Raw genomic sequence first — 72089 nt, forward strand, 5'->3', positions numbered from 1 at the left:
CCTAAAGAGAGAGATCCCTGATAGATGCAGAGGTAAATGACATCAGCCAGTCCCCAGCCCTGCCATGGGATCCCTCCAGTACCAGTAATAAAGGAAAACTGAGCAGGCAATTTGGTTGGCGACGTGGGAGGCGGAATATCACACAGCTGCTTTACCCGCAGCTGTATTGGCTTTGCAGTGTTGACAGTTTGAAAAAAGAGGAAGACAAATAGGAAATAAAACCTTGTCTTGGGCTGGGAAATAAGCAGCTGGGATGTGACCCACCCAGGGAGGCTTGCTTTGATTAGTAGAAGTTATTGATTTAACTTGAATTTCAGACCTATAATTTTTATCTTTTAATGAATTTTCCATTATTTGGAGTTTTTCTTCGCCCTGGGGCTTCTAAGTATTTTTTTAAACCTGTATTTATTTCTATATATTTTATTCCATGCTTTGAGAAATCTCCATAAACAAAATCACTGTAATATACATTTTCCATTGAGGATTCCATACCCTCTACCCCAACTACTCTCTTCTCACCACCCCCAAATGGTAAGTAAACTCTTCATGCTGTTGAAAAGCTAAGCTGATATACACAGAAAAAATGAAGTGGTAGATTAAGTAATTATTTAGTGAACTTCAGCTGGGTAGACAATTTGTCTAACTGATACCATAAAATGTTTTTTCATAATATAAAGTTTTTTCTCAGTAGCTGTCCTTTTTCTTTCTTTATTTTGTGGCCAAAAATACGTTATTGACAGCCTCAACTCTCCCTTTCACTTCGGCCGAAATCATCTTGTTACCACTACTTAGGTCAGATGTCAAGTAATTAAGAGAATGATATTAACACATCAATTCTGAGAATTCTCTGTTGTGTGAAAGCATCTATTTTAGAACTCTTGCAGGTGGCTGCAGCTCACAAAGCCTGTCAGATGTTACTGGATGCAGAAAGGTTCAAGGGCTGCTTGTGTTTTTCAAATGTTATCTAAGGAATCTTTTCACAAATCCCTGCTATTGTTCAACATAATTTTCGTGGTTCTTGGGGACTTAAATGCAACTGAACAATTTTAAAGAAACCAAAATATGACAAAGGAAATAATGGCCCACTATTATAAAGCATTCTCTTCTTTTTCTTTCCAGCCCTCCTCCACCTTTCAGCCACTGCCCTAGGCTGGCTGATGCAACTTATGTCTGAGAATGCTTAAAATTTTAGAGTTTTGACTACATTGGTTTAATAGAACATTTGAAGCACTATGCACATATTAGATTACCATAAATTAAAGAGCTTTATTTTTCTTTTTTTTTTTAAGAACTTGACATTGAAAAGCAATGTATGACTGTTGGGTCAGGCTCGTTTGATTGGTTTAATACCAGCTTGATAGTAATTACACTCTTTATAGAGTGAGACACTCAGTGAATGTGACAGTGCTCTATGCTTGGCCACGGAAAAGTACTTGAAATAATTTCAACCTCTGAAATTATTTGTTAATTTTTAAAAAGCAAATAAAAGTACATTTATTTCTTCCATTTTACTTTGTTGTTTTGCTCTTGTTAATCTACCTCAAAGCCTTCTTATTACTTTTTAAAGTCTTTTTCAGAGTTCCTGAGTTTCTACTCCAGTTCTTTTTCATCCTGCACATAATAATAATGATGATGATAGTTGATATTTATCAAGTAATTACTATATGCAGGGCATGGAACCAAGCACTTTACACATATTAATTCATTTAAAATGCACAACAGCCCCATGAGGTCAGTACTGCTATTATTTCCATTTTCCAGATAAGGATGTTTGCCCAAGGTCCACAGTTAATAAGTGGCAGAGCCAGGTTCAGGACCCAGGATTTTCAATTCCTAACATCATGCTGTTAACCACTACACTGGATTATAAATATACATTTTCCACACTGGGAGATACTGGTCTCTTTTCCTACGTATACAAACAGCAATTCACTTGCCAAAAAAAAGGAGAATTTCCTGCTAATACTCATTAGATTAAATTATGTTTATGATTTATAAGATTTGACACAATAGACAGTGTTGTTTATATATTTAACTGTAGCTTTGATAGCATAACATTTCTGTGCTTAAAATAAAGTGCTTTTTCATTGGTTTGTTAATTTATTTCTTTAGAACTATTTGACTTAATGTGCCTCTAATCTTCGCTCATTTCACAGTAGAAAGAGCCAATGAAAATGCATTTATTAATTAAACCTAAATAGAGCACACTTATGAGATCTTCCTGAGGAAAACAGGCAATTCTACTAGCAACTAAAACTTATCTAAGAAATTCGTTCCAGGGAAAACGAGACCAGGAAACCAAAACACAGTGTTTTGCCTCCAATATACCCTGCTACCACTACCACCACCATCCATGATTTGGGGAGAAAAGGCTGTCAATAGAGGAAAAATGGAGACTTTCTCCAGTTCTAGTGACTATAGTACCACATGACAAGCAGGAAGTGATGAAAATCCAAACTAGTGATGGGCCAGTCTTGCAGGCTGGATAAGTTCAGTGGTTGATGCTAAAATTCAGTGTGTCAAGTAAAAAATGAGAGTTAGAAACAGTCAATGCAAAACACAAGGTCAGCTCAGCAGCATAAGTTAAGATGGAAGGAACAGGGGTTAATGCAAGAAACAGAATTTGCAAACAAGTCCCAGGAAAAAGGACACAGGAGCTGACAGCGAGTCTAGGTCAGGAAATGAAGGTAAGGAAACCATGATTCTCCATCAACCCATGCAGACTTCCACACCTAGAGCGGGACCTCTTCCAGAGACCTCAAGTTCTTTATTTTTCTAGTGCCCCCTTCCATTCATGAGGCCCAATCTGCTGAACCTGGTAGATGGCCCAGACCCTATTTCAAGAAAAGAAAGAAAAAAAAAGAAATGTTTAAGAATGTGAAAGAGCTTCAATAAAACAAATTAAACTTTTGCCAATTTATTTCTTCCATGAGAATTGCTAGAGAGGGATAATAAAATTTACAGCTCCATATTTATAAACTTCTGTGTCTAGGGTTGGCAAGAACTCTAAAGATGATCATTCTCTCTGCTCTGGATGACATCAGATCAATTGTGATGGAACCCACAGTTGGATCAAGGCATGGTCATACCTATGCAAGAGAGGGGCCAACACAGCATCCAAATAAAGTGCCAAAAGCCTCCAGTTCAGAAATCCATGACCTTAGGACAAAGTCAAATCCAAGAACTGAGACAAATGGTTAGTTCCCAGAGTGCGATTTGGTGGCAGGATTTACTGCCAAAGCTTTCCTTGTTGATACAGTTTTGCCAAACCATATCAATAAGGATAGCTTTGGCTGTGTCCCCACCGAAATCTCATCTTGATTGTAGCTCCCACAATTCCCACGTGTTGTTGGGAGGGTTCTAATGGGAGATAATTGAATCATGGGGGCAGTTTCCCCCATACTGTCCTCATGGTAGTAGATAAGTCTCATGAGATCTGATGGTTTTATAAGGTGAAACCCCTTTCACTTGATTCTCATTTTCTCCTTGCCTGCCACCATGTAAGACATGCCTTTCACCTTCCACCATGATTGTGAGGCCTCCCTAGCCACGTGGAAGTGTGAGTTCATTAGACCTCTTTTTCTTTATAAATTACCCAGTTTTTGAGTTGAATTTATCAGCAGCATGAAAACATTTGTCTTCTTGGAACAAAGTTGGGAGCTTTGGCAATAGCAACTCTCTGACAAAGCTCTTTCACACCTCCAGCCTATTTCCTTCTCTCTTTTTTTGACTGTAAAAATGTTATTTATTAATTGGCCAGTTACACAAATTAGCTATCAATTCCAGATCTGTCCCTTCACCTTCACCATAGTATATCAGGTGAATTGGTCTATAAACATGATTATTTCTCATATAAACCAACAGAATCCCTGACAGTGCTCTTATATTTGACCAAAGTCACCATAATCACCTTATTTCCTGTGGAAATTAGGGTTAATGGTTTCCTATTCTCCCAAGAGGTAAGGAAGCATAGAAATAAATATAAATACTATCTGCATGAAACATTGATCTAATCTTATATGTGTATATTTATAAGGCCATGTTCACAGGTAGTTTTTCATTATTTGGTCCTAGAGAACTGCCCAAATTATAGACAAAATCCCAGTAAGTGAACTTGGATTATTCCTGACTTCTCCCAGAAATAGAGCACAGTTTCAGAATTTATAGCACACAATCCTGCCAATGATGCCTTTATCTTAAAGAGGGTTTTATTAAAGCAGCAGCATAGATATTGATGTCTAATTTCAATGGCATAATATGCCATTTAGAGTATGACAAATGAATATAAATTCCTGGGGTCAGTGTGAGATGTTTAAATATTAGGCCTTTGAAAATGAACCAGTCTCCTTAGAGGATTTATACTTTAACCACCGTAATTTAAATTTAAGGTAACAGAGGCTTGCAAAAGGTAGGTGGCTTGTCTAAGATTCACGACTCCTTAGGAAGAAAGCTGGGATTAGGTTGGAGCTTAGGTTTCCTTTCACATTAAACTCAGAGCCTTAGTTTCCTCACATATAAAATTAAAGAGCTGAGCTAGGGAATCAATCCTTAGGGAGGTCCCACCCAGGTTTCAAATGCTCTGATTTTCCTAGGCCTCAGATGCTTACATTCAGTTCTGAGTTGCAAAGGCATAGCAGCTTGACCATCAAAGCCTTAACCTTACAGACTAGGCAGATCATTCACAAGTCTCTCAGAGCACAAACATCTCCGCACGGTCATGTTTGGCACTGGGTAAAGATCACTGAATCTCTACCCTATTCGCTACATCCAGTCCACCCTCTTGTTCAAATGGTTTCTCTTGGACAGGAAGGCTGGCCCCATTGACTGAGGTCTGTGTCTACTTCCCTTTGATCCCAGCTCAGAATACCCTGGCATGCCAGCCTGCCCCCAAAATGCCAGTACTCACAGGCCTCTCAACCCACTTGGGTGCTTTGGAGGGACTCTAGGCTCAAGGATGCTGACATAATTTGCAGGTCCAAGTACAAAATGAAAATGCAGGGCTGCTTGTCCATAATTTGTGGGGCCCAGTTCAAAATGCAAATACTGTTAAATATACTACAGTGTAGTTTTTTTTCTCTTCTTCCGTGATCTCTCTTTCTCTCTCTCAACTTCTTATAGTCTGTGTTTTATAAAAAAATGTATCTAATGTCATTCTCAGAAACAGAATTTACATTTCAAATTATTGGCATAAATTTCACTATTCAACTTTATATTGTGCAATGCCACTTTTAAATGCAAATATAAGAACATTTAACTTGTATGCAGAATCACTGAAATTATACAATTTGTATTTTGTAGTTTATACATGCATATGTATTTTGTTCTTACCAGAACAGTGGAAATGCTACATGTACATACACAAAACTACCTCGACTCTTTTTATTTTGCATCTTGTTTGATACACATGCATTCTACCAACACTTTCTATCTTCAGCTTACTGATGAGTAAGAAAGAACGGAAAGGAAAAAGAATTATGGGTTGCTCTATCTTTCTTTTTCCTTTGATGTCATCTTTTTTGGCATAAGTGGTTGGCTAATATAGGAAAGTGATGTGAGTAGGTTAGAATCTAATAGTGTCCCTTGGCCATTCGTGTTTCTTAGAACAGTATTTCCTTCATTCTGTGTTGGATGCAAGTTCTGGTTCAAATAGAAAGTGTGGCCGGGCACAGTGACTCATACCTGTAATCCCAGCCCTTTGGGATCCCAAGGTGGATGGATCACCTGAGGTCAGGAGTTTGAGACCAACCTGGCCAAAATGGCGAAACTGCATCTCTACCAAAAATACAAAAATTAGCTGGGTGTGGTGGCAGGTGCCTGTAGTCCCAACTGCTGAGGAGGCTGAGGCAAGAGAATCACTTGAACCCAGGAAGCGGAGGTTGCAGTGAGTCGAGATCACACCACTGCACTCCAGCCTGTAGGACAGAGCGAGACTCCATTTCAACAACAGCAAAAAAATAATAAAGAAAAGAAAGAAAGAAACAAAAAAAGTGTGACCTCTCAAGGGTTTTAGCATTTAGCACCCCCACTTACTCAGCCATAGATGTAATGGGCTTACCAGGTAATTTCTTTTGGGTCTTGATGAACTCCCTCACATCATGGGTCCATAGGAATTCTATGCTCTTGAACATGGTGAATGCTATATGCAAATGGGGCATCAAGAAACAGTGCACATGTATATTGCAATATTGCCTCTGCTCACACACATGCTCCATTGGACTTCAATACAAAACACAGGTTCAATGGTAAAGTCATGAAGGATTCAAAGATGGCAAACAGCAGAGCATTAAACCAAGCATGGGACCCTTCTGAGTGCGAATCCTGTGCAACTGCCCAGGTGGTACACCTATAACATTGGCCCTGCCTGGCTGCATGCCCTTGTGCAACTAGGACATTACCTGGTGGTATTCTGGAATGTAGGAACCTACACTACTGTGACTAGAAGGTAGTAGACAAAGATCCCATAGTACAGGGACAGCAAGAATCCTACTGACAGAATGGGACAGAATTCCTGGTGAGTCTTCCTGGGCTTCAGTGCTGGGATGGATCCACTGGTCTGACCAGTGCTCTGGGAATGCTTGTCCAATGCTGTCTCAGCAATCTTTGAGTCCTAGCACATCCCAGACCATGTAACAACCCTAGAAAAGATTCCAATATGACTTAGACAGTCAGTGGACACAAAGTCCCTTCTTATACTTCTCCTTTCCCTCCTTTTTATTTTCTGAACTACACTCACATTCTGCTGCCTCTTTCTACAAGAATCAAATAGCCCTCTTCCAATGTGGAGAAATAGGAATGCTTTTACATTGTTGGTGGGAGTGTATATTAGTTCAACCATTGTGGAAGACAGTGTGGCAATTCCTTAAGGATCTAGAACCAGAAATACCATTTGACCTAGCAATCCCATTACTGGGCATATACTCAAAGGATTATAAATTATTCTACTATAATGATACATGCACATGTATGTTTATTGCAGCACTATTTACAACAGCAAAGACTTGGAACCAACCCAAATGCCCATCAATGATAGACTGGATAAAGACAATATGGCATATATACACCATGGAATACTATGCAGACATAAAAAAAGAATGAGTTCATGTCCTTTGCAGGGACATGGATGAAGCTGGAAACCATCATTCTCAGCAAACTAACACAGGAACAGAAAAACAAACACCGCATGTTCTCACTCATAAGTCGGAGTTGAACAATGAGGACACATGGACACAGGGAGGGGAACATCACACACCAGGGCCTGTCAGGGGGTAGGGGACAAGGGGAGGGACAGCATTAGGACAAATACCTAATGCATGTGGGGCTTAAAACCTAGATGACGGGTTGATGGGTGCAGCAAACCACCATGGCATATGTATACCTATATAACAAATCTGCACGTTCTGCACATGTATCCCAGAACTTAAAGTATAAAAAAAACATAATTTTTAAAAAAAAGAATAGCTCTCTTCCCATAAGCAGGGCATAATAGAGGGGGTTAAATTATAAGTCCTCTAAGAAGACTGGTCCATTTCTAAGAGCCTCAGTGGCCTACAGGAAGGGCCTAGACCTTAGAAATCAAAAGTCCTATTCACTCTCCATTGCTGAGGGAGAGTAGGGGAAGATAGTCGGAATTTTTGGAAATACCTACCATTCCTCCCCAAAGGCTAAGCAGGAGGTGCTGACTGGTATCTTCTTTCAAAATGCCAAATAATAAATCACAAATTAAGTCTTTGGCAAGTCACCTCACTCTTTAAGTGCTTGGCAGATCACCCAGATACATGCAGGATCAGAGTTAAGGAAGGAGTGTTTCATCACAGGGAAAGTGGACACCAAAATCAAGAGAGGATACTGAGACAGAGCTGAATAGGAGACTAAGTACAGTATGTCTTAAGCCCTCTTCCCATACACAAGAAGTTTGGGGTTTTGCCCCCAGGGAAGTGGAATTCTAGAAGCTACAGCTTATCTTTCTACAGTGTAAAGTTGGAACTGTCTGATTTGAAGTGTAAAACATGGACCAGAAGGGGAATAAAAAGGTAATGTCCTAAGTGAGGATAAGTTTGCAACTAAGGAAGCAAGCAGGATTAGGTGGGCATCCAGATAGTGGATCTTGATGACCCTTCCTCAGGTGCCAAGCAGGCTCCTCTTTTATAGGGATTGTGTAGCTTCATCCAGGGCAAAAACGTGGGTTTTTTTTTTTCTTCTTAAGGTCTTGAACACTTTTTGCCTTACCCTAACCCAGCACAACCACTAGCTTTAGGTGAATCTGGAAATTCCCCCGTGTTTTCTTAGCCAAAGCTACAAATGTTCCATGGCTACCCATCTGGGCCAAACTTTTGTAGGTAAATTAGGATCTGGAATTGGCAATTATCTTGTTGACAAATAAATAAGACATAGCAGAGAATCTAGAAATAAACTCACATATATGTGGTCAACTGCTTTTCAACAAAGGTTCCAAGGTAATTCAATGGGGAAGAGGATAATATTTCCAACAAATGGTGCTTTAAAAATCGCATATCTATGTGCATAAAAAGACCCTGAGCCATCACCTCATAACATATAAAATAATTCATTGCAATGTATCATGGACCTAAATTTGAGGGCTAGAAATAAAAATTTTCTGATGAAAATATAGAAGAAAATATTAGCAATCTTGGGATTGACAAAGATGTGCTTTAAGTAGGATACAGAGAGCACAAACTACAAAATATAAAAGGATTAACTGGACTTTCTGCACTTTAAAAAATTCTGTTAAGAAAATAAAAAGACAAGCCTCAGGCTGGGAGATAATGTTTGCAAAACATAAATCTGACAAAGGACTAGTATCCAGGATATGTAAAGAACTCTTCCAACTCAATATGAAGATAAACTTTTTTCTAATGGGCAAAAGATAAGAATAAATACTTTACCAAAGAAAGCAAACAAATGGCAAATATGCACATGAAAAGATGCTCATTGTCATTAGTTATTAGGGAAATCCAAACTAAAACCACATAAAGTTTCCACTATACACCCACAGGAATGACTGACATTTTTAAAAGATTGACAGTACTATGTGTTGACAAGGATGGGGAGTAACTGGAGCTCTCATCCATTGCTGATGGCAATCTAATACAGTATAGCCACTTTGGAAGAGCTTTGGAATTTCTTTTAAAGTTAAACATGTACTTACTATATGACTCAGCAATTCCCCCCCTATATATTTATCCAAGAGAAATGAAAACATATAGCCATGTAAGATTTGTACTTAAATGTTCATACCATCTTTACTCATAATAGCTGGAAAGAACCAAGACGTCTATCAATTGGTAAATGCACAAATTATGGTATATGCATACAGTGGAATAGTACTCAGTAATAAAAAAGCATGGGCTACTGATATACCCACCATTGTTGATGAATCTCAAAAGTGTTATCCTTAGTGAAAGAACCAGACCCAAAATACTGCATACAGTATGATTCCATTTATTTAAAGATTCTAGAAAAGCCAAAGCTGTAAGTTAGAAAGCAGATCAGTGGTTTCCAGGAACCAGTGGGGAGAGAAGGGGACTGATTACAAAGAAAATGGAAGAAAATGGCGGACATGATGAAAATACCTATATTATGATTGCAGTGGTGGTTACATGACCCACTCTATATATTTGTTGAAACTCACCAAATTTCATACTCAATATTGGTTAATTTTATTACAAGTTAATGTACCACAATAAAGCAGACTTTTTAAAAAGATAGCTATAGTTTTTGCTTCTAAGTTAATATATAAATTGTAGATCTTAAACTCAAATATGCACATGACTTTATATGTGATCATTCCTTCAAGTTCTCCCATACTGACCATAGCAATGTATGCGATAGCCATAGCTCCAGCAACGCTAATGTCTTCTTGTCTTTTCAGGTAAGAATCAGGAGAGCCTCTACTTTTGTGTCACTTTCTCAACAACTTGTGTATAAGGAAGTATTTTTATACTTATTTAACAGAAGATGTGAAGCAGAGGACTTGTGACTTACCAAAGTTAAAATCACATTGATCCTTTAGAACAAACTTTATGATGATACACCCATTTTTATAGAAATCAAACCAAAGCACAACCAATTATCTGACATACCTGGGAAACTTTTGACCAATGTCTTTTCCAGATCATTATCTAAAGAATTAACCCAATATTCTTATTACTTTGTACCAGAATTTTATACATAAAAATTGTTCATTATATACATCTATGTATTGGTATATAATACCATCACTATGAGAATATGTCTTATAGATATTACACTCTATATATCTCTATATATCCATGTAGAAAACCTATATCTATATTTATCTATATATCTATAGATAAAATGGTCTTGCGGTCCTAAGAACAATTTTGGCAGCTGAAATTGCTTCTTTGATTGGATAATAAATCCTGGGTGGCTTGATTTAAGTTGCCAATTTCAATCAGAGTTTTCCTTTGTGAGACAGGCAGTCATGTAAACTGATCTAGTTTAGCTGATAGTAACAGTTCCAGAAATCCAACAGAGTGTTTTTTAATAAAAATGTATACAGGATTGGAATGTTGATAAGACATTTGCAAATGTATATAGAAATATGATAATTTATACTATTTTGTGATAAGATTCCTGGTTGGCATTAGTGATGCGTCATATGATTGCATTAATTGCAAAGAAGAAACTCAAAATGGCATAATTGTGCCTGATGTTCAAGTAATAGAAATGGAATTTAAAGTGTTCTTAGAAAACGGAAAAATGTTACTGAGGTGAAAAGACTTTAAAAACATGAATTCAAAACCAAACCATTAGCACATGTAACCCTTTCAAGGTAATATAAATCCTGTAGTAGACCTTCTACTACCACCCATTAACCTGGACAAGGATAAAAGAAAGTGGGAAGATGAGCATCAGCCGCTGGTAGGTTATCTCCGAAAGCATTGAAGAGAGCCGTTGCATGTTGTAACATCCTCAGGTCATTAGGTCATAAGTAAATAGGCTGGTATCTCTGGTCTGAGAGGCAGCCTAGTGTAGTAGTTATGTGGGTCTTACTCCGAGCTGCAGCATAATGGAGTGGTCCTAGGCATGAACTCTGCAAGCCAAACTACCTGAATTCAAATCCTGGCTGTGCTGCTGACTAGCTGTTTGTCCTTGGACAAATCATCCTGCCTCTCTGTGCCTTGATTTCTTAATTTGTAAAATGCAGAAGACACTCATGTACCTTTCTTCAGCTGATTATAAGTACTGAATGAGTAAATATTTATAAAACTTTTGGGACAGTATGGGCACATAGTCAATGATACATAGTTTTTTAAGTTAATAATACTTAATTGATTATAAGAATGTATATGTGGTATTTTTTTAGGGCCAACATTAGCTACTCTAGAGACTCATCTACTGAGAGGCCTCCTTAGTTACAGAGACTGGAATTAATCCTTTTGAATTACAGTGCTTGCACTGGAGAGCTCTATCCTGGCCAGCCACACCATTGACTAGGGCAATTTACTCTCGCTCATGTTTACAGCTCTGACCACAGCTGATTAGACCAGAGACAAAATCCTGACTAAATCTGGACAAAAATATTCTCCCTCCAAGAAATTTCAAACGGGAGAACTGAAACATTGGCTATGCTAACTTTAGTGCTTTTTTAAACATATGCAATGCATTGTTATTTATTATAGCCACCTTTCAGTGCAATAAATGATTAAAGCTATTCCTCCTGTCTAACTGAAATTTTGTGTCCTTTGACAAATATCTCCTCATTACTCCCTCCAACCCCAACCCCCAGCCTCTGGTAATCACCATTCTACTCCCTATTTCTATGGGGTCAACATTTTTAGATTCCACAAGTAAGTGAGATCACACAGTCTTTGCCTTTCTGTGCCTGGCTTATTTCGTTTAGCGTAATGTCCTCCAGGTTCATTCATATTGCCGCAAACGCCAGGATTTCCTCCTTTCTCAAGGTTGAAAAATCTTTCATTGTGTATATACCACATTTTCCTTATCCATTCATCTGATGGTGGATGCTTAGGTTAATTCCATATCTTTGCTATTGCTAATAACATTGCAATGAATATGATGGGAGTGCAGGTATCTCTTAACATACTGATGTCCTTTCTTTTGGATATTACCCTGAAGTGGGTTTGCTGGATCATATGGTAATTCTATTTTTAGTTTCTGAGGAACCTCCATACTCTTTTCCATAATAGCTGTACTAATTTACATTCCCACAAGGGTTCCCTTTCCTCCACATCCTTGCCAATAAAAGTTATCTTCCATCTTTTTACTAAAATAGCCATTCTAACAGGTATGAAGTGATATCTCATTGTGGTTTTAATTTGTGTTTCCCTGATAATTAGTGATGATGATGATTTTTCATATATCTGTTGACCATTTACATGTCTTTTTTTTAAAGAAATGTCTATTTAAGTCTTTTGCCCATTTTTTAAATTGGGTTCTTTATTTTCTTGCAATTGAGTTGTTCGAGTTTCTTATATATTTTGGATAGTAGCCCCTTATCAGATATGTGGCTTGCAAATATTTTCTCCCAATCCATGAGTTGTCTCTTCATTCTATTGTTTCTCTTGCCATGCAGAAGCTTTTCAGTTTGATGACATACTTTTTGTTTATTTTTTGCTTTTGTTGCCTGTGCTTTGGGGGTCACATCCAAGAAATGTTTGCCCCCAGAACAATATTGTGGAGCATTCTCTTTATGTTTTCTTCTAGTAGTTTTACAGTTTCAAGTGTCACATTTAAGTCTTTAATCTATTTTGAGTTCATTTCTGTGTATCATGTGAGGTAAGGGTTCAATTCCATTCCTCTGCATGCGTATCCAGTGTTCCCTACATCATTTATTAAAGAGATTGTCCTTTCTCTACTGTGCATTCTTGGTAGCCTTGTTGAAAATCAATTGACCATAAACATGTGGGTTTATTTCTGGGCTCTCTATCCTGTTTCATCAGTTTTTGTCTGTTTTTATGCCAGTGTTTTGCTGTTTTGGTTTCTATAGCTTTGTAATACATTTTGGAGTTAGGTAGTGTGATGCCTTCAGCTTTGCTCATTTTACCAAAGATTTCTTTGCCTATTCAGGGACCTTTGTGGTTTTACACAAATTTTAGGACTGGTTTTCCTATATCTGTGAAAATGATCTGGCTAACTTTGGAGAGCTGAGGTGCAAGAGCATGTAACATCAGAGCTGGAGTGAGCACCATCGCAAGATGAAGTCACAGACAGGCCTCCCTTATGGGGAAGAACAAACCAAGAGCCACACACAGGAAGCCAATTCATGAGATTGTCCTGTGTCCTTATAAGAAATCCCCCTGTTGGTGTGTGTACCACCAGGCCAGAGGCTAACTGTGAGGAAGGAATATAAAGAACTTGCATTTAGTGAGGTCCTCAAGAGTGGCAGGCAGTTCTAGGCACCTACGTGCATCATCTCACTTAAGCTTCATAGTAATCCTGTCACATCAATCTTATTATTTCATGTTCATGGGTAAAGACACTGATATGGTTTGGCTCTGTGTCCCCACCCAAATCTCATGATGAATTGTAATCCCCAGTGTTAGAGGAGGGGCTTGGTGGGAGGTGATTGCATCATGGGGGCGGACTTCCCCATTGCTGTTCTCATGATAGAGTTCTCACAAGATCTGGTTGTTTGAAAGTGTGTAGCACCTACCCCTTTGCTCTCTCTCTCCTGCCATCATGTGAAGACCATGCCTGCCTCCCCTTCACCTTCTACCATGATTGTAAGTTTCCTAAGTACTCTTCAGAAGCAGAAACCTGTACAGCCCACAGAATTGTAAGCCAATTAAACTTTCTTCTTTATAAATTACCCAGGCTCAGATATGTCTTTACAGCAGTGTGTGAATAGACTAATATAGAAAATTGGTACCAGAGAAGTGGGGCATTGCTATAAAGATACCAGTAAATGTGGTATCTATAAAGATACCAGTAAATGTGGAAGCAGCTTTGGAACTGGATAGTGGACAGAGGTTGAAACAGTTTGGAGGGTTCAGAAGAAAACAGGAAGATGAAGGAAAATTTGGAACTTCCTAGAGACTTGTTGAATGGTTGTGACCAAAATGCTGATAGTGATATGGATAACGAAATCCAGGCTGAAGAGGTCTCAGATTGAGATGAGGAACTTATTGGGAACTGGAGTAAAGGTCACTCTTGCTATGCTTTAGCAAAGAGACTGGTGGCATTGTGCCCCTGGTCTAGGGATTTGTTGAACTTTGAACTTGAGAGAGATGATTTAGAGAATCTGGCAGAAGAAATTTTTCAGGAACAAAGTGTTCAAGTTGTGGTCTGGCTGTTTCTAACAGCATACACTCATGTGTGCACAAAGAGATTATCTGAAACTTATATTTAGAAGGGAAGCAGAGCATAAAAGTTTGGAAAATTTTCAGCCTATGTGGTAGAAAAGAAAAATCCACTTTCTGAGGGAGGAATTCAAGCCTGCTGCATAAATTTGCATAAGTAAACAGAAGCCAAATGCTAATAGCCAAGACAATGGGGAAAATGCCTCCAAAGCATTTCAGGGACCTTCATGGTGGCCCCTCCTATCACAGGCCTGGAGGTCTAGGAGGGAAAAATGACTTCATATGCCAGGCCAAGGGCCCCACTGTTCTTTGCAGTTTGGGGTCATGGCACCCTGCATCCTGGCTGATCCAGCTCCAGCCATGGCTAAAATGGGCCAAGGTATATCTCAGGCTGCTGCTTCAAAGTGTGTAAGCCTCAAGCCTTGGCAGCTTCCATGTGGTGTTAAGCCTGCAGGTACACAGAGGGTGAGAGTTGAGGCTTGGGAGCCTCTCTGCCTAGATTTCAGAGGATGTATGGAAAAAACATCCTGACTGAATATCCAGGCAAAAGTCTGCTGCAGTGACAGAGCCCTCATGGAGAACTTCTAGGCAATGCAGAGTGGAAATGTGGGGTTGGAGCCCTCACAGAGAGTCCCCACTAGGGAGCTGTGAGAAGACAGCCACCAATCTCCAGACCCCAAAATGGTAGATCCACCTACAGCTTTCACCATGCACCTGCAAAAGCTGTAGGCACTCAATGCCAGTCCATAAAAGTAGCCACAGGGGCTGTACCCTGCAAAGCCACAGGGGCAGAGCTGCCCAAGGCCTTGGGTGCCCACCCCTTGCATCGGTGTGGCCTGGATGTGAGACATGGAGTCAAAGGAGATTATTTTGGAGTTTTGAGAGTTAATGACTGCCCTACTGGATTTCAGACTTGCATGGGGCCTGTAGCCCCTTTGTTTTTGCCAATTTCTCCCTTTTGGAAGGGGAGCATTTACCCAATGCCTGTACCCCCATTATATCTTAAAAGTAACTAAGTAATTTGTTTTTTATTTTACAGGCTCATAGGCATAAGGGACTTCCTTGTCTTAGATGAGACTTTGGACTTGGACTTTAGTTAATAATGGAATGAGTTAAGACTTTGGGGGTCTGTTGGAAAGGTATGATTGTGTTCTGAAATGTGACAAGAACATGAGGTTTGGGAGGGGCCAGGGGTAGAATAATATGGTTTGCCTCTGCGTCGCCACCCAAATCTCCTGTCAAATTGTAATCCCCAGTGTAGAAGGGGGGAGCCTGGTGGGAGGTGATTGAATCACAGGAGCAGACTTCCTCCTTGCTGTTCTCATGATAGAGTTCTCACAAGATCTGGTTGTGGGGAAGTGTGCAGCACCTCCGCCTTTGCTCTCTCTCTCTCCTGCCACCATGTGAATATGTGCTTGCTACTCTTCCACCATAATTGTGAGTTTCCTGGGTTCTCCCCAGAAGCAGAAGCCTATATAGCTCACAGAACCATGAGCCAGTTAAACTTCTTTTCTTTTCTGGTGATTGTTGTTTGCAGCTTTAAGGGGCTATCACTAGCCAAATATGGAACGATTTGAGCATCAAAATAAATGATGGTGTAATGGATTATAGCCCACTGAGTAAAATGGAAATCCATGGATCTTGTTGATAAAAATAAATAAGTGAATAAATATATAAGTGAGGGAAAAGAGAAAGCACTTCCTTTCAGTAGGATGCCAACTAGTGAATGTCGAAGCAATGATGAAGTTAGAAAAATCAAAATTGGCAGCTATCATGGTAGTATTTTATTCAGGCAAGAATCATTCAAGGATGATAAAACAAGTTGAGAGGTTTTATGGAATGAGATATCTACATGATTGCAAGGTAGCTCCTCACAAAATACTGATGAATTACAAAAGAAAAAAAATAATAACTCTACAGTAGAGAATCCTAGCAAACACCACCTTCCCCAAGTGATCAGAGTTAACATAACCAGGGATGGGACTTACTGGTATCATGTCCTTTCTACCATGATAGACTGAGAAGGATACAACACTACCTTATGTATTCCAGTCAAACACACACAACCTGAATCTAATCATGAGAAAGCATCAGACAAACTCAAATTGAGGGACAGACACTCTACAAAATAACTGTTGAATATGCTTCAATAATATCAAGGTCACAAAAGACAAGAAAAGACTGAAGAAGTGTCCAAAAAGATGACAACAAAATGTAATATGTTATCCTGGATCAGATAGTGACCTAAAAAGAGAATTTTTTCCCACTTTGAAGACATTATTGGAACGGTTAGTAAAATTTAAGTGGGATCCTGGGATTACAGAGTAATGTTTATAATGTTAATTTACTGATTTTAATGGTTGTTCTGTGATTAGGTGGGAGAGTGTCCTTGTCTTTTAGGAAATACACAGTGAAATGTTTAGAAGTTTTCAGCTTACTCTCAGTTGATTCAGATGGGAAAGAATATGTATATATAGTTTACAGGAAAATAATGATAAAGCAACTGTGGTAAAATCTTAACAACTGGAAATCTGTGTAAAAGATATACAAAGAGTACTCTTCTACTTTTTTCTCTAAGTTTAAAATTATTTCAAAATAAAAACTCTTAAATGATAAAAGAAATCACCATGGTACCTATTTTACTTTCATTCTTCCAGGGCAGAGACTTGGCTTTATGCACCTGCTTTTCCTTGTCTGGCCGATTTCCAGGCACGTAAGAGAAAACCAATGAACACTTGTTTGGATAATTGGTGATTATACTTGTCTTAGCTTCCTTACTAAATTGTAAGCTACTAGAGGGCTTGAACCATGTCTTGTTTCTCTGAATTCCCTGAAGACCCAGCTCCATGTCCTGTACATAACTGACACCATTGGTTATTTGTAGAACGGAATGGAATTATGTGGCCACTCAAATGTTATGATAATGATTAGGCTCTGACAAAGATCCCTTTTATGGGCCTGTGAAAACAATCACAGTACTTGAAACTAAAATTCCCCTCCTGGGCTTGTGAAAGCCAGGGTCCAGGTTAAGCAGCCCTTTGTGAAGCTGCATTCTCTGAGAGCGGCATCTGACTCTCCACTGAGTCACCTTTGGCAGGGAGCCTTCCCCTTAGTCTGCAGTCATTACCCTAATGAAGGACAGCTGGGGCTGCCAACAATGAACTTGCACTCTCAAGTGGCAGCCGCCCTTAAAAGAACAGTTCCCTCACCCACTAGAACAGCCCTCCCAGGCCAGAAATTGGCCCACTGGTTTTATGCCTGGATGGGATGTGGATCCATAGGGAGTCAGAAATGGCAGCTGCAAAGCATGCTGTTGATATAGAAATGCTCAGTTTAAAGAAGAAACCCTGCCCAGAGTGAGAAGGAAAACTTGCCATGTATTTTAAAAACCACTGTCCTATGTTTTGAAAAACTGTATTGGCAGGGGAATCTGATACAGACTTTACTTCTGGACAGCTGTCCTGTTCATTCAGATGCAGGGTGAGCTGGAAGTCAGCCTTCAGGGCCGTGAATACAGGGCAGCTCCAAGCAAGCAACAGGCTCACCAGTGAAACCACCAGAAAATGTGCATTTTTCAAGACTGTTTCCCTGGTGAAAAAATATCTTTTTCTACATAAGCCTGTATAGGCCACTCCTCTGATGCAGAAATCAACATTTCATGAGGTAGATAGAAAAATACTGTCTGGTAATAACCCGCATCACTGAGTGCTTACTCAGTGACAAATGTTACTCTAAGAGCTTTGCATGATTAGCTCATGTAATCCTCCTGATAGCCTGAGGGTAGGTACTCATTGCACCTGGCTGACAGAGAAGGTACCTAAGAAATTTGGCAAAAGCTACAGAACTAGTCAGCGGTGGAGCCACAATCTGAACTCAGATACTCTAACAGCAAAGTCAACTGTTTAACACAGATCTTTCAAAGTTGGGTATTTTTCCAAGGAAACTTCGGATTGACACTTAACTGCAGAGACCATACTATGTTACGTGTGTTGAAACTTGTTTTGATCACACACACACAGTGCTTTGAACATGGAGCATAACCAAGCAATGCTAATGACTATACATCGGAGGAGAATAACATAGGAACGTCAGAAACGAAATGTTTAATTTGGCTGTTAGGGGCACTGGCATGGATCTGAAATCAGTTTTGAAAATGCAGAATGCGACAAAGTTGAAGTCATGCTGATTTGAAGGGTTAAAAGTTCTGCTAGGTAGCTGAGCCAGGAATATGTCCTCTGTCCGGAGTGCTCACCTTACTGCGGGAGGTGGGGCAAAAGCCAGTGGCTGGTCCAGACTGCTAAAGAATTGCAGAGAGACCCATGATATTGAAGAGCATAACTGACAGGCCTCACAGTGTGTAAAAATGTATGCTTGCCATGGGGCAGCGATGCGGCCCATGGGGCAGAGGCGCATGGGCCCATTAGCAGACATGATGAGGACAGGCAGGGTGGGCTGACGCACAGCTGAAGAAGATAGGGGAGCACAGGAAATGACATTTTTAAATGTCAGGAAAACGTTACACAATGAGTCAGAAAGAGATGGACGTTTCCTAGGCAGTAATGCTGCCTCATTATATAAAGTTTTCTGTCCTGTCAGTCATTAACTATACCAGAAAAGAAGGCAAAACATGCAGGTTTTTGTGAATCAAGCAATCTTTAACGTCTGTGACACATCTTCTCATAACTAGACCATGGCAGTAAGCTGCTCAGGAAACGTCAGTTACACAAATGAAAAATAAAAATGGGATAGCACAGAATGCACGAGACAGGGCTCTGGGTGCCCGGCCCTACAGTGCCCTACTTACTTGGTTTACCCACGGCTCCAGGAACCATCCCACAACTATGTGGACAACCTTACACCTACAAAGAAAGTGATTGTTTTCATGTAGCTTTATTGATTCTTCACACAAATATTTGGTGGGATCACTTTTCTGCCATTAAAAGAATCACAATAAAGATCATGCAAAGAACACTAGGGCTGCATTACAGTAGCCTGGATGGTTGCCTGCTCTGCAGACCTTGCTTCTAGTATAGGGCTCTTCAACTTGGAAGGTGGGAAGTAGAAACTAGGAAGAGATTCTCAATGAAAGGAAGAGAAATGGTTTTTTAGAAGAATAGAAGCCTAAATAAGATGATGGGATCTGACACTATTACCTGGAATAGGCAAGCCTGAAGAAACGTAATTATTATCTTAGAATATATAAATAGTTTACTAACTAGAAAGTGAAAACCATAAACAGCCACCAAACACATATCAAAAGGAGAGAAATTGCAATATGAGAATTAGGAAACAATTTCAAATTGTAAGAATATTTTAACTTTCGAATGGGTTACCTAGAAATTCTTGTGATGTTTCTTTCTAGGTTGAAAAATAAAGATAATGATAGGGTTCAATTTACCCACTTGGAATAGTTTTAATAAGTAGTTATCAAAGTAAAGTCTATGGGATCTGGCAATTGTAGAAGAATTTAAAAATTTTATGTTTTCATTTTGATGATCGTTTCTAAAAATTATTTCGTACCCATCTGAGCATGACTCAAGTCTGGGAAACAACAGTTTGAATTTTTAAGCTCTCCTCTCTCACTCTGCTTCTCTTTTATATTATTCTACTATAAATTTTTCTTAGAATAAGCAATCACCACGTAACAGTAGTACAATGGAGCACATACTCAGTGCTACCTTTTGCTAAAGATGACATCAAATGTTAAAACTGCAGAAGATAAAGGGAGCATGTTTACTTCCTATCAATTGGGCCATTTGGTACTGTGACATTGGCATCGAAAATGTTAAATGTCGAAAAATGTAAGGAGGCAGGCTCCATTAAGAATACGACCGTGATTCTTCAGAGGAGATACTTTAGCTCCTCAGATACTTTCTTTTTTTAAAAAGACATAAAATTTGTTCTCACTCATAAGTGGAAGTTGAACAATGAGAACACATGGACATGGGGAGGGGAACATCACACACTGGAGCCTGTCGGGGGGTGGGGGGCAAGGGGAAGGAGAGCATTAGGACAAATACCTAATGCATGCAGGGCTTAAAACCTAGATGATGGGTTGATGGGTGCAGCAAACCACCATAGTACATGTATAACTATGTAACAAACCTGCACGTTCTGCACATGTATCCCAGAACTTAAAGTAAAAAAAAAAAAAAAAAAGATAAAATTTTATGTATCTATTTTTAGATATTCTATACATTTATTCTCCATAGACAAGAGGGAAAAAGGTTGATTTCAAAGATGAGATTGGACATGCAAAATCTCAAATAATTAATTAATGGTTTAAACAGTTTGATGTACTGTTTGTTTACCCCATATATTATTACTTGCAGGTAATGACAAGTATGTATTTATCTATAAGCCACTAATTTGCTGCCACTTTGCCAAGACACCTTGATACTTTTCTGTATCTGATTAGGAGATGCTGACCAGAATTTTAAGAGCTTGGCTGGAGCAGTGCAATGGGCTCAATACTGTGGGAACTTTATTCTCTCTGAGGATACTAGGTGGCACATGTATGTGTCCCACACAGCAAGTATGTTGTGGACCCCAACAAAAATACTCAATTGCAAATTCATTAAAAATCAATGAATGAGTTTTTTAAATCCTCAGCACTTTATAAATATAAGATAAGCACCAAGACACACGTTCAAACTTAAATAACAAGTAAACATATTTTTCCTGTTTTTAGTTCTCTAAAACTACATATTGCAGTCCTGCCTTTCCCTAACTATAATAATGCAATTTACTAATTTAGAGAGATATTATGTAATATCAATTATAAAAAGCATTTCAAGTTAACAACACTTACTCTTTTTCTTTCTTTCTTTTTTTTTTTTTCATCAGAGCCTTTCTCTGTCACCCAGGCTGGATCTTGGCTCACTGCAACCTCTGCTTCCCGGGTTCAAGCAATTCTCCTGCCTCAGCCTCCCGAGTAGTTGGGATTACAGGCGCCTGCCATCACGCCTGGCTGATTTTTGTATTTTTAGTAGAGATGAGGTTTCACCATATTGGCCAGGGTGGTCTTGAACACCTGGCCTCAAGCGGTCCGCCCTCCTTGGCCTCCCCCAAAGTGCTGAGATTACAGGCATGAGCCACAGCGCTCGGCCTCTTAAAAATAAAAAAAAAGAAGTTCTCCACTCATTGAGAACATTCAAGGATTGTTAAAAAAAATATATAGAGATTTGTAAAGTTCCTAGCCTGTTATTCCTGTAAATGAAGTAAGCAAGGATGCAAAATACATTTCTGAAGTTTGAGTTGTTTCAAATTTTGTAGGCATTACCTAATCCCCAAAAGGCAGGTTCTCTTAGTAGAGGACAGGGCACTTTGAGGCAAAAGGCTTATAACTGAGATGCATTAAGTCTATTCTGTTTTAAGATTCGAAAGAAATGTCAAGATTTACATACACACGTGAGAACCAAAACAGACCTGTATTCCCTAGTATCACACAAAGTAGTCCCAGTGTAAACATCTGAAGCTGTGTCCATTTGATTTGATAGATACATAGGTACCATTGTTTTGTTCAAAATCACAATTTAAATACTTTGTGATTTTAGAAATAATGGAGCCACGTTTTCACCATTAAGGTGAGTGATTGTTCAGATACATTTGGCACTGTCCATAGGTTTATGGCTTCCAACTTGTTTAAGACCATTCCCAGAGTGAGTGCTGATTTGCCACGGTTATGAAGCTTTCGGGATATAAACTGTAAGAATGACAAACTACAGCAGTTGAAAATGTGTCTTCAGATACTCACTTGCAACTCCCATTTATGTCTCTAGGAATTGAGAAATGAGGATCGAGGGACCAAATCTGGCCTGGTCAGTAAGAGTGTAGGTAACATATAAATACTAATGTTCATTGCAGTTAGTGTGGTATGCAGAAATATCACAATATAATTGTTAATTGCCAATATGTTTCACTCAAGTTGCACAAGAATAAGTGAAAACTATTTTACTGTAATTTTTAAATGATTTCATCATAATAATTATAAAATATCCTTTCCTCTCCTTAGATGGTTAAAACTGAATTTTCTGAAAATGAATCATTTATACTTCATCTTTATTGCCATTTATTTCTATACAGGTGTATCTATGTATCTGTTATTCAGTTTAGTAGGAGAAACAGCCTTTGGTTGTGACCATTTATTGGTGTCTGTGCAGTTAGCATTCTTGGCATTCTTTATACAAAATAGAATGTTCAAATAATTAAAAGCATTCACTACAGATTTCATGGTATTTTAGGGGTGGTCATGGTATCAGTGGAAGGAGGAGGTCTGTTCTTTGCCCTGCCAAGCCACCTGTTGAATCCTTTTCTTTATTTATTTTCTCCTTCATTATTCATATTCCTTCTCAGCTCACTTCTGTTCCAATCTGACAACAACTATTTATTGCTAAATATTTATCAAGCACCTACTGTGTGTGAGACATTGTGCTAAGCACTTTAAATTTATTACATCTTTAATCCTAAAAACGTCCTATGAAGTCCTATTTTTTAAAATACCCATTTAAGTCTCTGAGGGGTTTTTTATTTGTTTTTTTGTTTTTGTCTTCCTCTTTTTTCAAAGCAGCACTCCAATTTTTCTTTAAGTAGTTGCCTCTGCCCCAGTCCCTGTGGTTCTGGAGACTGTCAGTCAAAATCCCCTACCCCTCCTACCTACCAAACTGGAGACACATGACTCAAGGTAGGCCAATCAAGCTTACCCTGGGAGAACCCAGGATGACAAATGGTTAGGGTAGAGTCATTCTGGTGTCAGAATGCTGAGGAGAATATATTTCTTCTGTCATCTCAATCCATGGAGTTGCCTAGTTTCCATTCTTTGTGAGGCCTTTTCCTTTGTTTCTGGGAGAGAACTAAGATTATTCCAATACATTACCCTTTTTGGCAAAAGTGAATCTCTTTCTGTTGCTTGCAATCAAAGAATCCTAACAGATGTGTTTCCATTCTTCAGATGAGGAAAAGGAAACTGAAGCTTAGAGAGGATAAGTAACTTGTGCAAAGTGGATGGAAGAGGCAGGACACCCATGCCAGTTAGACTCCAAAACATAGGATCTTACCCGTCATGCCATGCTGACCATTCCAGCCTGGTGAAGTAGGGAAGAAGTGCCTGGAGCTGGGAGAGAAAGTACATCCCACTTTTTTCTTTTCCAGCTTTCTAAAACCCTGTGTGCATCTCTTCAATCAGGTGTTATACACTCCAGGTTTGCTCACTCCAAGTAATGAGTCAAAACTGATGTACAGAATAGCAAAATTATTTATTGACTCAAACCATTACTTTAAAGCACGTAACTTTATTACTGGTAACTAAGCCCGTTGCATCACTCACTTAAGCCAATGATTTTATACATTATAGACTCTTATGTCCCAGAACTATGAACATGCAATGTATGGACAAGGTTCTACAGTTATGCTACAGGCAAGGTAGCATGATGTGATGGAAGAATAAATAAAAATTGAAGTCAGAAGACAAGCTTCCAATTTCAGCTCTGCCATTTCCTAGGTATGTTCCTAAATATTGGGAAAATTGGCCTCTGTGGGTCTTGGTTCTCTCATCTGTGGAATGGTAGTGGCAATGATCTTTATGGGCTTATTGTGAGGATTTAGTGAGATCATGCACCTTTTGAATTCCCTAGGGAACTATAAAGCCCCACAAATATTAGTGCTATGTTTAATTTCAGGATCTAAAGAACCGCTGTGTTCAATGACAATTTCAAGAGCATTTTCCTTGTTCAATAGCCTCTTTCATTGGTGCCCAAGCCGGAGTCTTCTCTTTGTCATTTTTTAGCCAGATGAATGGCAGAGCATTCATAATAAAATTCATGTTTCAGGCTTCCAATCAGCTGGTTTTTGTAATTCTGCCTTGAATTTGTCCTCCTAGTGACAATTCTGATTTCACTGAAGGAAATCTGATCTGAAGAGTTATATGTGGGATGGGGAGGACAAATCCTGCGGGTCACAGGAAGAGTTCTAGTTCTCATTGATAATGATCATAAATTGATACCATTCAACTGAAGGTCAGCAGCCTCTCTGAAAAGAATTGGTGCTGCAAACTCATTTCCCGGGGAACAGGCACAGCACAAAGCCTGCATCGACCTTGGCCCCAGCATTCACCCGCTCATTAGGGTCAGGGTGAGTTCAGGAGCAGCCCTCTGGACCCCGTATTGATCTCTTCCAGTAGTGATTGAATCATATTAGTGTCCTAACATGGAAAACTGGTGCTTCTGTTTCTTCCACTTTGCTTTTTCTGGGGTTATATAGAAAATACCAGCTTTTTATTCATTCATTTAACACTGAGGCTGTACTACATACAAGGCATTGGGTTTAAACTCTGAGACGAATCACAGATAAACCTGCCCTGAGGGAAGCATACAACAGAAGGGGCTGTAAGACATAATCATAAATAACATCAATCAATGTAACTGGAAAAAAAATATTTTAAAAGCTAGCAAATACATTTTAAAGAAGGAACCATTTTTCTTTAGGAAAAAAGACTGCCAAAAGCCTTGACAAACCCTTCCAGGAGTGAAGGTGAGACCCTAAAACTGACATCTCTAAGGAGATGATGAAACAAAGAACGAGCTGGAGAATTTGGGGTTAAGAAACGGAAAGCAAAGAAGAGAGGGAAGGAGGAAGAAAGATGGGGAGTGGGGACAGGCCAGAAGGCAGAGGCTCTGGCCATGGGGAAGAATGGCCATGAGATATTCTTGTAACAGGGCAGCCAAAGAACTTTTAAGATGAAGGATGAATAAGATTTAATATTATGCATCCATGTTGTAGTGCAGTACTGGAAACCTCCCTTCACTGCTCCAACTTGTTAGTAAACTTTATACAGAAATGTCTCCTCCTCTGAGTGGTTTGTGTGGTAGGAATTACAAAAAAAGGTAGGTGGGGTGACTCCCATATCTGCTGAGAGAAGAAGGAGCCACAGAAGGTGAGACACAGAGAGTTTACAGTTTTAGAGAGAGCAGTAACTTGGAGCCTAAGTGCCCATGAGTCTGTAGTTCCCCAGAATGTGGAGAAATGGAGAGAGGGTGTGTTGCCCTTCCTGTGGGATTGGTTTGAGTCAATTTTATTTTAACCTCAGAGACAGGTGACTTCTGCTATAATCTAGGTGCCAAAGCAGAAGAGGAAGGTATCGTAAGGAGAGACGCTGTGAAAGAGTTAATGTGAATGACAGAGCTTGGGAAGGATTTCATGGGTCCAGGCAGAGGCTATGATGGAGCAGAGGCTATGATGGAGCATGGCTGTGGGTGAGCACCGAGACATGTCTGGCCACAGCTAACGTCCAGCCAGTTGTCAGTGGAGAGAATGGTGAGAGAATAAACTAGAAGGCAGTTTGGACCACTGGGCAAAGAAAACCTTGAAAGACAAGCTGAAAAGGTTGTAGGTTGTTTCATTATTTGGAAAGAGATGGGGAGCCTACCTTTTTCAAAACACTTTAGCATTTAAAATTTCTTCTGATTTTAAATCTATTTGTTTATGAGAAATGAAACAGGTATTATTATGATTATTCCCATTCTACAGATAAGAAAACTGAGAAATACATTATTAAAGTTGTTCATAGTCAGCATAGTAATGAAAAAAACCCACTCCATATTTCTTAAATTTGAATTCAGCACCCTTCTTGTGCTCTGTGGTGTCCATAAACACACTTTTAGAATAAACATGTCTCAAGAGCTCCAAAAGATTCCCTGGGGAAGGGCTGGGGGAGGGAGGGAGAACCACAAGGCACACTCCGACTGATTTTCTTGGGAGCAATTATGGAGGAGAATTTCTGATGAATAAAATTCTCCACCTCATTACACAAGTAACTAATCTAATCAACCAGTCCCGTAAGTGGGCTAATTTCTGGTGTATGAGCTGCCGCCTCAGCCCACCCATTCTCCCTGATGCCCTTTCGTTCTTCCTCAGTATCAAATGACTGTCAGTAGTTCATTCATTCCACTAACACTCTGTGCCAGGCACTTGGGGAAGTGCTGGGAAATGGTCTTTTGGGGACAGTGATCCATCTTGTTGTCCAAAACCCGAATATTTATCTTTCTCACCAATAGGAATGACTCTATCATGCCAACAGCCAGACTGCCTGGAACCTAAGAATCCCTTGGAGAGTAGAGACCAAATAAATAGCTGTTTTTGAAACTTCTGTTTCCACTGCCTGCTCATATCCACTCATTTTCCAAGTTCCATATAAGCTGACTCCCAATCACAAAAGACATCATTACTCTTGATTTTCCTAACTTCCACTCCTAATTTTCACTGTATACTGCTGTTGCATTCATTTTCTCAAAGTTCAGTCCTAGTGGATCACATTCTCGCCAAAAAACAAAACAAAAGCAGTAGATTGCAGACCAACAATTCCATTCCTACGTATTTACTCCTACCCCCAAAGGAAAGCATATATCCACAAAGAGACATGCATGAGAAAGTTTACAGCTGCTTGGCTCACAAGTGTTCATAAACTGGAAACAACTCAAATGTCCATCAACAGAAATAGAGAGAAAATGTGGCACATTCATACTATTTAGCAACCAAAAAGAATGAACCACTGACATACAGAACATGAATGAATCTCCAAATATTATTCTGAGAAACAGAAGCCAGACACAAAAGAGTATATACTGTGTGCTTCCATTTATATAAAGTTTGAGAAAAAACAAAACTAATTTATGATGACAAAAATCAGGATAATGATTGCCTATGGAGCATGAATTGGCTAGAAGGGCCCACAAGAGAACTTTCTAGGGTGAAGAAAATGTTCTTTATTTTGGAGAATCAGTAAGATGAGTGTATACATTGTCAAAACTCATTGAATTCTACCCTTAAGATCTGTGCATTTAACTGTATGTAAATTTTACCTCAATTACAATCATTAGTAGTTCCCTACTCCCTATTTAATTATGTACAAATCATCTGCCCAATCCATGTAGTGAGAAAGTAGATTAGTGGTTACCAGGACCTGGGGGAGGGGAGAATGGGGAATGATTGCCAGTAGGGCTGGATTTGTTTTAGGAATCATAAAAATGTTCTGAATTAGTGTAGAAGGTTGCACAGTCTGTGAACACACTAAAATTACTGAATTGTACACTTTAAAAGGATGAGTTTTATAAATGAATTATATCCCAATAAAAAAAAGACCCTACCCAGCATTCCAGGCAGTCATGAGATAGTCCTGAACTAGCTGAAATTTTCTAATCTGTGGTTCCATACCTGTTCTCTCATCATTCTTTCTTCACGTAACCGCTTGTGAAATTCTACCCATCATTGAAGGCCTGTCTCAAAAACCACAACTTTCCTAGTCTTCTCTGCAGAGTGCAACCCCTTTCTCTGAACTTCTGGTACTTGGCAGAGATCTCTCTTCTGAAAGGGCCCATCATTTTCTGCCTGGGATTGTGTTTATTGCTGCATTTGTCTGATTCTTCTTCTTAGATTATAAGATTAGTAAGGACAAGAACTGGGCCCTACCTATTCTTGTATCCTTGACAGCACACAGATATTCCTCAATAAATGCTTGATGAATTGAATTAACTGAGATTAATGACTCTAACTCTATAAATTTCAGGACAGGAAGAAAGCATGAGCCCACTGGCAAGTTTTGTGAGGCATGAATGTTTGGGCTGTGAAGTGATCAACCACTCTAGGGGCGGTTCTCAAACTTGAAGATGTCCCCGGATCACCTGAGCCATCTATTACCTATCACTCTCCAGACTCTCAAGGGGGATTCAGATTCCCAACTGTGGTGAAGCCCAGAAGATTCACAAGGTGATTCTGATGCAGGAGGTCTGCAAACCACATTTCCAAAAACCCTGATTTTGAATCAAACATTTAAAAATGAATAAAAAGAACGATTTTACTTGATTTATTTTCTCTAGATGTTTTATTGGCTGAATTTTAATCTCTTTATGAGAACAATTGTGCTCCTAGGAATTGACAAGGGCTACATTTTTGCTGGAAGTCTTCCAGGTGGCCCAAAAGAAAGGTTGCATTATTATGAAACTGGGTAGGAATGCTAAGGTAATTTCTCAACCATGCTAACATCACAATAGCTGGTGCCACCTGTAACCAAATCATACTGTGACTTCAAACTTTGAATCAAATGGTGATTTCTAACTTCCCTTGTTTCATAGCACACACTGCTTTCAACTTAGCTCTGGGCCATTTATTATTCTGTTGGAAAACTCACGGAGTGCTGTGTGGTATGTGTGTTGACTAGTTTTTCACACTGAGTTCTAAACACAGGTTCTGAAAGTAGAAAATTTTCATAGCACATAGGCAGAAAGGATAATTCTACTCAAATACCCACTTTGAAATGGGCTTTTTCCAAAGCCAACATAATCTAAAGACCTAATAAATATTACGATTTGCTTGGATTTTAAAGCTAATGACCAAAAAGACAAAAAGACCCTCTCTCACAATAATCTTACCTGCAGCAGGAAATGAAGCATGAATTCAGCAACCTCTTGGCCTAGACAGGAGGCCTAGCACACCTGCCAGGCTACAGAGCTCTGAAAGGCTGCAAAGGAAGACACTAGATCTGAAATGCAAAGAGCTAAAGAACAGAGAAGCGCGCTCTGTCCTCAGATGCCCTGCATGCATTTCCTTTTCATGGCATCTCCCTTTTGATCCTTGCACTGATAACCTCCATTAGCACCTGCAGCACTCCCCAGAGTGGGCCTAAACTTCCTAAGCCCCGCGGTATCCTTGACCTCCTCTCAGGGTTTCCTAGACCATAGACTGCTTCTGAAACTCAGTCCTTGCAACTGCTACCCCAGTTCACCTTAGCAATGCTCATCAGACATAGCGTTCCCAACCCACCCTCTTCACTCTGGCAAAGTAAGTCTAGGGCTGTTTAGGGATAAGGGACAGAAGCAGGAAGCTGAGCAAATGGACAATGTCCCTGTGACGAATCATTTGGTTCCTGGGTAAACCTCTGGTTTTCCTTAGATCTCTATGGCCGGACATCTCAGATCCTACTGTTCCTTTTTGCCAGTAACTCCGGGCAGGGACTCTATGTCTAAAGCCCTGGCAAGACAGCACTGCCTGCTTTTGTTCTGAAATTAATTGTTGTCACATTCTCCCCACTGGTGTCACTGAAACAGTAATACTAAAAGGGCGTGGGAGCAGACTTCACCTAATTGTACATCTTCCCACCTCTTCTTTTCACAGAAATACATATTGCGCAGGAATGTGCCAGAGGAGTGTGCCTTCACTAGCCGTGCATTGATTTGACCTGCAATTATGAATGGTTCCTGTCCTAGCCATTCAGAGCAAACCATTTTCTCCTAGAGGTCTAGGGTTGTGGACACCAGGCTATCTAGACATCTCATTGGATCACAGTTAAAGATGTGGAGAGAGATCGAACGTAAAGAAGGACAAGAGGATTAAGAAGCAGTTCCTTACGACCTCTTCCATGCTCCCCATCCCTAAACAGCCCTGGACTTACATTGCGAGAGTGAAGAGGATGTGTTGGGAATGCTATGTCTGATGAGCATCACTAAGGTGAACTGGGGTAGCAGTTGCAAGAACTGAATTTCAGAAGCAGCCTATGGCCCAGGAAACCCTGAGATGAGGTCAAGGATACCTCAGGCTCAGGAAGTTTAGGCCCACTCTGAGGTGACTTTGGAGATACTGAGTGTCTAGAGCCACTGCTGTTCTGGAAGATACCTAACTAGACCTGGCGCATAGGAGCCAACTGCTTCATCCTCTGGGTTCACTCCAGCGACTTTCATCCTTTGGCAGCCATAGCTTCTGCTGGAGACCACAGTGCTTTTCAATAGGCATAAGAACCATCTCTCCAACCATATACTAACCATGTACTAGGTGTGGATCCTTGAACAGTTGTTAACCTTTCTGAGCTTCAGTTTTTTCATCTGGAAAATGGAAATAATAATATATCCCTGATGGAATAATGCAAGTCAAAAGCTTAGTGCCAGCACCATGCCTGGTTCTGAGAAAGCACTCTCTAACTAGTTACTATTATTCTTGTTGTTATTCATATTACACAACATTAATATTATTAAAACCGTTGGACCAATTTTAGATGGATCCCCACTTGTCCCATGCCCCTTTGGCACTGATGCCAGAAGTGGATGGAGAAGCTTTGGCAAGGGAGTCTGGAATTTAGGAACTTGTGGTTCCTCTAGTGCTGTGCCATCAGAATCTTCAGGCCATGGAAGAAAAGCTTTCCTGTCCAGGCTACCTTAGAATGGAAAAGAAGGGAGAGGTGATGAGCAAATTTGTTTCCTCTTTCTCTGTTATAGAGAAAATGAGGTTTGCTGAACCAGGATGAGGTTGTTTTCAGAACTCTGACGGGTTTCCCAAGAATGAAGGTTTATGAGTGAAGGCAATTGTATTTCTTGTAGGCATTCTTTTTTCCCACTTGCAGACCTTGAACTTCCAGAGACAAGCTTTTCCGAGCCCTTGTCAACCAGCATCAGGACGTGTGTCTCTCTCCCCATGCCCCAGCCCTCTGGCCGTGCCCCTGCCAACAGGCTGAGGACATGTTCACAGGACTCTGCTCCAAGAAATAAGGAAGTAACTCATAGCAGCCTCTGACTCAGATTTGGTCATTCTAAGTTAAATTCTTGTTAGATAGTGACCGTTTGTAAAAAAGGAAAATAGCTAACAATCTTATTCCTTATTGAAATATTGCAATGAGAATGCAAGGAATGTATGAACAAGGTATTTGTAGACCTTCACTTGGGATCACAGTAATTATAAAAGCCAAAGATGATGATACTGTGATGAAAACCCTCAATGATACCTAAACATCTCGTAGAATAGAGCTCAGACTCCTGAGCCAAGCATGCAGAGTGCCCCATCAAGCACCTCCTCCCTCCCCTCCTGTCTTAGGAAGGCATCCAGATAGTGACTGAGAACATCAGGGATGGTCGGTCTAGTAGTATTCATCAGCCTCAAGTTTTCAAGCAAAACTCAGGCATGTTGAAGCCTTAGCCCCAGGGAAGGGGTGGACACTGGGGGACTCTGCTGCAAGATCCCATGGCTCAGCTTGTAGGCATAACAGGCTGATCCATGATGAGGTCAGTCAAAGATCTGGAACCTTATGGCTTGGGAATTAACAATTATCCTTGCTCAGGCTTGATGTCATGTGCAAGTTGGACAGTCCCAGCCCACTCTGCTCTCTAGTACTTGTGGCCCTTTCCTTTCAAGATGCCTGAGGAGTGTACCATGGAAAGGAGGAGGTGGAGACTTTTGCTTTTCAGGCAGAAGTTGCCGAATTCATGTATCTCAACATCAATACCTTCTATTCCAACCAGAAAATTTTTCTTCAGGAGTTGATCTCTAATAGATTTAACACATTAAACAGAATTTGCTGAGAGCCTGACAGACTCTTCTGAGTTGAACAGCAGTAAAGAGATGAAAATTGACATCATCTTCAACTCTCAGGAATGCACCCTGACTTCGGTGGACACAGGCATTGCCATGACCAAGGATGACCTCATAAATAATTTTGGAACCATTGCCAAGTCTCCAAGATTGAGCAGTTTGGTTTTTAGCCTACCTGATGGTACAGAAAGTGACCGTGATCACACATCACAATGCTGATGAACAGTATGCCTGAGAGTCTTCCTCCACCATATGTGCTGACCATGGTGAGCCCGCTGGCAGGGATACCAAAGTGATCCTCCACCTTAAGGAAGACCAGATAGAGTACTTAGAAGAGAGACAAGTCAAAGAAGTAGTGAAGAAGTACTCATAGTTCATAAGCTATCCCATCACTCTTTATTTGGAGGAAGGAATGAGAGAAGGAAACCGGTGACAATGAGGCAAAAGAAGAGAAAGGTGAGAAAGAAGAGGAAAATAAAGATGCTGAGGAAAGGCTCAAGATTGAAGATATAGGCTCAGATAACAGCAGTAAGGGTAAGAAAAAGAAGACCAGAAAATTAAAGAGAAATACATTGATCAGGAAGAGCAAAACAAGGCCAAATTCATTTGGACCAGAAACCCTCATAATGTCACCCAGGAGGAATATGGAGAATTTTACAAGAGTCTCACCAATAACTGGGAAGACTACTTGGCAGTCAAGCATTTCTCTGTCGAAGGTCAGTTGGAATTTAGAGCATTGCCACTCATCCCTCAGCAGGCTCCCTTTGACCTCTTTGAGAACAAGAAGAAAAAGACCAACATCAAGCTGTCCATCGTATGTTTATCACGGACAGCTGTGATGAGTTGACACAAGAGTTTCTTAACTTTATTCATGGTTTGGTTGACTCTCAGTATCTGTTTCTTAACATCTCTCGATAAATGCTTAAGCAGAGCAAAATCTTAAAAGTCATTCAAACAAACATTGTTGAGAAGCGCCTTCAGCTATTCTCTGAGCTGGCAGAAGACAAGGAGAAATACAAGAAATTCCATGAGGCAGTCTGTAAAAATCTAGTCTACTGATTTAAATGTTAATCACATCTGCAAAATGTCTTCATGCCAACATGTAGACTGGTGTTTGGCCAATCTAATATATGGGTAGCATGGCCTAGCTAGGTTGACACATAAAGTTTGCCATCACACCAAGTAATCCAGCACTGCCATTCAAAAGGGTAGTTTTGCAAATTAATAAAAAAACTCTAGCAGTTTGGAAGCCAATTAGTCGGGAAACAAGCTGAGTCATCTTAGGGCTTCATGGAGAGCTGAAGGGCAAATGGAAATGTATAAAATGGAGGAAATTAAGCCAGGGTACTCAAGATGTTTATAAAGAAATAGAAGAGTGTATAATGGGAATGAAGAGTACTACTGCTGAAAGGAGGGTGGAACTGGCAAGGAATGCAGAAGGTACCAAAACAAACAAAAACATCCTTCAAACCCAGACCTTAATATTCTGAGCCCCAATGCCTTTGCCCATCTCCTTGGGCCTCTTGCCTCTTGGGGTACAAGTGTTACAGAAGCTGCTTCAGCAGCAGCAGAGCAAGACCTGGACCCAGCACTGGTGGAGGGGGAGGCCTAAGCCAATTTCCACGACAGGAAGGAATGCTCCAGAGGACAATAAAAGTGAGGTTATCATGTGTCTACAAGTCTCTCCAGAAAAATATCAGACGTGAACTGTAAAACAATCAACATTCAGTTGTATAGGAAAAGTTAAAGCCATACTAGAGCAGGGGCCAAAAGCTTACAGAGAATCTGTGAAAGCCAGTTGCATGTAAGGGAGCCAGCCCTAATAGCATGCGGGTAGAACACGAGCTTGTGGAATTTTTCTTTTAAACTATGAAGGACAGAAGTTCCTTTTCAGTCAAAAAGTGAACAAATGTTATACCCATCTTTTAAAAAAATGGGCACTGGCATTATGGAAAGCATTTGGGAGATTTCTCAAAGAGCTTAAAAACAGAACTACCATTCTACCCAGCAATCCCATTAGTTGGTATAAACCCAAAGGAATATAAATCATTCTACCATAAAGACACAGGCATATGAATGTTTATTGCAGCCCTATTCACAATAACAAAGACATGGAATCAACCTGAATGCCTATCAGTGGTAGACAGGATAAAGAAAATGTGGTACGTATACAACATGGAATACTACACAGCCGTTAGAAAGAACAAAGTCATGTCCTTTGCAGCAACATGGATGGAGCTGGAGGCCATTATCCTAAGCAAACTAACACAGGAACAGAAAACCAAATACCACATGTTCTCACTAATAAGTGGTAGCTAAACATTGAGGACATATGCACACAAAGAAGAAGATAGCAGACACTGGGGCTACTTGAGGGTGGGAGGGTGGGAGGAGGGTAAAGATTGAAAAACTACCTATCAGATACTACGCTTATTACCTGGATGATAAAATAATCTATACACCAATCCCCTGTGACACACAACTTACTTATATAACAAGCCTGCACATATACCCCTGAACCTAAAATAAAAGTTTTTAAAAAAGGGGAGAATGGGAGGTAGGGTTGAATTAATATAGTAATTATAGACCAGACAGCATTGAAAACCAGGAAAATTTGATTGAAGCATTCATTAGTCACTGTATCAAAGAGCATAAAACACTAGTGGGTAAACTGTCTCAGTCTGTTTGGACTACTGTAACAAAATACCATAAACCAGATGGCTTATAAACAGTAGAAATTATTTCTCACAGTCTGGAGACTGGGAAGTCCAAAATCAAGGCTCCAGAAGATCTGGTGTTTGGTGAGGGCCTGGTTGCTGGTTTGCAGATGGCTGTCTTCTCGTGCCATCCTCATATGTGCAGAACGCAGAGAGAGAGAGTGGAAGCAAGTTCTCTCATGTCTTCTTATAAGGGCACTAATTCCATTCATAGAGGCTCCAATGTCATGACCTAATTACCTCCCAAAGGCCCCACCTGCTACTACCATCACCTTGGGGATTAGCATTCTAACATATCAATTTTGAGGTGACACAAACACTCAGGCCACAGCACAAACTATAGGGCTTTTTGAAAGTCTTAGAGAAAAGAAAGTTGAAGTGCAACTTCCTTTCCAAATGTGGGCACATACACCGTAGCCACACCGCCTGTTAGCCCAGAACTGTATTTATGTCATCCTCCAGCCTGAGCCTCCAGGGGGCTAGGACTGCAGGAACCATGCTCTTAGCATGAAATGTGCTATCAGTGTTTTTCTTTCTGCCCACATAGTTACAAACAACTGAATTCAATCCAAAGTGTATTTCTTGAGTGTTTACTATGTACTGCCTTACCAGGAAGTGACTTAAAGAATATAAAAATGCATAGGACATGGCTTCTGCCCCTCAAGATCACCACATGAAGGAGACCCACATACATATTAATAAATGAAAAAGATTATTTTAATTAAAACAGAAGGGAGAATTCAGACTTAAGCAATAACTCTTGACCATCAGAATGATAACACTGGAATTTCCTCTGAAAGGTGAGCTGAAGAGTTTCCTTCTCTAGACATAAAGTGAGACTAAACAGGCAGCCATCTTTGGTTGGTTAGACAACCACCTGACCCAGAACAGAGCTTGAGGCAGGTAATATCGCCAGGCCCCTCCCACTGTATAATTCTAAGACACTCTCATTTCTAGGTTGCTAAAATTAGAAGCATGGCGTCTGGTATGTAACAATATACAGTATTGCAGCTGTGTCTTTATGATGAATAATAATGCTTTGGAGTTATATGATGAGGCAATCACCTTGCAAGTGCGATCTCATTAACCCTCACAACATTCTGATTAGGTAGGCAGGTGGCAAGTGATCTGAACTCAGTTTGCAATTGAAGGAACCAAGACACAGAGAATCTGAGAAACTTCCCAAGGAGCACCCACTTTCAGTCACAGGTGAGAATGTGGCCCAGGTCTCCTTTTTCCAAATTTGTTGCTCTGAGTGGTAGTCCACACTGCTTCCAAGGTTTAGCAGCAAAACAAACTCGAAATTGGCATTGTCCTGGATCTACCCCTTGGGAAATATTGCTGACTTCTCTTAAGTGAATGCCAGAACCACCCCAAGATTAAGTTCAGTACTTCCTTGTTCTATCCTTTCCCTCTGGCGATTAACCTCTTCCTCCTTCCAAACTCCAACCTGTCTTGAAATAAACTGAAGAAATATTTAAACCATGCCAAAACTTCACTATGACTTCTGTTAATCTTTCCCGAGTTTTTGTTCTGGTGTGTGGGTGCAATTTAATTAAAGGTCAGTTGTTTTCAGAGAGTCACTGTTCTAAAAGTCTTTAAACACTCGTTCAGGCACCCTGTGTAAATAGCTTTCTTCTCTCAGTCCCGATGGTAGTCATGTCTTTGATAATAGAAAAAAAATACTTGTTTGCTTTCCTAAACATGCTGTGTGATTTTGCTCAGACTAGAGGAACAGGTTTGGTGGTGCTGATATAAAATCACAGGAAAATGACACCATGAGCCAGGAGACATTTGCCAGCCCAGAGCAAAGGCGTCTTCTGAGCCTCTGGGGAAACACTGATGTTCGTTTATAGGGAAATAGTAAGATTAATAGGGGAACTCCGGTTGTGCTTTTGGGGGCAGGATTCCCTGGCTCCTTTTGAGACAATGACACGCGGCCACATCTTCAAATTGTTAATTATGTACTGCCCCCTAGGGATTTTTGTTTTGCTGGTGGCAACCTGCTTCAAATCCTACAGGAAATATTTATCAGCCGGCTTCAGCCAGTATTTGTCTCATCGAAGGCTGCACCTTTTTGTGACCTTGTTGTACTGAGTCTACCCCTTTCTCTAGCAAGTCAGATGCATACACTTTACTTTTTGAATTGTTGATTTTTTCCCTCCCTCTTTTGTCTTTATTTGGTTTTATTTCCCCAGGATGGCTGCATTTGAATAGTGTGGGGAGGACTGACATCTCTGCTCTTTAAAGCGCTGCTCTTACCAACCTCCACATTTCCCCTGTGGCTTTGTAAACATCTTTGGATTTGGGGAACAGAGGAAGAGCAAACTGTTAATTATAGACACTTACACATATGCACTTACATGTTTATCTGCACTTACTGATGGAGGATTTCTCTATACTCTGAAATGTTCTCTATGAAATTCCATTTAAATCAAAAACTTTTATCAGAAAAATGAAATTGCTTCATGATTGAATAGCACTTTGCTTCTAAGTACCAGCCATCGAGGCTGATGAAATGGCCCAGATGATGCTCTTCCCCAGAAAGACATCCTTTACCCTTTATTTTAAAGTCGGAGTAAAAAATATTGGCCCTATATTTCTTCGCACACTTTCTTTCAATACAGGAACGGTCTTAAGCTATAATTAATGACACGGTATCTGATATGAACGTTGTAAATATGCGTTGTTTTTACTGTTTGTGTAGTTTGTTCCTTTTTTTTAATAATGCATAAGACAGCCCTGGCAGGAATCTTTCTTCATGGATTGTATATTTTTTTAAACACACACACACACACACACACACACACACAAATCCTGTACACAACAACTTTAGCAAATATATGCACGATCCAAACAGTTCAGAAATATAAGATCTGAAAATGAGCAAAGGGCAGCAGATTTTTGAATAGGCTTCATCAGCCGAGGGGAGAGGTCAGTTGTAGAGATTAGTTATAGGAGCTATTAAGTCTCCTCTGACACCCACAGTACAAGCTGCTTAACATAATCAGCCGCAATCAGCAAAACTGCTGTTTATTACAAAACGTTTTTCCCTTTTAATATTTCATATTGTTATGTAAAATGGTGCAATGTAGGGACACACACATTTCACCAGGGACAAATTGTACAAATTGTCAGCAATAATAATTTGTGGCTCTTCTCATGACATCTTTTGAAGTTAAAATGGTTGAGCGATACCTCTCCAGGGCTGTTTTCTTTAATGTGGTTAATAATTTGCACTGGAGTTGACCAGGCACCCTCTGGGTGATGTCGACGTTTACTAGTATGAGAAAATGTTTGTGTGACCACACATCAGCCAGACAAGTCTGTAATTCCAGGCCATGAAGCTTGCTTATGCTTTCTCTTACCCATTCGGTCAGTGCCCTCGGTTATAGGTGTGTCTTATACCGGAATAAAAATTAGCAGAGGCATTCCCTAGTCTGTCCTAATCACCAAAGTAATTCCTCTTTCAAAACATTTTAATTTAAATGGAACTGATTATGAAGCACACAGTAGGAGTCTATGTAGAATGAATTTCATACACTGAGTATTGGGATAAGAGAAATTTCCTAACTGTCCAATAGGACAGGTTGCCATGGCCTAGATTAGAGGACCCTTGATTTTTTCTTTTTTCACAGTGCAAGTTCATGGTTTTTTTGTTTTTTTGTTTTTTCAATTATACTTTAAGTTTTAGGGTACATGTGCACAACGTGCAGGTTTGTTACATATGTATACATGTGCCATGTTGGTGTGCTGCACCCATTAACTCGTCATTTAGCATTAGGTATATCTCCTAATGCTATCCCTCTCCCCTCCCCCTACCCCACAACAGTCCCCGGTGTGTGATGTTCCCCTTCCTGTGTCCATGTGTTCTCATTGTTCAATTCCCGCCTATCAGTGAGAACATGTGGTGTTTGGTTTTTTGAGAGGACCCTTGGATATTATTCCCACATTTCTCTAAGAGAATACGAAAGTACAGAGGCAGATGTTGCTAGTTCCCCTTCCAGTCCACTAAGCATCTTGTACAAGATGTCCTAATCCCTGACAGCTGTCTCCTAAGGTTCCATCCCTGGTCATCCCTCCCATTCACCCAGAGCCAGCAGAGCTGGTTCATGGGAACACTGGGCTGAGCTGGAGGCACTGGAGCAGAACAAAGGTGTAGGGTTTTATTTGTACAAATATGGGAATACTTAAAAGCTAAAATAAGCATTGTCCCTTTCCAAGTGAGCACCTTAGCAGGCTAAATGACACACTTATTCGAACACTGGAGCTGCCATTTCTCACAATTTTGGTCCATCTTGTTTAGAAGCTGTGAAAGACAGTCAGTGTCATTCCTGTAAAGTCACTCATACCTTCCTTTGAACATTAATTCGATCATCTATTTCATTCATCAATCATCTATTTCATTCATCAGGTGTGACTCCAAGTGGATGGACATTCCTCATTCTTTGTACATCCTCCTACTTGGATAATTCTTGTGGATATTTATTCCTGTATCTATATCCCCAGTGCAATAAACTTCTTGAGATGAGGAGATTTTCATTTTCCCCTCTACATGCATCACCATCTAGCTGCATCAGACACATAGTAAGTGCTCAATAGATGTTTGTTGAATAAATGAGCAAAGACTTTAGGAAATTAAACTCACTCTTAGAGAACAAAGATGTTCCCCCATGAGGGCTCTGGACTTGGAAGACTATTCGAATGTAGGGTTTTCATTCCTTGAACATTTCTTGAACAATGGAAACGCCTCAGGAATTAGTGTTCATGGACAACATATCGTTGAAATTTTAAAACGCTGTTAGATTTCTTAAAACCTCAATTATCGGACTTTCTAGACCAGTGCTCTCTAATAGAAATACACCGCAAGCTGCTTATGTAATTTTAAATTTTCTAGTAGCCACGTTTAAAAAGATGAAGCAGGGTGAAATTAATTTTGATAAAATGCTAACAACGTTTAATTTAACCCATTTATGCAAAAACTTTTTTCAACGTATAATCAACTTAGAAATTATTGATGTTTTTACATTATTTTTTGCTGTTGTCCTAAGTCTTTGAAATTTGGCGTACATTTTATGTTTATAGCACATCTCCATTTGGAGTAGCTGCATTCCATGTGCTCAGTAACCATGCATGACTACTAGCTACCAATACTAGCAGCACAGTTCTAGGTTCTAGGCCTGCCTCATTGCCCTCTTGGCCAGTATCTTCTTGTGATTGACACCTCTGAGGGTGGACTACAGGGGGCAGCAACGGGCAATGACTGGATGTGCCATGAGTGGTCACTTCTCTACTTATTTGCCCTTTTTTCCCTAGCTGGAGCAAAGGGACCAGTGGTACAATGGGATTTTGTGCAAATTAGAACATGAAAGCATGTGAAACACCCCAGATTTCATGTTATCAGTGCCAACCACATTTTTATTTCTTGGGCTGGTTGTTTCCTTGATTTTTCTTATATTCAGCCTAATGCAGCTCATGAAAAGGCTCAGACAAGAGACAAGTGTGGTTTCCACTCCTGAAGTCAATAGTAGAGCCGATGGGACCTGATATAAGAAAAAGAGAGAAGTCAGGGTGATTCCTGGGTTTTTTCCTTGTTCAGCCATGTTAGAGAGTGGCATTGGTACAGTCACCTAGGGACGGAGTGTGGCTGGAGAAGCCGGTATTGCTAATTTCAGTGCCTTGGGGCCTTCCAACACAATGTAGCTGGGAAGAGGAGGAGGAGCAAAGGAGCTGGTTAGAGAGATAGAGACCAAACACCGGGGAGCGAAGTCTCAGACTCTTAGGAAAGAAGCTGTCCCCAAAAGCAGGGAGTGCCCAGCTCCCAGAGGCCAAATAAGCCTTCTGGATGCAAACATGTGAGGCACAAGGAGTAGATTGAGAAGACAGGCTTGAGCAGTGAGCCGAGCCGCATCAGATGGTCTGAGGAGAGAGTTGGCAGGTCACACTGATGCAACATATCCGGGCAAGTGGAGGGCTGCGTCAGAGAACCGGTGCTAGAACCCAATTAAGCAAGCTGTAGAGAGGGAGCATAGACAGAATAAGGCTACATAGAAGCCTTGAGTGCTTCTATGTCCCTCATTAGCCAGGGAAGAGCTGACCCTCCACCATGTTTTCCTCCTGCACAGAGAAGGACGAGGGACTTCTCCCTCACAAGGATCCTATGGAGGTGAAGGGTATGGTGATTTGAGCTCACTGAAACTGAGCATAACCTGAGACCTGGTTTCTCAGAATCAGATTTGCTTAGGAATTTTAGGAAAGAAATTCTTGTTTGTATAACTGATCTAAATATTCTTCAGTAGAGAATTAGTCAAACAAATGACGGAACATTCAGACAATGCAATAGTAATCACTCATAAGAATAAGGAGAATTGTGCATATTGATGTAGGTATGTGGACAAGATTCATTTAGAGTGAATAAAGCAAGATTCAGAACAGCATAGAGAGAAGGTTCACTTGTGAGGGAAAAAAGACAATCATATACATATACATATTCACCTATATATATGCACCTTATATATGCATAGAAATTTTCTGGAATGATAAACAAGAAGCTGTTAAAAGTAACTGTCTCTGGGGGAGGAACTAGAAAGGACTTCAGAAGGAGAGAGAGATTTGCCTTTTGCATCTCATTTTTGTATTGCTCAGTTTTGAATGGCCAGGTGCAGGAATTATTTTTCAAATTAAAATAACAGTTTAAAGTGTTTTAAACAATGTTTTACTTGTAATGTCTATATTAAACACTATGAAATCTCTTAGAGAAAAGATTGCCTACTTTTATGTTGTGACCAGTGAACTGTTATTCATTCATTTCATCCTTCTTTCGAATTTCAAATTTGGAGGCACTGGAAGACTGCATTGATTAGGGGTCCATTCTCCTGATGTCAAATCTTTTCCTTTGAGTAATTCCACTCAGTATCCAAATATCAAGTTCATATGCTGGCTGGCAGTGAGGCACTGATGTGCCACTGGACATCAAGGCACCTAAGAGTCCAAAGACGAGATGAAGTGGGAAAGGCAAAGTGTGGACCAGTCACAGACGCACCCCTAAGGTTTCCCATTGCTGTATCCGCATCCCCTGCCACCCACTTCATGACAAACAGAGATTGCCGCTGGGAAGACACCAGGAGGCTGTCTATAGGGAGCAAGGAGACAATGTGTATTGAGACTATGTTTACTGCTGTGTAGCTCCTTTCTGCTTGTATATAAAGTACCAGTCACCCATTCCCTAATTAAACAGATGTAAAAAACTACTGGCATCAGGCGGGTGGAGGATAATAGGATTACAGTCCCTTCAGAGAGATAAGAGAGAAATGACTACATGCTTTAAGAGTAAAAGGTGGTAGAAATTGCTTCTAATCTGTTTGATTAGAAAAGGTAGAATTGGGGGTCAATCTTCATGCATGTGAAGGAAAAAATTGCTTTATTTTATTTATTTTTATTATACTTTAAGTTCTGGGGTGCATGAGCAGAACGTGCAGGTTTCTTACATAGGTATACACGTGTTATGGTGTTTGCTGCACCCATCAACTCATCATCAACATTAGGTATTTCTCCTAACGCTATCCTTCCCCTAGTCCTCCACCCGCAATAGGCCCCAGTGTGAGATGTTCCCCTTGCTGTGTCCATGTATTCTCATTGTTCAACTCCCACTTATGAGTGAAAACATGTAGTATTTAGTTTTCTGTTCCTGTGTTAGTTTGCTGAGAATGATGGTTTCCAGCTTCATTCATGTCCCTGCAAAGGACATGAACTCATCTTTTTTTATGGCTGCATAGTATTCCACGGTGTATATGTGCCACATTTTCTTTATCCAGTCTATCATTGATGGGCATTTGGGTTGGTTCCAAGTCTTTGCTATTGTGAATAGTGCTGCAATAAACATATGTATGCATGTGTCTTTATAGTAGAATGATTTATAATCCTTTGGGTATATACCCAGCAATCCCATTCCTGAGTCAAATGGTATTTCTGGTTCTAGATCCTTGAGGAATTGCCACACTGTCTTCCACAGTGGTTGAACTAATTTACATTCCCACCAACAGTGTAAAAGCATTCCTATTTCTCCACATCCTCTCCAGCATCTGTTGTTTCCTGACTTTTTAATGATCGCCATTCTAACTGGCATGAGATGGTATCTCATTGCAATTTTGACTTGCATTTCTCTAATGACCAGTGATGATGAGCTTTTTTCATATGTGTGTTGGCCATACAAATGTTTTCTTTTGAGAAGTGTCTGTTCATATCCTTCACCCACTTTTTGATAGCGTTGTTTGTTTTCTTCCTGTATATTTGTTTAAATTCCTTGTAGATTCTGCATATTAGTCCTTTGTCAGATGGGTAGATTGCAAAAGTGTTCTCCCATTCTGTAGGTTGCCCGTTCACTCTGATGATAGTTTATTTTGCTTTGCAGAAGCTCTTTAGTTTAATTAGATCCTATTTGTCAATTTTGGCTTTTGTTGCCATTGCTTTTAGTCATGAAGTCTTTGCCCATGCCTATGTCCTGAATGGCATAGCCTAGGTTTTTATGGTTTTAGATCTTAGGTTTAAGTCTTTAATCCACCTTGAGTGAATTTTTGTATAAGGTGTAATGAAGGGGTCCAGTTTCAGTTTTCTGCATATGGCTAGCCAGTTTTCCCAACACCATTTATTAAATAGGGAATCCTTTCCCCATTGCTTGTTTTTGTCAGGTTTGTCAAAGAGCAGATGGTTGTAGATGTGTGGTGTCATTTCTGAGGCCTCTGTTCTGTTCCATTTGTCTATATATCTGTTTTGGTACAAGTAACAGCAAGTAAAACCATGCTGTTTTGGTTACTGTAGCCTTGTAATATAGTTTGATGTCAGGTAGCATGATGCCTCCAGCTTTGTTCTTTTTGCTTAGGATTGTCTTGGCTATGTGGGCTCTTTTTTGGTTCCATATGAAATTTAAAGTAGTTTTTTCTAATTCTGTGAAGAAAGTCAATGGTGGCTTGATGGGGATAGCATTGAATCTAAAAATTACTTTGGGCACTATGGCCATTTTCACATTACTGATTCTTCCTATCCATGAGCCTGAAATGTTTTTCCATTTGTTTGTATCCTCTCTTATTTCCTTGAGCAGTGGTTTGTAGTTCTCCTTGAAGAGGTCCTTCCCATCCCTTGTAAGTTGTATTCCTAGGTATTTTATTCTCTTTGTAGCAATTGTGAATGGGAGTTCACTCATGATTTGGCTCTCTGTTTGTCTATTATTGGTGTACAGGAATACTTGTGATTTTTGCAAATTGATTTTGCATCCTGAGACTTTGCTGAAATTGCTTATCAGCTTAAGGAATTTTTGGGCTGAGAAGATAGGGTTTTCTAAATATACAATCATATTATCTGCAAACAGAGACAATTTGACTTCCTCTCTTCCTATTTGAATACCCTTTATTTCTTTCTCTTGCCTGATTTCCCTGGCCAGAACTTCCAATACTATGTTGAATAGGAGTGGTGAGAGAGGGCATCCTTGTCTTGTGACGGTTTTCAAAGGGAATGCTTCCAGTTTTTCCCATTCAATATGTTATTGGCTATGGGTTTGTCACAAACAGCTCTTATTATTTTGAGATACATTCCATCAATACCTAGTTTATTGAGTGTTTTTAGCATGAAGAGGTGTTGAATTTTATTGAAGGCCTTTTCTGCATCTATTGAGATTATGTGGTTTTTGTCATTGGTTCTGTTTATGTGATGGATTACATTTATTGATTTGCATATGTGGAAACAGGCTTGCATCCCAGGGACGAAGCTGATTTGATCGTGGTGGATAAGCATTTTGATGTGCTGCTGGATTCGGTTTGCCAGTATTTTATTGAGGATTTTTGCATCGATGTACATCAGGGGTATTGGCCTGAAATTTTCTTTTTTTGTTGTGTCTCTGCCAGGTTTTGGTATTAGGATGATGCTGGCCTCATAAAATGAGTTAGGGAGGAGTCCCTCTTTTTCTATTGTTTGGAATAGTTTCAGAAGGAATGGCACCAACTCCTCTTGTACTTCTGGTAGAATTTGGCTGTGAATCCATTCAGTCCTGGACTTTTTTTGGTTAGTAGCCTATTAATTACTGCCTTAACTTCAGAACTTGTTATTTGTCTATTTAGGGATTCGACTTCTTCTTGGTTTAGTCTTGGGAGGGTGTGTGTGTCCAGGAATTTATTCATTTATTCTAGATTTTCTAGTTTATTTGCATAGAGGTGTTTATAGTATTCTCTGATGGTAGTTTGTATTTCTGCGGGATCAGTGGTGACATCCCTTTATCATTTTTTATTGTGTCTATTTGATTCTTCTCTCTTTTCTTCTTTATTAGTCTGGCTAGTGGTCTATCTATTTTGTTGATCTTCTCAAAAAACCAGCTCCAGGCTACACTGATTTTTTTGAAGGGTTTTTCATATCTCTATCTCCTTCAGTTCTGCTCTAATCTTAGTTATTTCTTGTCTTCTGCTAGCTGTTGAATTTGTTTGCTCTTGCTTCTCTAATTCTTTTAATTGTGATGTTAGGGTGTCAATTTTAGATCTTTCCTGCTTTCTCCGGTGGGCACTTAGTGCTATAAATTTCCCTCTACACACTGCTTTAAATGTTTCCCAGAGATTCTGGTACATTGTGTCTTCATTCTCATTGGTTTCAAATAACTTCTTTATTTCTGCCTTAATTTCATTATTTATCTGGTAGTCATTCAGGAGCAGGTTGTTTTGTTTCCAGGTAGTTGTGTGGTTTTGAGTGAGTTTCTTAATCCTGAGTTCTAATTTGATTGCACTGTGGCCTGAGAGACTGTTTGTTATGATTTCCATTCTTTTGCATTTGCTGAGGAATGTTTTACTTCCAATAATGTGGTCAACTTTTGAATAAGCGTGATGTGGTACTGAGAAGAATGTATATTCTGTTGATTTGGGGTGGAGAGTTCTGTACATGTCTATTAGGTCTACTTGGTCCAGAGCTGAGGTCAAGTCCTGAATATCCTTGTTAATTTTCTGTCTCGTTGATCTGTCTAATATTGACAGTGGGGTGTTAAAGTCTCCCACTATTATTGTGTGGGAGTCTAAGTCTCTTTGTAGGTCTCTAAGAACTTGCTTTATAAATCTGGGTGCTCCTGTATTGGGTGCATATATATTTAGAACAGTTAGCCGTTCTTGTTGCATTGATCCCTTTACCATTATGTAATGCTCTTCTTTGTCTCTTTGATCTTTGTTTGTTTAAAGTCTGTTTTATCAGAGACTAGGATTGCAATCCCTGCTTCTTTTTGCTTTCCATTTGCTTGGTAAATATTCCTCCATCCCTTCATTTTGAGCCTATATGTATTTTTGCACATGAGATGGGTCTCCTGAATATAGCACACCAATGGGTCTTGACTCTTCATCCAATTTGCCAGTCTGTCTCTTAATTGGGGCATTTAGCCCATTTACATTTAAGGTTATTATTGTTTTGTGTGAATTTGATCCATCATTATGATGTTAGCTGGTTATTTTGCCCATTAGTTGATGTAGTTTTTTCATAATGTCAATGGTCTTTACAATTTGGTATGTTTTTGCAGTGGCTGGTACCAGTTGTTCCTTTCCATGTTTAGTGCTTCCTTCAGGAGCTCTTGTAAGGCAGGCCTGGTGGTGACAGAATCTCTCACCATTTGCTTGTCTGTAAAGGATTTTGTTTCTCCTTCACTTATGAAGCTTAGTTTGGCTGGATATGAAATTCTGAGTTGAAAATTCTTTCCTCTAAAAATGTTGAATATTGGCCCCCACTCTCTTCTGGCTTGTAGGGTTTCTGCAGAGAGATCTGCTGTTAGTCTGACGGGCTTCCCTTTGTGAGTAACCCAATCTTCCTCTCTGGCTGCCGTTAGTATTTTTTCCTTCATTTCAACCTTGGTGAATCTGACGATTATGTGTCTTGGGGTTGCTCTTCTCAAGGAGTATCTTTGTGGTGTTCTCTGCATTTCTGAATTTGAATGTTGGCCTGCCTTGCCAGGTTGGGGAAGTTCTCCAGGATAATATCCTGAAGAGTGGTTTCCAACTTGGTTCGATTCTCCCCATCACTTTCAGGTACACCAATCAAATGTAGGTTTGGTCTTTTCACATAGCCCCATATTTCTTGGAGGCTTTGTTCATTCCTTTTTATTCTTTTTTCTCTAATCTTGCCTTCACGCTTTATTTCATTAAGTTATTCTTCAATCTCTGATATTCTTTCTTCTGCTTGATCAATTCAGCTATTGATACTTGTGTATGCTTCACAAAGTTCTCATGCTGTGTTTTCAGCTCCATCAGGTCATTATGTTCTTCTCTAAACTGGTTATTCTGTTTAGCAGTTCCTGCAACCTTTTGTCAAGGTTCTTAGCTTCCTTGCATTGGGTTAGAACATGCTCCTTTAGCTCAGAGGAGTTTGTTATTACCCACCTTCTGAAGCCTATTTCTGTCAATTCATCGAATTCATTCTCCGTCCAGTTTTGTTCTCTTGCTGGCGAGGAGTTGTGATCCTTTGGAGGGGAAGAAGCATTCTGGTTTTTGGAATTTTCAGCTGTTTTGCACTGGCTTTTTCTCATCTTCATGGATTTATCTACCTTTGGTCTTTGATGATGGTGACTTTCGGGATTTTTATGTGGATGTCCTTTTTGTTGATGTTGATGCTATTGCTTTCTATTTGCTAGTTTTCCTTCTAACAGTCACTCCCCTTTTCTGCAGGACTGCTGGAGTTTGCTGGAGGTTCACTCCAGTCTGTTTGCCTGGGCATTACCAGGGGAGGCTGTGAAACAGCAAAGATTGCTGCCTGCTCCTTCCTCTGGAAGCTTCATCCCAGAGGGGCACCCACCAGATGCCAGCCAGAGCTCTCCTGTACAAGGCGTCTGTCGACCCCTGCTGGGAGGTGTCTCCCCATCAGGAGGCACAGGGGTCAGGGACCCACTTGAGGAGGCAGTCTGTCCCTTAGCTGAGTTCGAGCGCTGTGCTGGGAGATCTGCTGCTGTCTTCAGAGCCAGCAGGCAGGAACATTTAAGTCTGCTGAAGCTGCACCCACAACCACCTCCCTCCCCCAGGTGCTCTGTCCCAGGGAGATGGGAGTTTTATCTATAAGCCCCTGACTGGGGCTGCTGTCTTTCTTTCAGAGATGCCCTGCCCAGAGAGGAGAAATCTAGAGAGGCAGTCTGGCTACAGCAGCTTTGCCGAGCTGTGGTAGGCTCCACCCAGTTAGAACTTCCTGGCAGCTTTGTTTACAATGTGAGGGGAAAGCCGCCTACTCAAGCCTCAGTAATGGTGGATGCCCCTCCCCCCACCAAGCTTGAGCATCCCAGGGCAACTTCAGACTGCTGTGCTGGCAGCGAGAATTTCAAGCCAGTGGATCTTAGCTTGCTGGGACTGTGGGGGTAGAATCTGCTGAGCTAGACAAACTTGGCTCCCTGGCTTCAGCCCCCCTTTCCAGAGGAGTGCATGGTTCTATCTCGCTGGCTTTCCAGGAGCCACTGGGGTACAAAAAAATATCCTGCAGCTAGCTGGGTGTATGCGCAAATGGCCGCCAGTTTTGTGCCTGAAACCAAAGGCCCTGGTGGTGTAGGCACCTGAGGGAATCTCCTGGTCTATGGGTTGCAGAGACCATGAGAAAAGCATAGTATCTGGGCCAGAATGCACCATCCCTCACAGCATAGTCCTTCACAGCTTCCCTTGGCTAGGGGAGAGAGTTCCCCAACCCCTTGTGCTTCCCAGGTGAGGCAACGCGCCACCCGGCTTCTGCTTGCCCTCCGTGGGCTGCACCCACTGTCTAACCAGTCACAATGAGATGAGCCATGTACCTCAGTTGAAAATGCAGAAATCACTTGCCTTCTGCATTGATCTCACTGGGAGCTGCAGACCAGAGCTGTTTCTATTCAGCCATCTTGCCAGCCACCCCTATTCATTTATTTTTTGAGGTGGAGTTTCGTTCTTGTTACCCATGCTGAAATGCAATGGTGCAATCTCAGCTCACTGCAACCTCCACCTCCCGAGTTCAAGCAATTCTCCTGCCTCAGCCTCCCAAGTAGCTGGGATTGCAGGCATGTGCCATCACACCTGGCTAATTTTGTAGGAAAACGCTACTTTAAAATGTTATTTTAGGTAAATTTTTATTCACCTGAATTCCTGCTACTTTGCAATTCTCCATCCATTGGAGCTGAAATCATCCTTCTTTTAGGGAAGGGCAGAATACAGCCCTGAATTTGGAGAGGATGCTATTTCCTCCTTCCTGTTTCAGGTCTAAAAGTTGTGAAAGCCCAGGCTTTCATTTGTGAGAGCCAACCTTTGCTGAAGGAAGAAAGGATTGGTGGATTTCAAGGATCTTAAGTGAGAGGAGCAGAGTTTTTACAATTTACCACAGAGGGAGGATGGCATGCAGGGTAAGGTGTAAGGAAAATTCTTAAAACCATGGAAGAAGAAAAGTCCTTTCAAAAATGACAAGGAGGGGGAGGGCAGAGGAGAAGGAGGAGGAGTACAGAGGACACAAACCTGGGGTTAGAGCACTAATTATACCTATAAGAAAGACCTGGGTGTCTCAGTCTTGGCCCTGGGCTAGAGAGCGTGCAAGATGACAGAAACCCAAGATACACTAATGAGGGCTTGGGTCTTGCTTTCCATTGAAATTAAGGGAAGAGACCACCTTGCAGTTCCCTAAACCAACAAGCATTGTTGCAGGAGAATATGGCAGTGTGGCATGTAACCGTACTGGTAACCCCCAGAGAAGGTCTGAGATAGAGTCCCTCAGATCCTCACAGTCTGCATGTGGAGATCCAGAAGTCCTATCATGATCCCATGGGAAGCATGGAAGGCCTGAGAGATGGAATAGATCAGACAAGTCTTGGGATTAGAACAAAAAGATGGTGGATCTTGTGAACAGAGACCTCAGCAGGGACCTCAAACATGAGCTGTGGATACCACTGAATACTTCTGGTTAGAGTAATGTGGAGAATGTGGTACTTGAGAGAAGCTGGTCTTGACGTTGGGTTAGTTCATTGTACACACTTAGGAGGCAGAGTCTCGAAAATTGAGCCCTTACACAAAAGAACAGCAGCCAAGGCCAGGAGGCAGTCTTCCAGAGAATTACAAGATTGGGCAACTCCAAGGGAAACCAGATATTTTCTTGTAGCATCTCGTATTTTAAGCATTATTTTTTTTAACCTAGAACTGAGGAGAGAGAACAGTGATGGCTTTCGGCCTCTGGGAACTCTGTCTGCGAACAGTGCAGGTCTTGGTTCTGTCACCTGGGGGGCAGTCATCTGAGGTGATGTTTACCTGGTTGCATAGAATTGATCATAGCTATAATCACTGGTTGTCAATGAACACATACAGCTCATCTTTCTTTGTACGTAACATTTCTCATCCTACAATGTGTGCCTTTATCATTCAATGCCCACCAACATGGCCAAAATGCAAAACAAAAACCCAGAAATACAGTTAATAAGCCCAGGGGAAATGGTTATTCTCCTTTGATCTTAACTCTATTGAACTGGAAATGCAGTGTGAACTGAGCTCTTCAAGCAAATGATAAATCAAGTTTGCTCGTGAAATAGGGGACAAATTATTTCAAGTGGACTCTACTACTGAGCATCTTTTAACTTGTTCTGAGCATCCTTTCCTTCAGCCTACATTTCTAGTCTAGAAATGTAAAAATCCTACTTGGTGGGGAGTCTAATGTATTCATTTCTACCATTTCTTTTTACATGAATATGTTTATATGGTTGCTTTGACTAGGCCAGCTAAGAAAACAGAACTGAGTGTTTCATCCCTGCTTCCTCCAACATTATGATGGTATTATTCTCCGTTTAGAAGGACCATCCAGCCATAAAGATGCAGATGAAAAAGACAGCGTATGCCTATCCAGATGCTTTTCCAACTCTAAAGTGTTCCACCAATGCATGTGCATCCCATGTATTTTAAATTTTATTTATAAAGAAGAAACACTTACCCCATTATACATTATACATTGTATCCCTGATGGACATTAAAGAAGATTACAGTAGATTCACTGCCCTTGATGTATTGTTTTTTCTCCTTCATTGCCTAGGAGCTAAGATAGCCAAATACGCCCAGCAAGAGCCAGACACATCAGCTCATATAGTTTTAAAGGCATATTTGGTTGAATAGTAAGTCAAAATCCGCTCCTAATGAATTTCCATCCTGGAAATTATCTTCCATGTCAGGAAATGGTCCACAAGGAGCAAGCATCTTCTTTCTCTAATTTGCATTGTGGAAAGAAAAGGAAAATAGCACAGATGCATTCGGTATTGTACAAAGAGCATATATGGGCATTTCAATCCCTAATATCGCACTAGTTTCTGATGCTAATGTAAAATATGTTCTTTTTGCATTTATAATCATGATGAGCAGATGGCGAAGACGGTTTAAAGTAGTACTGTATGTCTATTAAAATAATGTATGCTGTTAGCAAGTCTTCCCTAAAACTGGAGTTTAATTGCTCATAAACACGTACATTAGAAAGAACCACGATTCTAAGAGCCATTTGCTTTGCCAGGACAATAGTTTAGACAGAGTTTCCTGTAACAAGCTTTGGCCAAAAGACTTCTTGTGGTAGCAGATGCTTCACTGTGCTCTCTCTCCCTTAAAGAGGCTTAATTGACAAAAATGTTGAGATTGGCACAAAAGGACCCTGGTTTCTTAAAACAAAGAAATCCCTCTTAAGCTTAAGCTCAAATGGAAAAACTAAGGAAAATGTGGACGTGGGGAGAACTGGTAAAGAAAGAATTAAGTACATAAGCTGCATCATTCTTTGGCATTCTTTGGAGGTTTTTTTTTTCTTTATTAGATTTCAAGCAAATCATCAACAATGGCATTTTGTCATTTTCAGTGATTAATATTGATTATATGGTTGCTGTGTTTTCTGAAAGTAAAAACCAGCCAGACAGGAGAGAGTTTCCTTTTTCATTCCAAGGGGCTTCACTGCTGCATCACAGAGGGAGAAGGAGATGAGCCTCTCTCTCCAACAGTTTCGCCACCCACTCGGCCTCTGGGAAAGGGGTCCTCCGAAGGAAGGACGTCTGATCTTCAAAGCCGATGACAAAGTCAGGAGGATCAGAATCCACCCTGAACACCAGTAAATGGGAATTGATACTGTTTGCAAACAGGGGGAGGAGGCAGTAGAGAAAGGCAGGCTGAGAGCCAAGGGCCCTAAAAAGGCAGCAAGTTTTAGAAAACACTCATTTGACTAATTTGCCTAATATAATAAAGAAAGGATGGTTTTATTTTCAAATGCAGAAGTGGTGATTGATTAGGTGGGCATTATATTTGCAGCATGTGGAATGAATAATGGCTGTGAATGGATATGGAAAATATCTTACCAAGAAGGAAAAAAAATCCATAAGTCATACGAGGCAGAGCACAAAAATACCAACATACCAACATTCAAAGAGAGTTTCAATAATAACAGACTGAATCTTGGAAGGGAGCCAAGGAAACGGGGAACAGAAAGAGAGCTACACGCAGCATAATGGTTTCTAGACAATAGGCAATGAGAGAGGGTCTGCACATGCTTGTGAATGTGGTATTAGCTCTTTCATTATTATAATTACCTAAGTTTAAGGTCAAGTCACCTGTGTATTGCTGATAAAGTGAATGATTTCTTTTAAAATAGAAGTAGTACTTAAATTACCTAAGATGTTAGAGGAATAGATAATCCATGTGGGTGAGCTATTACAGAATTATCCCCGTCTAACAGAGCAACATCCCTGATAGAGAATGGCACTGAATCCCACCACATCTGCAGAATTCTAATGTAGAACCTTGCAAATGCATTCTCCTGCCTGAGTTCTCTCTTTGGTTGAAGGCGACCCTCCCATTACTGAAGACATGCATTCTTCTGACAGTTTAAAAAAGCTGTCTCAGAATAGGGTTTACCTCAGGTAAGATGCAGCCAGATTTGGAAACCTGAATTCACATTTTGCAAGCTTTGATCAGTCATCAGATTGCAGTCTGAATCAAAAAAAGACTGGGTATAGAAGGTTTGCCAAATACTTGTATTTTAAATGTTTCTGAATGATGAAAATTCCATGAAGTGTTATTTAAGTAGTGGGATGGAAGATTTTTCCCTTTTTCTTGTCACAGAAATGACTCAAAAATTCCATAATTCTTCACCAGCATAAATTCTGAATACTTGAGAACAAATACTTGAGGAGTCTAATAGAAAAACCACAGGAAAAAGCTATCAGGTCCTTCAGGTGGGTCCTAGCTCCATCTCAGCATTAACGGAGATGTGGCCTACACATTTGCATTTTTCAAATACTTCATGAGTGATTCTATCTTACATCAGGCTTGAGAACCATTGCTGTTGGTGGGAGGCAGTGTTTGAATGGTGTTAAGACCTGGCCAGATCTGCATTTTTCAATAGATCACTAATTAAAACATAGTGGAACAATTTGAAATGGGACAAGACTGCTGCTAGAGAGGGCCCTAGGGATGCTACTCTACCTGCTCATGTGAGAATCACTAAATGTCTGAACTAGGGCAGTGGAAGTCAGAGAGGGAGATGAGGGGTCAGAGATAGGGAGGCTGAGTCAATACATATTTAGGAGGCAAAATCAGCATTATTTAGCAATTGAATGTGGAAGGTGGATGAAACAAGTCTGAAATAACTATTAGATTTCTACCTTGGATGACAGTTTGGACAGTACAGCTTTTAACTAAGTACCTTCTAACACTAGTTCTCCAATACCAGCTGGGCACCTTACAACTCAGTTCAATTCTGACACTTTGTAAAATTAGCACAGACCTCACAAGTTAAGAGGCTCAGTCCCACATGACTACCCTCACTTCAGACACTAACCACAAGTAGAGTCCCTATGCAACAGAAGTCCCCCAGAGTTCTGTTTAAAATTTGAGGGTTTCTACAACTCACTTCCGGATTAATAATTTGCTTAAAATGATTCACAGAACTCACTGAAAGCATTACACTTAAGAATTACTGGGTTTTATTTATTTATGTATTTATTTTTGAGACAGGGTCTTGCTCTGATGTTCAGGCTGGAGTGTAATGGTGTGATCTCGGTTCACTGCATCCTCAACCTCCCAGCTTCAAGCAATCTTCCCACCTCCAAGCAATCTTCCCACCTCAGCCTCCTAAGTAGTTGGGACCACAGCTGTGCACCAACACTCCCAGCTAATTTTTGTTTATTTTTTGTAGACATGGGGTCCCCCTATGCTACCCAGGCTGGTCTCAAGGAATCTTCGTGCTGCAGCCTCCCAAAGTGCTAGGCTTACAGGTGTGAAGCCACTATGCCCAGCCTAGGATTACTGTTTTATTATAAAGGATACAAATAAACAGGCAGATGAAGAGGTACCTAGAGCAAGTCTGGGAGGGTCCTGAACATAGGGACCTCTGTTTTCATGGACTCAGTGTTCACCATCTTCCCTAAACAGGATGTTCACCAACTAGGAAGCCCCCTAGCCTCCTCGTTTCAGAGTTCTGGGTTTCTAGGGTTTCTTTGGGTAGGCATGATTGGTTAGAGCATTGGCCACATGACTAAACTCAACCTCCCTTCCTTACAGGTCAGGAGTGGGGCTGAAAACTCTAGCCCTCTAATCACAAGCTTAGTCTTTCTGGCATAGCCAGCCCTTTCTTGAAACTATCTAAGGGCCTGCTGGGAGTCACCTCATTAACATAAACTCGGGTGTGGTTGAAAGGGGCAAAAGACAGACGACACTCCTATGACTCAGAAAATTCCAAGAGTTTATGAAGCTCTGTGCCGGAAACTGGGGGCAAAGGCCAAACATATGTGTTTGATTATACCACACTAAGAAATAATAAAGTGAAACAGACTTTCAGGGGAAGGTAGCTAGTTCCATTTTGAACACGTTGAGTTTAAGGATTCCCCAAGTGGATGCATCTAGCAGACATGTGGACATGCAACGAGAAACTCAGGGGAGAGGTCACGACTGGAAGCAGAAATCTGGATGTCACTGTTTGAGGAAATGCTCCTATAAGTGGTATAAGGGTGTGTGAAATACGGTGACATTATTTTTTAAAAAGACATCGAATTAAACTTGTTCATTAGGACCCATGATGAGCATAGATAAGCTAATGTCCTGACATTTCTCACACATGGTAATTTAGATTTTGTGCTGTAAACCAGGAATCAGAAAGGTTTTTTGTTTTTGGTGTTTTTTTTGTAAAGGAACAGGTAACAATCATCTTAAGCTTTGCAGGCTATACAGCCTCTGTCACAACTACTCACTTCTGCTGTTGTGATGTAAAAGGAGCCATAGAAAATACCAATCAAATGAGCATGGCTAGGTTTTAATAAAATTTTATTTGTGGACACTGAAATTCAAATTTCTTACAATGTTCATGTGTCACAAAATGTTCTTTTTTAAAAAATCATGCAAAAGCCATCCTAAGCTTATGGGCTGTATAAATACAAGAGTCAGGCCAATTTGGTCCTTGGGCTGTATGTTGCCAGCCCCTGCTCTAAACCGATAAGCTTGTGTGGCTCCCTGAAAAAGAAGACTTAATGTGAGGACCCAAGGGCAAAACCTCAGTTCAGAGGAGATGCACTGTAGTCCCTTTGTTGATGGAAGCAGAATTGACCTGGGAAGATGTGGAGAGCCTGCTGTCTGAAGGAGTCTGCTTCATCTGATTCGATGTTTGTGAATAACTCCAGCTCAGAGTTAAGCCTAGATACAATTCTTCAGGGCGAAACAGTTCTTCCCTTGGCTTTTGGACACCACACTCTCCTAGATTTCTCCTACTTCCTGGCTGCTCCTTCTCAGCCTCCCTCACCCATTCCTGGCTGCCCTACTTCCCCGTGTTGAAATGCTGAGCAGCCAAGGCTGAGTCCACTTTCTTCCTCTATCTATTCTCCCTTTCCTGCTGATTTAATCCAGTCCTGTGGGTTTAAACATCATTTATATTCTGATCAATTCCAGACCTCTATCTTCAGTCCTGACCTGGCCCCAGAATTTCAAATTTGTATATCCAACCAACTGCTTGATATCTAAATGGGTGTGTCTAATAGGAATTTCTCACCAATTACTCAGTTGCTTAAGCCCCACCCCATCTTTCTTTTGCCCTCATATTCAGGCCATCAGGATTGGGTCCTGTTGACCTAGTTCCCAAAATATGCTCTAGATCTGTCCGTTTTCCCATCTCCTCCTTCCTGACTCCCCTCCATTCTAGAGTCCAGGCCATGTACCCCTTACCCAGGCTGCAGCAACTGCCTCCCAAATGGTCTTCCTACAACCACTCTTCACTCTATAATCCGGTTATAAATATCAGCTCTAGTGACTTTTTTTAAAAAAAATTGAATTAATTTTTTTTGGAGAGGTTTTAGGTCTATAGAAAAAAGTGAAAAGTAAAGAGTTCCCATATACCTTCTCCCCATCCCATTCTCCCTTCTCCCCCAGCTTCCTCTATTATTAACATTTTGTATTAGAATGGTACTGCTATGGTTTGAATGTCTCCTCCAGATTTCATGTGTTGGAAACTTAATCCCCAAATTCATATGTTGACTGGAGGTGGGGACCTTAGGAGGTAATTAGAACAAGAAAAGGCCGGGGGGGGCCCTCATCATGGGACTGGTGCTTTATACAAAGAAGAAGAGACACTTGAACTGATGTGCACATTCTTGCTCTCTTGCCACGTAATGCCTTCCTCCATATCATGATACAGCAGGAAGGCCCTCACCAAACGTCAGTGCCATGCTCTTAGACTCCCCAATGTCTAGAACCATGAGTTAAATAAACCTCTATTCTTCATAAATTATCCCATCTGTGGTATTCAGTTATAGAAACAGAAAGTGGATTGAGACAGGTACATTTGTTAGAACTGATGAACCAGTATTAATAGATTACAATTAATTAAAGTCCATAGTTTACATTAAGGTTCACTCATACTGTACTGTCTGTGGGTTTTGACAAATATATAATGACATGTATCCACAATTACAGTATTATACAGAATACTTTCACTGTCCTAGAAAACCTCTGTGTTCCACCTGTCCATCCCTCCTTCATTCCCCCCAAATCCCTACAACTACTAATCTTTTTACTGTCTTCATAATTTTTCTTTTCCAGAATGTCATATAGTTGGAGTCTTACAATGTGTAGCCTTTTCAAATTGGCTTCTTTCACTTAGCAATATGCATTTCAGGTTTTTCCATTGTCTTTTCTTGACTTGATAGCTCATTCATTTTTATCAATGAATAATAAATATTCCATGGTATGGATCTACCAACACTTGTTTATCTAATCATCTGCTGAAGGACATCTTCCTTGCTTCCAAGTTTCAATGCCTTTTTGATATAGAAGTCATAACATGCACCCCATCATCATACCCAAACATTCCTTATCCCGCCTTTCAACACTGTAATAATCTGGCCCCTATTTGACCATCCCAGGTCCCTCCCACTGTGATCCTTTCACTTTGTTCTTCTTTCTGATCTTGCCTTGGGGCCTTTGCACCAGCTGCCCTATCCACTGGGATGCTCTTCCCTCAAATAGCCACATGGGCCACATGTTCTCTTTCAGCTCTCAGCTTGCACTCCCCATCCTTGGTGAGGCTTTCCCTCACCCCCAGCCAAAGTTACCACTCAGTCGCCCCCAATTACATCTCATTTTTTTTTTTTTTTTTTGAGATGGAGTCTCATTCTGTCACCCAGGCTGGAGTGCAGTGGCGTGATCTTGGCTCACTGAAAGCTCCGCCTCCCAGGTTCACGCCATTCTCCTGCCTCAGCCTCCTGAGTAGCTGGGACTACAGGTGCCCACCACCACGCCCGGCTAATTTTTTGTATTTTTAGTAGAGACGGGGTTTCACAGTGTTAGCCAGGATGGTCTCGAACTCCTGACCTCATGATCTGCCCGCCTCGGCCTCCCAAAGTGCTAGGATTACAGGTTTGAGCCACCACACCAGGCCTACATCTCATTTTTCATTCTCTCTATTTACCATTTAACTCTATTTAATACTTTATTTTGTTTATTTGTTGTTTTTCTTCTTCCAATAAAAGCAAAGACCTCCTCTGTCTTAACCAGTGACATATACCTAGCACCTAGAACTATGCTGAGTGAATAAACACTTTATTACTAAATGTTTCCCATTTCTGGAAGTCAGTTGCATCAAAGTATTTACAATACTTAAAATAGACATCAACATTTTGAAATGAATGTTCTCTAGACCATATGTTTTTTATTTGCTTAATGAAATGCTCCTCGATTCACATTCCTAGACAAGGTCCACATCCTCCAAGGCCCTCTGAGTCATCTCTGGAGTCTCTCGTCTTTGCTAACACAGCAAAGCTGTAGGCTCCAGTGGCAGAATCAAAGTGGTAGGGCGGGTGATAAGAGGGCTAACCAGGTGATGACCAAAGAGAAGGAAAATGAAAATAACAAATGGATAATCAAGTAAAAAGAGCTAATTTGGTAAAAAGTTCTGAAAGCAATTCAAAAAGTAATCTTGTAAAATGACTAAGCAAAACATACGCTGAATAAGTGTTTAGCCTCTCAAAGAGATTCCTTTCAAGGACAACTTTCATTAGAAGTGAAGCAAGATTTGTAGAAAATTTTATACCTATACATTTTATTCAATCTGAAAGCTGATAAAGGAAAAAGAAAATCAGCCAATGCCTAAGGGATTTTTGCATTCTTCTATCTTAAGAGAGTATAGAATATATAGCTTTTAATTTTATGGATTTAGTATTAAACTCAACATTATGGAACTTTCTATTCCCTTCCAGCTGTAAGAGTCTATAGTTCTGTGTGTGGCCATTGTTGGGCCATTTTGCCTTTGTATAAATGTGATAATAGATCAAAGGATTAAAGTGCACATCAGGATTTGGTCATATATTTTTAAGTCAGATGTGTCTCTAATTGCCTGACGGGACTGCACTCAAGATGGAGGGAGACACTGTTTTGAAGAAGCAGAGTTCTCAAAAACTTGATTGACAGAAGTCTTGGCGGGGTGGGAATAGCTGTAAGGCTGGAGGCAGATGGAGAGGACCCTGATTGGAAAGGCAAATCTTCAGAGAGGTAAATAGGCGTGTTCATGGCATTAATTTGTTACAAGCCATGGCCAGCACTTGAACCCAAGACCTCGGGCTTCTTGTCTAGTGCTCTACCTAACTTATCTCTACTTTTCTGTTGTTATTTTAAGTCACTAGGTTGCGGGGTAGTTTGTTACACAGCATTAGATAATTGGAACACACTGATTAAGGGCAATTCTTAAAAAAAAAAAAAGAAAAAAAGAAAGCAAGAGAAACAGCAAGAGACAGAAAGATGGGAGTAAAGAAGAAAGGGAGGAAGGGAGAGAGAGAAGGAGGGAAGGACAGAAAGAAATAAAAGATGAGAGTGCAGCAAACATCTATATTTGTTTTACAAAAAGGACCCCAAAAGGTCCCCCCACCTTCCACCAAATCCTTTTAAAGAAAACCGAGACTCTCCCCCTAAAGCAGCCCTTGCATATTAATTGCCCTGAGGGAGCTCTTGCATTTGCTTTGTTACTGGAGAAATTAGCAGGAATCATTAAGATAGATATTTAGTCATGGGCTTTTGCCCTAGAATGTTATCAGGTGATTGGTTACTGTGCGATCTTGTTGAGTGACCAAATGTACTTCAGAATGCTTTCTGGTGTCCAGGCATATCATTTATAGTTCACAAAATATGGTGATTGAGGTTATTTCTGCAAGAGGGTCTTTGAACAGGAGGGTTACGCTATGCTGTTAAGTCAAGTCAGAGGTGACTTACGTTGTTTCAGCTAGCAGTACCATTTCTCAGGAACATGAATGCAATGACTGTCAACAATAGAATATTTCTAATTCTGAGACTATACAGAACTCAGCCCTTTTGGGAATGCCTTGGAAGCTCACTCCATCTCAAGGTCTTTCTTACAAACCACAATTTAAATTGCTCTTCAGATATAAAGTTGTATCAATTAATTGAGAGTTTGGAGAGCAGTGTTAGGTTAGGGTATAAACCTGCTTTTACTGTAGTCCTTAAAACTTTCTATAATAATATTTTTATTTTCCTTTCATACCAACTGTATGATAAAAATATCATTAAACTACTCATTAAATTTCCTCCTTCTCTAATTTACTCCCCTTATTCACAGTATCTCTGGATTAAACAAATGAGTTTTTGAAGCCTCTGATAGCTAGGTATTGCCCATTTTTAAAAAAATCAATAGATGGATTTTTATTCTTTACTAATAAAAATAACTTACCACAAATACTGTTATTAAGAGAATTCATTCCTGGAGGACTTAGTTATCTACTGGGAAAAAAAAAATAAAGTTTTCAACCTTGACATCTTTCTCCTCATCTTTGCCTCCTGGCAAATTTTGTCAATAAAAACCTGTCAGCAGTTCTTTCTGAAATTGCCTTGCCCAAGTCCCTATTACACAGTTAGGTTGTCCACTCCCTCATCACGAAATATGCCTGACATTCCTCCTCAAGATTAGAATATTTTCTTACAAATGTTATAATGACATTTTTTTGTATATTGGCTATAAGTTTTTTCTCTTTTTCTTATTCTTCCTATCTGAGATTTTGTATCCTTTGATCGGTATCTCCCCAACCACAAAGCTACATTTTAAAACTACTATCTCTTTTAAAAATCCATTGTAATTCATTACGTATTGAATGCTACATGCAAATTTCTATAAAAATTTGTGAGTAGTACTATTTCCACCAGCTCTTACCTATAACTGACATTATCATCTTTTCTAACCACCAAGAGTGCCATTTCTTCATCCTGTGTATAAAGCTCTTTCTCTTTTCTCTCAATAAAACTTTCAGGCAGTGCAGTTTTGCCCACTTCTCTTTCCCTTTCAGGGTTTGTTAACTGCTCTTGAGGCACTGAAAGCTTTTTCCTTTCTCTTTTACTTTCCTGGTACTCAGATACCAAGTAGAAGCTCTTTTACCTTCTTCTCTTCCACTTCAATCAGAACAATGGAGTGCTCCTCTGAGGTATTCGGCTCTGTCTGTGTGGGCGATCGCTAATTTCTTGCTTTTATCCAGAACTGCACCATGGGCACCTGTGCTTTTTACTGCAAGCCCAACTGCTTTACAATTTTCAGGGGTCCCCAGATGAGCACCTCACTTCGAATGCCGACAAAGATGCTGCTCAACACCCTCACTAGATGGAAAGCACACTGCCATTCATCAATCAAAGGAAATGCATATGATTAGAACACATCGCATTGATCAAAATGACTTTACTTCTCTCAGATAAACTCACGATTACTGAAAATGATCATGGAAATTTGCCACATCAGATACCCAAAAGCTCATCTTACGAGAGCTTAAAAAATTTTTTAAAGGTGGATTTGTTTCTTAGAGTCTATTTCCTGTTGACACTTCACCTACAAATACACAGTGATTACAGTGTCTGATCAATTAATAGGACATGTTATCTGGTGGCATAATTGGAGGGGCGAGAGAAAAAATTCCATATTTTTTTTTGTTTGTTCATTTTGGTAACTGTGATTCATATGAATGTGAAGTTAGCCCATTCCGATAATCAATAATTAGTAAATAGGTTATAATATTTTAAAAGACTTATATAGATTCCACATCTTAAAATAGAACAAAAAAGGGAGAAATACTTCAAGTTAAATATGGCGGAATTATAACATGTATTTGTTTCCTTTTCTTCCCCAAACTTCTCTAAAATGACAATAAAAGAATGAAAAGGTATTAACACACAAGGAGAGAAAGGATAACAGAGGAAACAAAAGCAGAAGAGAGATTTCCACAAGTATTTTGAAGATGAAAACTAGATTGGAAAGCTGGTAATGGACTTAGCAGAGTGGAGGAAGTAACAAGTCAAAATGCTTCAGAGATATATCCATAAGCAATGAACCAATCTCTCTCCCCCTGCCCCTCCCTATCCCCCACCATCAATCCCATGGGAGAGTTGAGGCTTATTTGGAGAAACTGAAGAAAAGAAGCTTCAGATCAGGCATGAGGTTCAAGTTCAAATAGAGAATTACATAAAAACCTGTGTTCGGAATGGAGGGAGACTCAGCTCCTGGCCTTGTCCTGCTCCCGAATGCCAGCAACCAGGTCCCTCATGCAAGAGCAGAGGACTCCTAAGGAAAGTTGGACAGCCTCCAAGAAAAGACCTCGGAACCTGACATTAAGGACTCTCCCAACAGAAAAATCCCTTAAAGCCAGACCACCCCACAATGACGCCCACCACCACCACCCCCACTCCAGATTTGCCAAACCTTTGTTTAGTGCCTCAACCTTTAACAGAAATGAAAGACATCAGACACTTGAGAAAAATCTTCAGCACATAGGATAGAGACCAAAATAAGCAAATAGGAAAAAGAAGCAGAGGCAATATAGGGAGCAGAAGAGCAAACGGAACCTTAGGAAAAAAAAAAAAAAAAAAAGCCAACTTCTGATTAAGGTAATGCATTCACAAAACAAATCCAAGATATAAGGAAGAAAAGAATAGTCACAGGAAGAGAAAGGCTTTTTGGCAATTAAAAGTACAGTACCTGAAATTAACAAAATTTGGTACAAGTTCTGCTCAATTTCACTGAATATTTCTAGAAACTCAAATAAATATACAGATATGGAAGATAGCCAAAAAATGATTTTTAAAAATAAAATTAGAAGATCAAACTCGAAGCTCTTACACATTATCCACAAAATTCCCAGCAACAGAGAACACAGAAAACGAAGACAACAAAATTATCAAAGATAAGATACGTGAAAATACTCTAGAACTTAATGGCATGAGTCTCCAATTTCTTACTTAACTTCTCTTCTGGGAACTCTTAGAGAAAGCTCAAAGTCCACATTTCCAAAATTCAACTCTTGATTTCCCCTGAGCTGCTTCTCTTGCAGTTTCCTGTCTCCATGAAGGACAGCACCATTCATCCAGCTGCATAAACCACAAACCAACGTCACCCCAGCTGAAGTTACCCTCATCCCCTGCAGGATCACTGAGGTGGCCTTTTAACTAGTTTCCTATGTACACTCCACAGAAAGTGCCTTCAAAAGGCAGAGTTGAAGATATTTCATGCCCCACAATTAAAACCTTACAGTGGCTTTCACTGCTCCTGAGTCAGAACAAACTCTTTAACATGGCCTAGAAGGTTTTGCATGGTCTGGTCATCCACGTTTCTCTAGCTTTACTTTGTACCATGGTCCATTTCAGTCTCCACCCAGCCATGTTATCCCCTTCTGTGTCCGCCTTACTGCTTATCTAGCCAACAGTAGACTTCCAATAAAGAATTCTTGAAGGCATGATGTCACACAGATATGGGCTCAAAACCTAACGTGTCTTTAAATACATGAACTTCCCTCAACCTCAGTTTTCTCATCTATAGACTGCAAATAAGAACAGCACCTGCCCATAGGTTCTTATCAGGATTCAACAAGATAATGACAATAAAGAACTTATCTTAGTGCCTGGCACAAAATAAGCACTCAGAAAATTTTAGTTATCTAGTATTCTGCAGACTACCATCTAAATATTCCTGTTTCCATTAGTAACTGATCATGCATGTCATCTGTTAATTAATATGAATCTTCAAAAACTCTTTATATTTTGTCTGTACAAATTCTTGGGAATAATAAATTTTATGACTTTATTGCCCTCATTGCAAAGTAGTTGATCATGCCAGAGGTGTGCTAGAGATGGCTAATCCCTGCTTACAAGAGTAAATTGTTAACTTTTCAGGAATTTGGTGAGCTGGTTGTTAAACATGGCATTTGTTAAAAATTAAACTGTATAAACGTATGATTAAAAGAATTATATTAAAGGCTGGGCGTGGTGGCTCATGCCTGTAATCCCAGCACTTTGACAGGCCAAGACTGGTGGATCACCTGAGGTCAGGAGTTCAAGACTAGCCTGACCAATATGCTGAAACCCCGTGTCTACTAAAAATACAAAAATTAGCCGGGTGTGGTGGCACGCACCTGTAATCCCAGCTACTCAAGAGGCTAAGGCAAGAGAATTGCTTGAACATAGGAGGTGAAGGTTGTAATGAGCCAGGAACATGCCACTGCACTCCAGCATGGGCAATAAGAGCGAAACTCTGTCTCAAAAAAAAAGAAAAAAATTATATTAAAAACAACAATAGACTTACTGAAGTTCTGCGGGGAGGAGAGATGGTGGCATGCTTTGTTGCCCAGGCTGGTCTCAAATTCCTGGCTTCAAGTAATCCTCCTGCCTTGGACTCCCAAAGTGCTGGGATTACAGATGTGAGCCACTGTATCCTGCCCATAGTGTTCTCTTCTAATCCTTTTTATTTCTATGAGTTGTCTGCCCTATTGCTCAACAAGATAAAATTTCTGGGCTAGTAGCTGGAGGCTGGAAGAAGAATCTGGAGAGAGAGGCTGTGGAAAAGGCACAGAAAAACCTTTGAACTAACAGAACATATTTCTTTGAGGGACTTAGGATCTTCATTCTGGGTCTTCCTCTGTCACCCAGGATGGAATGCAGTGCTGCAATCTCAGCTCACAGCAGCCTCCACCTTCCAGGCTCAAGTGATCCTGTCACCTTAGTCTCCATTTGAAAGATGGGAGTTAATTTATAAAAATGGAAAGCTAGAGAATTCCAGTGTTTGAAAGTAAACTTCTGATTGTTACTGAAATCCGGAGCGGTGTTTCTCCATGAAGCAGAGATGTGATGCTGCATTAAGTTTATGAGAAATTGATTGCTTAATGCCAGCATGGTTTTTCTGTTGGTCTTATTGAAGCCAGGGGCCACAGATTTTCATTTATACATTCATGCCCATTGTTGGTGTCCTTTCTCTAGGTCATACACTCTACAAATGGATGTTGTTTCTTCTTTCTTTCTTCCCTCCCTTCCTTCCATTCTCTAAGTCAATGAAATTAGTTAAACAAGCCAGGCTCTGTGCCACAAGCTGATGAGTAAATAAATAAATAAATAAGACAAGTGCTCTGGCCTTTAAGGAGGCTCAATGATGGTTTTAAATGGCCCTCTGTTCATGGTGTAAGCAGGTGAAAAAGAGGGAATTGTTACTTCAATCCTGGGCATTGGGGAAAGGCTTCAATGGAAGAGGTTAGTACTTGAGTTGAATTTTAAAAGATGTGTAGGTTGGGGGTGAGATGGTCAGAGGGAAATGGGAAGAACATTCTAGTAAGATGGATCAGCAAGAATAGCCAAGCCTTGGAGGAGGCAAATAGTAGGACATGTTATGGAAAGGGAAGAGGGCATTGCCTAGATGGAGCAAGGGGGTGAGGTGAGGCCATTTGAGCAAGGCTGGAGAAGTAGGAGAAGTCAAGCCAGTTGAGACATAGGGATTCATCACTGAAAATCCACTTCCAGGACCTGCACCCAACACAGGACCTGTGTATGGTTATCATGATTTGAACATTCCCAGCAGTTTGTCATGTAGTATTTGAGATTCAGGGCTTCAGGGATGCTGGATACTTTTACAAACATATTCTACAGTGTTTTATATAGGTCCTGGCAAGATTAACATATCGTTTTCTATGATGACAAATAGCTAACATGAAATGAGGATCAGTTTGATCTTTCATATAAGGTCTGCAGAATGCTTTTTCACAATTACCCCAGACCTTTTATATAGTATCTGTTTTTCAGTTCTAATGCAAAAGTATGTTACTGATATTGAATATTAATGACTAGCAGTATTTCATTCCAAATACCTATTTCCATCAAATTTTTTTTTAAAACTTTTATATAAGTTCAGGGGTACATGTGCAGGTTTGTTACATAAGTTTACTCATGTCATGGGGTTTGTTGTACAGATTATTTCATAGGCATTAAGCCTAGTACCTATTAGTTATTTTTCCTGATCTTCTCCCTCCTCCCACCCTCCAGTCTCCAGTAGGCCCAGGGGTCTGTTGTTAACCTCCATGTGTCCATGTGTTCTCATCATTTAGCTCCCATTTATAAGTGAGGATTTGTGGCATTTGATTTTCTGTTCCTGTGTTAGTTTGCTAAGGATAATGGCCTCTAGCTCCATCCGTGTTCCTGCAAAGGACATGATCTCATTTTTGTTTATGGGTGCAGAGTATTTCATGGTGTATATGTACCACATTTTCTTTAGTCTACCATTGATGGGCAGTTAGGTTGATTCCATGTCTTTGCTGTTGTAAATAGTGCTGCAATGAACATACACGTGCGTGTGTCTTTATGATAGAACGACTTACATTCTTTTGGCTATATACCCAGTAATGGGATTTCTGGGTCGACTGATAGTTCCGTTTTTAGTTCTTTGAGGAATTACCATACTGCTTTCCACAATGGTTGAACTAATTTACATTCCCAGCAACAGTTCCATTAAATTTCCCAAAACATAAATATGTAGTGCTTGCTATATTCCAATGTTATATGCATTTTACCAATATTAAATCATGTGATGTTCTAACAACACAATCAAAGATAGACATCTTCATTATCCCTAGTTGATAAATGAGGAAACAGTAGTTGAGTAACTTGCCCAAAGTTATAAGCTAGTGAATGATGGAGCTGGTAATTGTGTGCAGGCAACTTACTCCAGAGATGTTAGGCCTGATTATCATATATCTACTCTTCCAATTTAGATTTTTTTTTTTCAAACTAAATCACTGGGCAGATTTTTAAATTCTTTTGACGACTTGCTTAATTGACATGACACTATATCATATGAATATAATTCATATATACAAACTTTACATGCCCATATGTGATACGTGATAGTTATTATAAATCAGTAGTTGTCAACCCTGGATACACACTGAAATCATAAAGTGAGGGGTTTTTGTTATTGTTGTTGTTGTCTTGTTTTTTGGGGTTTTTTTTTTTTTTTTTTTTTTGAGACAAGTTCTCACTCTGTTACCCCGGCTGGAGTGCAGTGGCACAAACAAGGCTCATTGCAGCCTCAACCTCCTGGGCTCAAGCAATCCTCCTGCCTCAGCCTCCCAAGAAGTTGGGACTACAGGTGCACTCCACCACGCCTGGCTAATTTTTAAAGTTTTTTGTACAGACAGGACGTCACCATGTTGCCCAGGCTGATCTCAACTTTTGGGCTCAAGCAGTCCTCCACCTTGGTCCCCCAAAGTGCTGGGATTACAGGTGTGCACCTGGCCCATGTAATGAATTTTTTAAAAAATTGTTATTGGCTTAAGCCCCACCTCCAGAGATTCTGATTTAATTGCTTTAGGTGAAGCCTGGACATCAGTATTTTCAAAACTCCCCAGGTAATTCTAACATTCATCTGGGGTTGAGAACCACTGTACAGACCAATCATTTATGGTTGACTTCAGGCACTGTACTATGCATTTTACACACATTATTGTCCTTTCACATGACAAGCTGATTAGATAGGGTATAATTATTGGTGTTTTACAGATGTGGAAATTGAGGAACCAAGAGGTTATATATAATTTGCCCAAGTTCACACAGCTAGTAAATTGCAGAGACAGAATGTATGAGGTGAAACCACATTTTCTTAATTATAACTACCATGCATAAAAACTAGTCTGTGTCATAAATTAATTTATCAGCATTCTGGAATACATCTATTTGTATGTGCATGTTAAAACTCTTAAAATCTGAATAATTTAACCAATTTTCCATTTGGTCTGTTAAAAATACCTTTTAGGCCGGGCGCTTTTGCTCACACCTGTAACCCCAGCACTTTGGGAGGCCGAGGCTGGCGGATCACAAGGTCAGGAGATCGAGACCATCCTGGCCAACATGGGGAAACCCCGTCTCTACTAAAAATACAAAAATTAGCTGGGGGTGGTGACGCATGCCTGTAATCCCAGCTACTCGGGAGGCTGAGGCAGGAGAATAGCTTGAACCAGGGAGTCAGAGGTTATAGTGAGCCGAGATGGTGCCACTGCACTCCAGCTGGTGACAGAGCGAGACTCTGCCTCAAAAAAAAAAAAAAAAACCTTTTAAACTAAATTATATATCTATCTATTTCTATTATATACATCTTTTATATTATATAATATATTGCTATATATGTCATGTATTTGTGATATTAACCTTTCACTTCATCTTTTGTATTTCTACATATGAATATATAAAACATTCTAAATAAGTTTTCAAATACATGAGTAGCTTTAAAAAATAATAAAGGTAATACATACTCAAAATGCTTCACTTCTAATTGTTTTACTATTATCTATGTTATTTATGACTACCGTATCAATATGGTGAAAATGCTATATAATGACACTCCATTGCACATCTCTTCCCAATTCTACATGCAGTGATGATAGCATAGTGTAGTTTGAAATTGGCCATACTTGGAGTATTTACACCATGGAAATCAGCAACTGCTCTAAATCAAGACCTCCACCACAATCCCTGAAAGCTAGTTTTTAAACATTTACTAACACATCAAGGAGCAATACCCAACTACATAGACATCAGACAAAGACCTCAACATAGATGACAGCAACTTCTTAGCAAAGTCAATAGCTCTCCTTTAACTAAACATCATTCCCTTTGTCTTATTCATGAATCCTCCAGATCTTTTCTTAGAGAATGTTGGCTTTAAGTTTATGTACAATTTCTGTTAAGTTTGGCTATCAGTTTTGTTACTATAGAAACAAATGAGGAGGGTGCATTTCTACAAGGAAGACGTAATAGCTCAGAATTTGAGACAACAGTGTGATGACAAAAAAGAGCAAACAAAGCAATGCAAACCTAGAGAAGGATAAATGAATCCCAGCAGTCCAAGGGTAGCAGTACAGAAAAGCCCCTGGGAGACTTCCTGTAAGACAACATGGAACAAGTGTTAATGATCATAGTGGTGACCAAGAACTCGTGAGAAAATGTTTGCCATCTTCTATATACTGTTTAAAATAGCAGAATCGTGTGTAATAGACATTTTAAATATCTGAAAAGATTTTTTGACAAATGGTGCTGAGAAAACTGGATATCCACATGCAAAAGAATGAAATCGAGCCCTTACCTTAAAGCATATGCAAAAATTAACTCAGATAGATCAAAGATGTAAATATAAGAGCTGAAACTGTAAAACTCTTAGAAGAAAACATAGGGATAAGCCTTCATGACATTGGATTTGGCAATAATTTCTTAGATATAACACCAAAAGCATAGACCATAGAAAAACAAATAGGTAAATTGTACCTCATCAAAGTTAAAAACTTTTGTGCATTAAAGGACACTATTAAAAAAGTCAAACAGCAACTGATAAAATGGGAGAAAATATTTGCAAATTACATATTTGATAAGAAATTAATATCTAGAGTGTATTAAAAACTCCAACTCAACAACAACAACAACAACAAAAGTAACCCAATTTAAAAGAGGGCAAAGACTTGCACAGACATTTCTCCAAAGAAGATATACAAATGACCAATAAGCACATGAAAAGATGCTTATTCATTAGGGAAATACAGATCAAAGCCACAGTGGGATACCATTTCACATCCATTAGGATGGCTATCATAAAACAAAACAGAATAGAAAACAACAAATATTGGCGAAGATGTAGAAAAATCATAACCCTTGTGCATTACGGATGGAAATGTAGAATGATGCAGCTGCTATAGAAAATAGTATGGCAGTTCCTCAGAAAATTAAATATAAAATTACTACATGATCCAGCAATTCCACTTCTAGGTACATACCCAAAGGACTTGAAAGCAGGACTTGAACAGATATGTGTACACTCATGTTCATAGCAGGATTACTCACAATAGCCAAAAGGTGGAAACAACTCAAATGTCTATCAAGGAATGAATACACAAACAAAATGTAATTTATATATAAAATTAAACATTATTCCTTTTAAAAAGGAAGGAAATTTTGACAAATGCTACATGGATGAACGTTGAAAACATTATGCTAAGTGAAATAAGCCAGATACAAAAGGACAAATATTATATGATTCCACTTAAATGAGGTTCCTAGGGTAGTCAAATTCAAAGACATAAAGTAGAACAGTGGTTACCAGGGCCTGGAGGGAGGAAACAGAGTTTCTGTTTGGGCTGATAAAAAACTCCAGAAATTGACAGTGGTGACGGTTGTACAACAATGTGACTATACTTAATGCAACTGAATTATACACTTAAAATAGTTTAAATGGTAATGTTATATATGTTTTACCACGATGAAAATGTGCCTTATAAGCACAAAAAACTATAACTTTGTTAAAGATGTGCAACTTAAAGCAGGCAAACTTCTGGTTTCCAGAATAATGCCTTATGTGGAACGTCACAGTATCTGGCAGAAATGATACATGAGATGTGGGATTTATGTATTAGAAATGTATTGTAGCCATCAACAATGACATCCTCTATTACTCTAGAGCAAACATATGATCAGTATAAAGATGAATACAGTCATTGCAAGAGTTTATGGAGGGAGAGAGAGGAAGAGCAGAGCTCGACGGGGCAGGGGACTGGCAATGGGTGGCTTCTCTCAGGGAAGTCAAAAAGGGGAAAGGTAAAAGAAGGCTAGTTATCCTTAATAATAACACCAGATGTGAACTACAGTATGACAGGAATCACAAGCAGATCCATGGGCTGGGTTCAAACACTGTTGGCTTCTGCAGCTGTTGCTATAGGATATCATTTGGGGAGTGTTAGCCGATGTGCACCTCCACACTTGCCTCATTTAAGCCTTGCTCTGGGCTTATCCCTCAGACAGGACAGAAAGCGGCCATCCTTGGATATTCTTCTGGGGTTTTGTATTTCAATAGCTTAGGTACTGAAAGGAACACAAAAAAATTAAGGTTTTTGTAATCATATTTGAGAATTTAAGGAATGTGCTCATTCTTCTCCATCTCCTACCTCAAACTATTTGGAGACCAGAAATAATGTGTCCTAGCTATATTGAGAGACCACAGGTAGAGGGAAGGGAAGTGTTGGAAATATAGATGCTGGTTGGCCCTAGAGAGGAGAGCTCTGCAGCAGCCACAAAGAGGTGCTGCATGATGAGTGTAGGGTGCGCAGGCTCTTAGACAGTTTTACAGACATTTTTGTCTGGGAAGGAGAAACCCTAGGCTGAAAAATAAATGACTGACATCAAATTTTTGCCACTTCAGTAGAATGGTGATGCAAAACCAAAATTAAGTTATAGAAAAATCAAGAAAGCTACCCGTCTTTTTTCACATGTGAGTTTGTGTACTGAGATTTGCCCTTGGTACACACTCCCAGACTTTATAAGTCCAGGAAAATATGTAAAGTGAGCAGGGTATGGGGACAAGCGGGAACTTTAAAATGTAGTATATCTTTATAGAACCATCTCAAAAGGTAAGGGGAGAACCAAGACAGAGTGTAGCCTGGAGAACAAGGACCTGAACACGAACGGGAGGCCCACAATCTGGCTGTGGCTATCATCAACATGATATCACTTTCATAGTCTTGGAGTAGAATCCTCTTCCCTGACTTACCCTGGTTAAGGATCTTCTCTGCCTTCAAACCCAAGCCCACTGAGTTCCATTTTGATTTCCCTGGTTTGGGTGATATAAAGGCTTTTCCCTGGTTTGGGTGATATAACATGGCTTTTCAGTTCATACTTGACTTGTCTGATGAGCGTTTTTTCTATCTGTGACATAATGATTTCTGTTTCCCGCATGTCTCTTCCTTCATCACAGTCTCATCTCTTTCAGATGCTTGAGTAACCATTTTGTTCTGACTGTACCTGCTTCTTTCAACCTGTCCTCAGGATTAGGATCAATACCTGCTTGTTTGGCTTTTATTCAAGTGATGAATAGCTTTGGAAACTCTTATCTGGGCTGGTTTGCTGTATCTATCTGATATTCCAAACTGACCTTCAGCCTAAGAATCTTAAAAAACGTCCATATTTTAAGGAAAGATGGATGATCCTCTCTGTTTCAAATAAGAAGGAAAATCTTTTGATCAGACTGAGAGCAAAGAGGGAATTTGGTTCTTTTTTGTTTCAAGGAGTCCTTGAAGAGGTGTTAATGGATTGTTTTCCTTTCCTTTAATTATGTTTATGCTCTAAACAAGGTAAGGACCTGATTTGGGGGAAGGGAAGTTTGAAGCAGCATGAGAGTGTCCTGGGTCCTAAATTAAGCCTATAAGCAGAACTTCTAAATGTCTTTGAAAAGTTATCACCAAATTATTTTCTGCCCTTTCTTTCAGTCCCAAGAAATACTGAGATTTCAAGGAATAGCTAAGATTTCATTTAGATGCTCAAAGGAGATCCCCAACCTGGAAGGCTTAGTTTTCCAGGTGGCTCATTCTTAGGGGTTTTCATGAGCTTTTTGCTTGAGCTTTTAGCCCCAAGGAGAGAAGAGATACTACCTAAAAATGGTCTTTTCACCCCATCTTCTGTAGGTGGTTTTGGTGTTGCACTTAATTAGTTGTTCCCTCTTCCCAAATTATGATTCAATTCCAAGCTTGTCTTTCAAAATCTGTCCATTTGATCTAAATTTTAAAACACTTATCAGAGACCTAAGACATGCAGTGTATAGAGCCAGCCAGAGGAAGCTAGAGAAGCTCCCAAACCGCCCATAAAAGGTGAACTATTGATCTTGATATTATGAAACTTGGAAAGTAGAAGATGGCAAGCATGAAAATAATTATAACATGATTGTGTCATCAGAGAGAAAATAATGACTATATAAAATTTGAAGGAGGCAAAAGTTTTCAACTAAGGAGTAGTTAGAAAAGAATCCGTAATACAGTGTGGGACTACATTTGAGCTGAACCAGAAGAATGGGTGAGATGTCAAGCACAGATACAAAGTTGAGAGGACAATTTGTTGGTTTAGAAAATAAGATATAGCATTCTAACTCAGAAGAACTAGGCATCACTCTCTGATGTAAACTGATTTAT

The 72089-nt window shown here is 40.0% G+C and overlaps 1 pseudogene; it reads left to right on the top strand.

Annotated features, from left to right (window-relative positions):
- Positions 1 to 18690: 18690 nt before the first annotated feature.
- On the top strand, positions 18691 to 32705 carry LOC116810084 (heat shock protein HSP 90-beta-like; annotated as a pseudogene).
- Positions 32706 to 72089: the final 39384 nt, after the last annotated feature.

This window comes from Hylobates moloch, unplaced genomic scaffold, assembly GCF_009828535.3.
Source record: "Hylobates moloch isolate HMO894 unplaced genomic scaffold, HMol_V3 SCAFFOLD_1, whole genome shotgun sequence".
Lineage (NCBI taxonomy): Eukaryota > Metazoa > Chordata > Mammalia > Primates > Hylobatidae > Hylobates > Hylobates moloch.